The following is a 72,089-nucleotide window of genomic DNA, read 5'->3' as shown; positions in this document are numbered from 1 at the left end:
TCACATCTGGCTTCAGAGTGATCTTCATGACACCAAAATCACCTACTATCCCTTTCAAATCAGAGAACTTAGTGGGAAACAAGTCCTGATACTTGCGTAATAACTCCACGACTTTGTCCACTATGTCCTCATCCCAATTGTCACCTATGTTTACAAACTTTGGCTGCGATTCCGACCCAATATTCACCTGCTTAATCTTCAAGGGCTATGAGATATTAGGGAATTTTTTCTTAGGTCCTGTGACTTCGCGTTATCCTTTTGACTAAATAATATTGATGTTCCTAGGATCTTCTTCACCTTCCTTAATGGTCACATTGTAGCATTCGAGCAGATGGCGCAACTGCGTACTCCAGTCTGGTTATACCCACGCAACAGGTTCTTTAGGAATTCTAAATATTGCAGCTTTGAGCTCTTGTAACGCTTCGTCGATACACTCAAATCCATTTTCAAAGCTTAAAGTTAGCATAAAAATTTCGTTTAGAACATCCTATTTTGCGGTTCCATGTCGCAGCTCTGTTTCTAGATACTAGTTCATCAGAAACGTATCTAAAGTGTGGTAGAATATTTGAACCCATTTTAGCCATGGTTCTTCTCCCCATGCTTTCGTCCATCGATCCAGATGCTCAAGCGGATCGTCCCTTTTTGTATATTTCTTCGTAATGTGGGTATTGGCATACCCAAATCGCAACTTCATCATTCGTCGATATTCCTTCCAATTTGCAAGCTGTTCTTATGCGTACCCCACCATCTGGCAAGTGTAGCTCACAATGCGATGTCTAGTGCCCGGAACTAATGTTCCTCTGGTACATACCTTTCAAATTTATCTAGAAATAAATTGACATCTTCTAAACCATCATAATACGGTAAGTTGCATACCTTGGAGGATATACATCGGAGTGACTTAGTAAGCCTGTTGCATCGTAGTGATGATACCTCATGTAATCAATTATGCCAGTACTCAAGCTCCTCATCTGAATTTGAGTTGCAGGAGCTGTCCTTCTCCCAAGTAATTTTCCCATCCATCATAGGGTTGATCCAATCCTCATCTCCTACAATTAGCTAATAGATTTTCTCAATATCGTCTTCCTCATAATAATCGTGGACTGGTTTAGTATATTGTGCACCCTCAGACAGATCCAATGGAACATGTTGTAGCGGTTGCAACACCCTCCAATATTTTTGCCCGCATCCAATTTTGGAGCCTCCCTTGGATTTTCACTTGATGCTTGCAAGCACTTGGGCTCACCCCATAGGCTTGTGTGAGTCTTTTCACCCTCCTTGCTTGACCGTTCAACAAACAACTTTTTGCATGTTGGTCTCAATGCCATGATTGCAACCATGTTCTGGTCATGCACAAGGTCCTTGTTTTGTGTGTACATGTTGTATTCGCTATGTGAACATTCGTCGCACTCACACACAAAGTTGTATGCACTGTCACCGCAAGCATCGTTGCGGTTGTTCAACAATCTATCACAAGTGTTGCGCTTGTCACTCGCATAGTCGGTCAAAAATGTTGATCATATGTTGTCTTGATGGTTTTAGACGTCTTGTTGTCAAGTCATGTTGAGTGTGTGTTTGCAAGGTCACGTATGCACAAATTCACTTGCTCACACACTTAGTCATTTTGCTAAAGTTCTGATGACCAGATCACCCTCTAACAACTGAACCTCCACCCTACAATCGACTCAATCGATTTTCACCCAGAACAACACAGAAGTGTCCAATAAGCCATTTCAATCTGCACTACCAGTAAGCTGATCAACCAACCCTCTTGCTAGTCAACCAGAGAGTTTGACTGGGCAGTGACCAAGGGACTCACTCCCCTCAAAAAGTGCGCAAAATTTGCAGACCTTGCCTGCTCCGCTAACTGAGGAAACTGCGCAGATAGGCTGGACAGACACCAAGTGCTCGTCCCCATCTCCCGTAAAAAAATTGCACAGTTTTTCCAGCCAACCGCCTAGTCAGCCGACCGGATGCTCACCCAGAAAAATGCGCAGATTTCATGAGAAAGCCCCTCAACAACCCAACATCCCTCTTAGCTTAGAAACTACACAGAGGTGTTTAGCAGGTCAGCCTCCCAACAATTACGCATTTTGTCCTCGACAACCTTGCAACCTGCTACCAGCTCCCTCTAGGAATTGCACAGTTTTGGTTGCCAAGCCATCCTGCAACTCACTGCCAGCTCCCTCCAAGAATTGCACAGTTTTTGCTACCAAGCCTCCTAAAGCCCGTAGCCAGCTCCCTCTGGGAATTGCATAGTTTTTTCTACCAAGCCTCTTGAAGCCCGTAGCCAGCTGTCTAGGAATTGTGCAATTTTTTCTGCCAAGCCTCTTAGCTGCTTGCACTGCCTCCCTCCAAGTTTTTTTGCAAATCTACCCTCTAGCCAAGCTAAATCCCGCAGATAGTCACTGCTAATCTAGATCATCCATCTCAGTCTCCCACTAACCTCTATGCAAATTTCACTAGGAGGTTTATGGCTTTGATGTCGTCTTGTCATGAGTGACTACATATTAGGTACATGAATAGACATGATGTGACGATAGATGGGATGAACAAGGAGAGTACATGCAAGAGGATGTGTTCACAAATGGGTGAATGAACGATGCATGCGAGGAGATGTGTTCACAAATGGAAAAACATGTGAAGATAAATTTTCTCCAATGGACGAACATGTCAAGCATGCCAAAGTACAAGAAAGGAGCAATGTGCATATATGACATCAAGCAAACCCCAATGACCATCGAAGACTCCGCACACCTTGCCATGCAGAGGTAGAGTTGTGATACACCAAGAGCACAACCATCACTCAGTAGCACTGCAACTCGACATACACACCAACAACAACATGAAAATACGAGCATTATCATGTCGATTTGTGTCATGAGTCATGTCGGCCACATCACTACTATGGGAAATACTGTGTAAATCAATGTAATGTAACATGGAAGTCCAAGACACCCACATGTCATACGAAGAGTCATGTAAAGATGAAGAGTCAAATAAGTCAAAAATTCATGAGGGAAGTCGAACAGTCACAAGGGCCAGTTTTACCCTTGTACATGTAAAGGACTTCTCACCTTGGCTCCTCCCACATAGCCTTGAGAGTCTGTAGTCTTTTCTTTGAGGAGCGAGTAGTGGATCCAACATCCCATTCATGGGGTTAGTGATGTATGGTGTATCGATGTGTCTTGGAATTTTCACTTAATTTAGAATCATGATCACAGGCCAACATGTTTTCTCACATGTGTTGTAACTGTTTGTAAGATTGATCTTGAACACTTGTAATACATGTTGCTTTAAATTGTGTTAAACAATTGAACTCATTCATTTTTTCTAATACATATAATTATGAAATTGTGTTGTATACATTGTTAACATTGTCCTTCCTATTTTGGTTACATCCCTGGAAATCAGGTAGGAAATTTCACATAAACTTGTTATAATGACTATCGCACTTACGCGGCCTGCTCCGTAGGGTGTTGTATGTGCTATCTTCCCGTGTGTGTTGTGACTGCGGCATCCGTGTGGGCTACTCTTCCAGAAGCTGTGCATGTCCTATTGTGTTGTGTGTCTTTGATAGAGTTGGGACTCTTTTCCCATCAACTAGAGACTCACTTGCATCTTGTCCCTTTATTGTGAAAGAACCTTGACACAAGTAACACTATTATTCACCAGGCACGCAAACCTCGAAGACAAAGTAGACCACTGTCTCTTGTTGAAAAGCAAGAGCTAAGGCAAAAATTTAAGATAATTGCAACCGAGCCATCATACCGGATGTGACTCCAACACCAAACAGTGTGAGGTCTAGTTGGGACTTCATATCGGGGAGATCCCCTGAATGTTGGTAGGTCTAGCACCATTAACATTTATGGTGCTAGAAGGAGGTCACCAGTTGTTTATGGCTGGATTTCTTCTCACACCCACTCATTAGTCATCTTTTCAAGGTAGTAAATTTCACTCCCTCTTAGCTACGCGTGACTCTGAAGTTGGTTACTCCTCACCTCCTAGACGTGAACAAGAAATTTTGTATAAGCACTTTCGCTCCATCTGTCCCATCACCCGCTAGTTTGCGAAAGTAGTCAGACTGATACCAGGAATACAACATCTTCCATACGCATCAAAAAAGCAAAAAACCACTCCCACATGGGTTGTTATATCATCAGTGGAAGAAGAAGTTCTTGCTACACTTGAAGGCCTGGTAGAAGCTTTTGAGAACAGAGAGGAAACTCCAGTCTTCCAATAAGGAGAACAAGTCACCCTCATGATCTTGGGCTCAGAATCCGGTACAAGAGGTAGAGGGGAAGGCAGTGAGGGAGGTGGAGGTGGAGAAGGACCAACAAAATCAGAGCCAGAACCATCAGACTCTGAAGAAGAGGAGGAGGATGAAGAGAAAGAAGACATGGTTGACCAAAATCTAGAATGGTTGACTCAGGGACCATTGGCTCTCTCGGATGCTTTGTACAAGATGTCAAAGCGGCTAGAGAGAATGATCACAAAGTTCGACCCTAACAACACAGTGAAGGCAGAAGATCACTTAGACAATTTCTACCTACAACTATAGATCCTTGAGATACGCTATGATGAAATTGCATGTAGACTGTTCCCATGTACCTTGGATGGTCATGCAACAACATGGTATCATAGCCTTCCTGTCAACTCCATACATAACTGGGGTGCATTCAAACATATGTTTCTGGAAAATTTTGCTAATGATAAGACCCCAGCCATGTTACTCAAAGAATTGGGAAGCACGAAGATGGAAGGGAAAGAAAAAGTAAAATTTTTCAATTAGTGGTTTTTGGGAATTTTGAATAAGTTTGCAGTGGACACGAAACCTCATGAATCCATCATTGTCGATTACTACACGTCCGCACTGTCGACTAGCATTGTGCAGTTCATCAAATGAGTTGCAAAACCAACACTCTTAGAAAAATGCAAAGATGCAATCACTCTTGAAAAGGACCTGCACGCGATTGGAATCATCAAGGATGATGAACGAACAAAGGAATTTAGAGATGCAAGTAGGAAGACACAGGCTGCGGTGAGCAAGGGTAAGGACAGGGAAACAAATGATATTGAAACCCTCACTCGTCTTATAAAAAATGTGACAACAAAAGTGTTTGAGCTCAAGAAACAAACCATTGACACATTTGTGAGCAACCGACCGAGGAAGAAATTGACATACAGGTACGTAGTCCAGCTCCCTAATTACAAATGTTAGTTTGAGCAGACACCCAGATGGATAGTAGTAGCCTACGATCCATGTCAAACCATGTAGTTCCCTATAAAATCCGTTAAAATACGTGTTTGAATACTTTTTTCGGATCTACCGGACCAACCTAACCTGGATGTTAGCCTACCTACCTTGTTGGAAGGAATAACCTTACTGAAAGGAAGGCTCTCATTCATCGATTTGCCTGAATAAGAATGCAAAATAGACCAACTACAAGGCATGGCTTTTAGATCTTGTTTCTTGAGGAGAGGGCATGGTACGGCTGGATGGTCAATTCGACGAGAACTTTTCCTATTTCCTAGATAGAGACAAGGAAGCATGTCATCAAGCAGCAGCCGTCTCCCAACTAAAACTACGCAAAGCTTAGTGTTCCAGCTCAAACAATGCGTGAACAATGAATTATATTCATTTCATGAAGATGATCACTTGGAAGAGTCTTGTTTATTCTGGAAGCGAGTTGCAAGCTCATTATGAAACCACACACTTGACGTAGTGATCAAAGTGCAGGGACAACCGAGAGATACAGACAATGATGAAGATGTTGCACCGGATGAGGCATCAAGCTCTGGGCATGTGGTAAACATGTATCAATGCTCACAAGTAGTGCAGAAGACGAACACTAAGAAGCATCCCCAAAAGAAAAATGATATTTACAATCTTAGAAGTAGGGGGGCTCCCCCTAGACTCGGGGAAGTGAAACAAAAGCTTGAATAGCTGAGGAAGGTTGATCCACCAACCGTCCAAAAGCAGAAAACGCAAAGCAAACCTAGGAAGATAGCGGTGGACAAGAGTACGTCCATGAGCTACAAATTACAAAACACTCCGCCAGATAACACGAATACTAGTCTTACCCTAGACACCTCAGTGAGTCTACCCCCTCTGTATTACAACATTGTGGATGACATGAAGAAAACTCATGCAAACATCAGTTTGTTCTAATTGGCTAAAATCCAGAGTCAGTGGGACATCCTGTTGCACACACTGGGGCAGACATCAACAGACAATGCAACCTCTACCAACAAGGGACAAAGCACACCTCCCGGATCACTTTCAACTGTGCTAAACACACTCCATATGGAAGAAGCAAACTCCATTTTCCTTCCATTCCTGATTACATTCAAAATATTCAACTGTAGTGTTCACAACTATTTGGTTGATTCTGGCGTGGTAGTCAACGTCATGCTGCTCTCCATTGCAAAAAATATCAATGCACAGTGGAACAACACATCCGCATAGATCATTCAACTTGACCAAACATCTGTACTAGCCATTGGTGAACTTCATGATGTGATCATCAGACTATCTCATGACGGCCAAGTTCACCAGTGCATAAACATCGTTGTTGTGCACATATCAGAAGCATATGGCTTACTACTCAGCAGACGCTGGTCCATTAAGATGAACGAATACTTTGCTATAGACAGGTTGCACATGTGGCTTCTGTACAAGGGCGAGAACAATAAAATCCTGGTGTTATCCGAGAGATATATGAGGCACAATATCACTCCCATCAATGGCAAAAATGAACCGTTGGCCTTCGCAGAACTCATGTTCGACAACTGCCTCTTGGAAACATTACTGGGGTGTTATCCTGCACGGCCAGGTCCAACCCCACCAGACACGCATTTAGGTCTCCTTCCTTTCCCAACTGATGGAAATGAAACATGTACAATACAATGTAATAGTAGTAGCAGTAGCAGTAGCGATATCAGTAGTAGTAGTGCAAGTGCATCAGACGGTCTGTGTATAGACGAGTTGTGGACCATGTACTTCGACGGATCAAAGACACATGATGACTCAGGAGTCGGGTGTGTCTTGATCGACCCAAAGAATATAAAACACTTGATTTCAAGTCACTTGGAGTTTGAGTGCACAAAAAACATTACTAAATATGAAGCACTCGTGTTGGGCTTGCAAAAATCCATTAGCCTCAACGTGGTCACGCTCAAAGTGGTAGGTGATTTGGAAATAGTGGTATGACTGGTACGTAAAACCATTCACTATTTATCACCTCATCTCAAAAGTTACTAACAAGAGGTATGGCGACTCATCTCCAACTTCCAAGCATTTAATATCATTGTTGTACCAAGAACGCATAATGCAGCTGTTAATGCTTTGGTAAACACAACTTCTAGAATGTCACTGCTTAGGGATATATTTACTGTTGAAATTTTGTATAGACCATCTATCATAGATAACACAACTAATTTACGCGTATTTTATGATGATCAAAAGATACTGCATTTCAGGGCCAATGCTGATACCTTCAAGTACTTAGCGATAAACGAATATGAGAACGAGCGATCTTTGCAACCTAGGGCAGATATCAAGAAAGGCCACCTCATCCCCAAAGGTGTGGTATCGTTGGAAAAACTCTATGACTTGCAAGAATGCTTTCAGCGGCCAAGGAAAAACGAAACCCACAACTCTACCATGATGCACGAACTGATTAACTTGGGAACAAAACAAGATCTGAAGTTCGCCAATCTCGGTACGTGTTGCACACAGAAAGAGCGACAAGCCTTTGTCCACTTGTTTAAACAGTACCAGGATGTGTTCACGTGGACATATGATGATTTGAAAACTTACAACATGTGAATAATCCAACACATCCTTCTGATCAAAGAAGGGGTCAATCCATATCAGCAGAATATGAGGAAAGTACATCCATCACTTGAACCCATCATACAAAAGGAGCTCACCAAGCTGTTGGATCCACAAATCATATACAAAGTTCGTCATCTACTTGGGTTTCAAATATTTTTCCTGTACGTAAGAAGTCCAGGGAAATCCTTTTTTTTGTTGATTTCCAGAACTTTAACCGCGCATCGGACAAAGACAACTACCCCATGCCTTCTATGGAGCACATTTTGCAAATAGTATTTGGGGCACAAATGTTTTCTCTGCTTGATGAGTTTTCAGGATATAATCAGGTTCTCATAGCTGAACCTGATAGACTCAAAACTAGCTTCCGTACCAAGTGGGGTATGTTCGCATACAGATGAATGCCATTCGAGCTTGTGAATGCAGGCGCGACCTTTCAGCGCGCCATGGACATCTCCTTCCATGGACTCATCGGACAAAGCGTAATGGTGTACCTCGATGATGATATCTAAAGAATTTTTTTGAGAAATCCCAGAAATACGGGATTTCCTTGAATCCAAAAAAGAGCATATTTTCAGTGTATGAGGGGAACCTCCTTGGACACATCATTGCTAAGAGTGGGATCAAGGTTGATCCAAACTGGGTCTGTACTATCACACAAATCCCTCACCCACTCAACAAGAGTGATACAGTCCTTCTTGGGAAAGATAAGCTTCCTCCAAAGGTTCATCTCGGATTATGCGCAAATAGTCAAACCAATGTAAGCCATGATCAAGAAGGATGCAGTTTACAACTAGGGAAAGAGATAAAAGTACGCATTCACCCGTATCAAGCAGGATATTGTAGAAATTCCTGCAATCTAGAGCCCAGCATTCAACAAAGACTTCCTGTTATACACCTTCACCTCCGATGACTCACTCGCTGCAGTACTCACTCAGAAGGATGAAATGAATGACGAACGTCTCATCTCCTTCATGAGCGCAAGCATGCAGGGGCCCGAAATTAACTACCCCACTATTGAAAAATAAGAATATGCAATATACAAGGTGGTCAAACACTTCAGACCCTACTTTCTCAAGAACCATTGCATAGTGTATGTGCCTCACCCAGCAGATCACTCACTGCTTGTACAGAAAGAGCTGGGTGCACGATGTGCGAACTGGATGACAAGCTTGCGAGAGTATGATCTTGAAATCAAGCCAGTTCACAGTGTCAAGGGTCATGGTCTCTACAAACTAGTAGCTTAGGCAGTACATGCACAGGAGGAAGAAGAAGAGCTCATCAGTTGGGATTAGGAAATTGAAATGTATGATGTAGTGCAAGCACCACCCACTGTAAACATAAACTCTTGGTACATATATGTGCATGAGTACCTTAAGAAGGGCACCATACCCTCTCACTTTTCCATCATACAAAAGAGGGCATCACATCTCAAATATTTAGCTTATCAATTGGTGCATGGAGTGCTTTAGAGAAAGAGCAACAATGATATCTTTCTCAAGTGCCTGGAGGCACTTGAATCAGAGAAGGTTTTGCAAGATCTGCATGATGAACCAGCTGGGGGTCACTTCGCGGGGAACACCACTACATGCAAAGTTATGCGAGTTGGTTTCTACTAGCCCACATTATTCAAGGATGCACATGCTTATGCCAGCAAGTGCCTAGTCTATCAACGATGCACTGACAGAACGCGAAAGTCAACAGTCCCACTGCACCTTGTTGCAGTGACTGAACTGTTCCAACAATGGGTCTTGGACATCATCAGGGAGATTTTTCCACATTTGTCAAAACAAAATGGCTACATTGTGATAACGATTGATTACTTCACGCTGTGGACAAAGTTGTTTTTCTCAAGCAAGTGAACGACTAGGAGGTCATCGGTTTCCTCCAACAGAACATCATCTCATGCTTTGGCGTTCCGATATCACTTGTGTTTGATAATGAAATGTACTTTTCATATTTAAAGATTTATGATTTTGCATTACAAAATGGTATTGTGCTGAAATACTCATCTAACTAATACTCACAGGGAAACGATCTCGCAGAATCCCCGAACAAAAACCTTATCCGTATAATAAAAAAGCTTCTTTACTCTGAGCAACATAACTAGCAGTCTGCCTTGACGAATGATTTGTGGGTTGACTGTGTAACACCCAATCCCTCTCTGAATACCTCACCATACTTCTTGGTCTATGGTAAAGAAGCCATCCTTCCACCCAACATCTACTTGCCTATGCTTTAGTTGTCTCAAGAATCCAAAGGAAAGCCTTGCATGCTAGTTCAACATAGGATGGATACACTTCACAAATTGCGGGAAGAAAGGATGAAAGCAAAAGAAAAGTTTACACTCGACTAGAACCGTATCAAGAGATGGTCGAGAAGAAGTCTACAGGGAAAGCTAACTTCAATGTTAGTGACTTAGTCCTGAAATGGGATAAACCCCATCGAGACAAAGGTAATCATATGAAGTTCCAGTCCTTTTGGATTGGTTCGTACACAGTCCATGAGAATCTTGGCCTACACACATACCGTCTACAATCAATTGAAGGGAGGATTGACAACCTTCCTGTCAATGGCCAAGATCTCAAGCATTATTTTTAGTAGGCTAGGTCGCACCCCGCGCCATGTACATAGTCTTCTTACTGCTTGTTGTTTTTGCTTTGTTTGATTTTATTACTATTTATGTTTCATTTGTTTGGTTTTCTTAATATCCTGCTATTTTTTGTTTTGTAAATAAGTGCTTCCCTCTACTAAGTTCTGTCTTTTGAATGAGTATGTGGTTGAGATCCAAAGATACTTATGGCACTGTAGCACTTGGCCAATCCTCTGTCTGTCTTCTCTGTGTTTGGTTATAACTTTTGGCCAATGAAGTCTTGACGGGAAATACGAGCCGTCTGCAAGGGAAGCTTGGGTCCAACCATGAACTTGTGTCCACACTAGGAAACCCCATGCCTGTAATCACTCTTTTACTCTGTGTGATCAAGCTCATCCAAATAGTAGAAACAGAGAAGGGGAAAATCTAAACGAGCAAACCTATGTCAGAGGTCTCACATGATTCTCTAAAGGAACAACCTCTTCTACTCCCAATAAGTTGGGATCCCTCTTCCACCCAAAAAATAAATAAGTGCCTATGCACAATCCTCTTTAACAAATACAAGGCAAAAGAAGAGAGAGGCTTCCTGCGTAGAGAGGTGAAGCATGCAACTCCACCGGGTAACTGACTAGGCTCGCTAGTAGTGGAGGAATGTGTGTGTTCCTATGTGACTGCGTTGGGGTACTTTCCAGGCATGTTGGCAGCGGAACAACACCAGAGATGAAAACGTATACTCTGAAATTTTTTAACTCACCAGCCAAACTACCCTTCCTGATTTCAAAACGCTGTGATCAAGCTGAAAATTTTGTCATGTTTGATTGAGTTGGTGAAAGGTGAACCATGTCTGTCCATGGGGTAAGTAGGGAAGCCGAAGTAACCAGCACAACGATTCACTACTCCCTGAAAGACCAAGGCCCCGTGCTATTAATGAACCAAAATAGAGAAGCTGGAATTATACCAGTCTGTTGCCAAGTGTTGTAGTGGCTGCAAAACCCTCCAAAATTTTGGCCCGCATCCAATTTCAGAGCCTCCCTTGGATTTTCACTTGATGCTTGCAAGCACTTGGGCTCACCCCATGGGATTGTGTGAGTCTTTGCATCGACCTTGCTTGACCATTCAACGAACAATTTTTTGCATGTTGGTCTCAATGCCACGCTTGCAGCCATGTTCTGGTCATGCACAAGGTCCTCGATTCATGTGTACATGTTGTATTCGCTATGTGAACATCTCTTGCACTCACACACGAAGTTTCATGCACTGTTGCACAAGTGTCATCACGGTCGTTCAATGATCTATCACAAGCGTCGTGCTTGTTGGTCGCATTATTGGTGTCATGTTGAGCATATGTTGTCTTGATGGTTTGAGGCGTCTTATCGTCAAGTCACATTGAGTGTGTGTTTGCAAGGTCGCGTATGCACAAATTATCTCACTCACACACTTAGTAGTTTTGCTGAAGTTCTGATGATCGGATCACCCTCTAACAACCAAACCTCCACCCTATAATCGACTCGACTAACTATCACCTAGAACAACGCAAAAGTGTCCAACAAGCCATTTCAATATGTGTTGCCCAAAAGCTGATCAACCAACCTTCCTGCTAGTCAACCAGAGAGTTTGACCCGACAATGACCCTGAGACTTACTCCCCTAAAATATTGCACAGAAGCTATAGAACTTCACCTCTTTTCTGACTAAGGAAGCTGCGCATACCAACCAGACAGACACCAGGTTCTCGTCCCTGTCTGCCCTCAAAAATTGCGTAGTTTTTCCATCTAGCCACCTTGTCAGCTAGCCGACTTCTCACCCATAAAAATGCACAAATTTCATGAGAAAGCCCCTCAGCAGCCCAACATCCCGCTCAACTTAGAAACTATGCAGAGGTGTTCAGTAGGTCAGCTTCCAAGGAATTGCACAGTTTTTGTCTCCAGTAACCCCACAACCCTCAGCTAGCTCCCTCTAGGAATTGCACAGTTTGTGTTGCCAAGCCATCCTACAGCCTGCTGCCACCTCCCTCCAAGAATTTCGTAGTTTTTTCTACCAAGCCTCTTGAAGCCCACTGCTAGCTCCCTATAGGAATTGCACAGTTTTTCTATCAAGCCTCCTAGCTGTTCACACTGCCTCCCTCCAGAAATTATGCATTGTTGAGATTGCAACAAGATGATGGAGCTTAGTGAAAAGAGTCGCCTTCACTAAGTGGGCCCGCAGGCTATTTTTGGCACAAGTCTATTTTTAGACATATGGATCATGTCTATGGATTGCAGGTTGTTGTTTATGGATGATTGATCAAGTTGGGAAAAAATAGATGGACTTCTATTTTTGATGAAAGTGTGAGTGATCACAGTGTGAGTGATCAAAGTCTATTTTTAGACTGGCTGTCAAAAATAGAAAAGTCAAATATTATTATCTCACAATAATATTTGGACTATAAACTTAATATTATTCTCTTGGAGCACTTCAGTTTAAGCTACAGAGGTGGCACATGCAGCTGTCAGAAGGAAATACGCTTTTCTTATGAGTCAGTTGAGTTGTTGCATGCATGACTTCAGTTAGAACTCAATCAGTTGAGTTTGGTGGAGTTGATTGTGGAGTTGATGGAGTTGTGTTCAGTTTAGCTTTGTTAAATTGGTTGTATTTAGTCTAACTGGAAAATAGACTAGAGATGAGTTGGGTGAATTAGTTATTAATTAATTCACAAGTTATTAAATCATAATACAACTAATGAATACATCAGTTAACTCAGTTGCATGTCAATGCATGTTCAGTTCAACAGGGACAGGTGGTAGAGAATCAGATTGCTATCAGTTGTGACTATAGTTGTGCACCAGATCTTGCACAATCAAGGGATTGAGTATGCCAATGAGTTTGCTCACGTATTTGCCCACATTATAGCTTGTGCTCACGTCCAACAAAGAGTGAGTGACTATTTTGCAGGTGAAAAATGAGTTTGGTGAGCCATTCTCATCAGTTCTTGAGCAGGTATTGAGCAGTGGAGGCAGGCAAGCAGTGGAAGAGATTTGGAGATCAGATCTGAGCTGTATTGTGTAACAGAGGTGGAGATACTTGTGAGAAGTATTATGCTGTGTAATGTTACATGACTCAATCATTAATATACAGATAGTTGGGGTTTTTAGCGAGATGCTTTCCCCGGGATACATACTGTGTTAATGTGTGAATGCTCTTGATGTTTTATTGTTATTGATGCTGCTATATTGATGATCAACGTAGAGGAGCTTATGTATTGTGTATGTTTTCCGCAATAGTACATGATCAGGATAATCTCCATTGAATATGTGTTAAATTATTCAAAATTTCTACATGGTATCAGAGCTGCTTGATTTGTAGAAGAGATTTTTACAGGATATCAAGTGAGGATTGATAATCAGATCTACTATTCAGGAAGTGTTTACATTCTATTTCTTCAGGCAGAGTCTGTAATCGGGCCAGGTAGCCTCTGGATTCATCCTTCCTTTGGAAGGTGAGATATCCGGTGAATGCCCTTACAGTCAATCTCTGTACGAGAAATATTGTGTTCTCACGAATTTTAGATCGGAGGCGATTGAGTTTGGAGCTGGTGGAAAATCGAATTTGCAGCAGTGTTGTTGAAATGTCTTTCAACGGATTGCAAATGTTATTCCAAAGCAAGAGCGACCTGGCGCTCAAGGATAAACTCAGAAACAATAAAGGTGAGAATGGATCTTCATCAAAGGTATCTGATGAAGAGAATTGCGCTTTGGCTGCCAAAGCAAAGAAGGGGAAGAACAAGAAAGCTTCTCATTCCGGTGCGAAAGGCAAGAAGCAGGATATGTCCAAGGTGAAGTGTTTTCACTGTCACCAGCACAGACACTATGCCACAAATTGTCCGCAGAAGAAGAAGAACAAGCAAGCTGCTAGATCTGCAGGGGGAGAGGCCTTAGCTTCTTAGTTTGAGCTTGATTTTTCATTGATCGCATGCTTGGTTTCAAGTGTGATGGGATCAGTGTGGTTCTTGGACAGTGGTGCGTCTTTTCACATGACGGGAGATAGAGATTTGTTCTCTGATCTGAAGGACAAATATCTTGGAGTGCACATCGAGATGGGCGGTGATGGTAGATACAGTGCGACCGGTATCGATACCATTTCCTTTGAGAGGGAGTCTGGTAAACCCTTTGTATTGAAGGAAGTCATGCATGTTCCAGGATTGAATAAGAATCTCATCTCAGTGGCGATGTTACAAGACAAGGGGTATGATGTTGTTTTCAGCGAGGGAAAGGCTTTCCTGCGCAGCAAGACAACTGGTGAGACCCGGAAGATAGGGGTTCGAGTGAGGAACCTTTATCAGTTGCATGTAGATGGATGCGCAGCAATGTTAGGCAAGGCAGAAGGATTGGTGAGCCGGGATGATGGCGAGTTGTGGCACAGGAGGTTGGGTCACCTTCACCATGGAGCCTTGAAGATACTGCAGCAAATCACTACAGGGCTTCCTAAAGGCACACTTGCGCAGTCAGATCAGTGCAAGGGGTGTACTTTGGGGAAGTTTGTGAAAGCCACCTTTCACGAGAAGGATAGTCGCGCCACGAAGATCCTTGAGAGAATTCACACAGACGTGTGTGGACCTTTCTCAGTTGCTTCGACAGCAAAACACAAGTATTATGTGATTTTTGTTGATGATTTATCTCGTAAGTGCTGGATCTTCTTCATGCAGAAGAAGAGCGAGACATATTAAAAGTTCTGTGAATTCAAAGCACTGGTCGAGAAGGAGTCGGGGAAGAAGGTGAAGGCTCTTAGGAGCGATAATGGTGGTGAATACATCTCGGATGAGTTCAAGGATTTCTGCAAGACAAAAGGGATTCGTAGAGAGCTCATAGCTCCCCATAACCCACATCAGAACGGGGTAGCTGAGCGGAAGAACAGAACGATTGTGGGTGCTGCACAGGCAATGTTGCATGATCAGGGCCTACTCCTTCACTTGTGGGCGGAAGCATGCAATACAACAGTTTATGTGCAGAACTGTTGTCCTCATAGGATACTTGGCATGAGTACACCTGAGGAGACTTATTCTGGTAAGAAGCCTGATCTTTCTCATTTGAGGATTTTTGGTGCTAACGTTTACATGCATGTGACAAAGGATGCCAGGAAGAAGTTGGAGCCGACCGCAGAGGTTGGGATATTTGTGGGGTACACTGATACACCCCACAACTATCGTGTGTATTTGCTAGACAGTGGTAAAACTGTTGTGCGACGGGATATAAAATTTCAGGAGGAGAAAGCCATGAAGTGTTCGCTTGAGAGGGAGCTACACTTGCATGCAGATGAGGAGCTATTAGTTCCTAAGGATGAGCTTCAGGATGTGGATCAGCCACAGGACGAGGTTCATGGAGTGGAAGAGACCACTCATGCAGCGCCAACCATCAGAGGGCGAAAGCGCTTGACAGAAGCTGAGCGACTGGCTCAAGATGCAGAGAAAATTGTAGGACCACCTACAGCCCAACGCAGGCAGAGACAGTCACCTGATCGGTACGCTGGATACATGGCTCTTATGAGCAAGTGTGTTGTGACTGAGCCATCCTCTTTCGAGGAAGCTGTGAGGATCCCGCATGGGTAGATGCCATGGTGGAAGAGTATGATTCTATTGTCACAAACAGTGCATGGGAGATTGTTCCTAGACCGGAAGGGAAATCAGTGGTGGGTTCGAGATGGATCTACAAAGTTAAGCAGGCAGCTAACGGGAGTGTGGAGAAGTACAAGGAAAGATTTGTTGCCCGAGGCTTTTCACAGATCGAGGGGATCGATTATGAGGAGACCTTTGCACCTGTCGCAAGGTATTCTTCCATACGGACGATTCTTGCTCTCTCAGCGCAGATGGGATGGCACATTCATCAGATGGATGTGAAGACTGCGTTCCTCAATGGAGTCATTGAGGAGGAGGTTTACATTGAGCAACCCGAAGGCTTTGAAGTCTTCAGCAGCGAGTCGCATGTGTGGAGGCTCAAGAGAGCACTGTATGGGTTGAAGCAAGCACCACGTGCTTGGTACACACGTATAGACAGCTATTTCACAGGACTTGGATTCTCCAAGAGCGAGGCGGATCCGAACCTATACCAGATTGTGGTGGAGGGTAAGTTGCTTATCATTGTACTGTATGTTGATGATTTGATTCTAACGGGTGATGAGCTGTTGATACTGTCATGCAAGAAGGATCTTGCTACAAAGTTTGAGATGAAGGATTTGGGCCTCCTTCACTATTTCCTAGGATTGGAAATATGGCAGCGCAGTGGTGGACTGTTTGTTTCTCAGGGAAAGTATGCTCGGGAGATACTGGAGAAGTTCAACATGCATGGATGCAAGCCTATTGATACTCCTCTTCCTGGAGGTTGGAGGAAGGAGGATGCCACTTCGGGAGAAGAAGTGGATGCCACTGTTTATCGACAGTTGGTGGGGTCGCTGATGTATTTTGTCAATACACGACCTGATATATGCTATGCAGTTAACCAGCTTTCACAAGCTATGGTTAAGCCTACCAAGCTCTTCTGGAAGGTGGGTAAGCATGTATTGCGCTACTTGAGAGGCACATCGAGATATGGTTTGTGGTATAGACAGGAGGATGAGGTGAAGCTATGTGGCTTCACGGATGCAGATTGGGCAGGGAGCCCAACAGACAGAAAGAGCACATCAGGAGGGGTCTTCAGTATTGGATCGACAGCAGTTTCTTGGTATAGCAAAAAACAGAGATCCGTGGCACTCAGTTCAGCGGAGGCCGAGTATATGGCAGCAAGTTTGGCTGCATGCGAGGCTATATGGATGAGGAAGATCCTAGTTGGTTTGTTCGGTTCTCATTTGGATCCTACTGTGATTTACTGTGATAACCAGAGTTGCATTAAACTCTCGGCTAATCTTGTATTTCATGATAGAACTAAACATATTGACATCAGGTACCATCATATCAGAGATTGTGTGCAGCGGAGGATCATGTTACTTTCGTACATTCCAACGGAGGATCAGGATGCTGATATTCTGACGAAGGCTCTCACCAGGAGAAAATTCGAGTACCACCGAGGCAAGATAGGGCTTGCTGATAATCCATATCTTGTCGAGAGGGAGTGTTGAGATTGCAACAAGATGATGGAGCTTAGTGAAAAGAGTCGCCTTCACTAAGTGGGCCCGCAGGCTATTTTTGGCACAAGTCTATTTTTAGACATATGGATCATGTCTATGGATTGCAGGTTGCTGTTTATGGATGATTGATCAAGTTGGGAAAAAATATATGGACTTCTATTTTTGATGAAAGTGTGAGTGATCAAAGTCTATTTTTAGACTGGCTGTCAAAAATAGAAAAGTCAAATATTATTATCTCACAATAATATTTGGACTATAAACTTAATCTTATTCTCTTGGAGCACTTCAGTTTGAGCTACAGAGGTGGAACATGCAGCTGTCAGAAGGAAACACGCTTTTCTTATGAGTCAGTTGAGTTGTTGCATGCATGACTTCAGTTAGAACTCAATCAGTTGAGTTTGGTGGAGTTGATTGTGGAGTTGATGGAGTTGTGTTCAGTTTAGCTTTGTTAAACTGGTTGTATTTAGTCTAACTGGAAAATAGACTAGAGATGAGTTGGGTGAATTAGTTATTAATTAATTCAAAAGTTATTAACTCATAATACAACTAATGAATACATCAGTTAACTCAGTTTCATGTCAGTGCATGTTCAGTTCAACAGGGACAGGTGGTAGAGAATCAGATTGCTATTAGTTGTGACTATAGTTGTGCACCAGATCTTGCACAATCAAGGGATTGAGTATGCCAATGAGTTTGCTCACGTATTTTCCCACATTATAGCTTGTGCTCACGTCCAACAAAGAGTGAGTGACTATTTTGCAGGTGAAAAACGAGTTTGGTGAGCCATTCTCATCAGTTCTTGAGCAGGTATTGAGCAATGGAGGCAGGCAAGCAGTGGAAGAGATTTGGAGATCAGATCTGAGCTGTATTGTGTGTAACAGAGGTGGAGATACTTGTGAGAAGTATTATGCTGTGTAATGTTACATGACTCAATCATTAATATACAGATAGTTGGGGTTTTTAGCGAGATGCTTTCCCCGGGATACATACTGTGTTAATGTGTGAATGCTCTTGATGTTTTATTGTTATTGATGCTGCTATATTGATGATAAACGTAGAGGAGCTTATGTATTGTGTATGTTTTCCGCAATAGTACATGATCAGGATAATCTCCATTGAATATGTGTTAAATTATTCAAAATTTCTACATGCATATCATCCCTCCAGCCAAGCCAGATCCCGCAGATAGTCACTACTGATCCGAATCGTCCATCTCAGTCTCCCAATGACCTCTGTGAAATTTTCACCAGCAATGCTTGGAGCTCCCATCCTAACTTGAAAATTTCATTACACAATTTCACAACCTTGTCATCTCTCTTGGTCACCTGCATCCGAAAGTGAACGACCACACATCATGGTAGAATAGGAGGTTTATAGATTTGATGTCATCTCATCATGAGTGACTACAGATATAGGTACCTGAATAGAAATGATGTGACGAAAGATGGGATGAACAATGAGAGTATATGCAAGAATGGGCGAACGAATGATGCATGCGAGGAGATGTGTTCATGAACGGACAAACATGCGAAGAGAAATTTTCATGAATGAACGAACATGTCAAGCATGCCAAAGTACAAGCAAGGAGCAACATGCACATATGACATCAAGTGAACCCCAATGACCATCGAAGACTCTGCACACCTTGCGATGTAGAGGTGAAGCTGTGATACACCAAGAGCACACCCATCACTCAGCAACACTACAAATTGACATGCACACCAACATCAACATGAACTAACTAGAACTATTATGTTGAGTCATGTCATGACTCATGTCAGCCACATGATTACGATGGGCCATACTGTGTAAATCAATGTAATGTAACGTGGAAGTCTAAGAGATTGCATGTCATATGAAGATTCATGTAAAGCTGAAGAGTCAAATAAGTCAAACAGTCATGAGGGAAGTCGAACAGTCACAAGGGCCAGTTTTACCCTTGGCTATAAATACCCCCTCATTTGTACATGCAAAGGACTTTTCACCTTGGCTCCTCCCACATAGCCTTGAGAGTCTGTAGTCTTTTCTCTGAGGAGCGAGTAGTGGCTCCAACGCCCCATTCATGGGGTTAGTGATCTATGGTGTATTGATGTGTCTTGGAACTTTTTCTTAATTCAGAAGCCTAATCACAGGCCAAATTTTTTTATCACATGTGTTGTAACTGATTGTAAGATTGATATTAAACACTTGTAATACATGTTGCTTTAACCTGTGTTAAACAATTGAAATCATTCATTCGCTCTAATACATATAATTATTAAAATGTGTTGTATAAGTTGTTAACAATGTCCTACCCATATTGGTTACCTCCTCGAACAATAGGTAGGAAGTTTCACATAAACTTGCTATAACGACCATTGCACTCGCACGGGCTACTCTACTAGGTGTTGTACATGCTATCTTCCCGTGTGTGTTGTGACTACCACATCCATGTGGACTGCTCCACCAGAAGCTGTGCATGTCCTTTTGTGTTGTGTGTCTGTGACAGAGTTGGGACTCTTTCCCCATCAACTAGAGACTCACTTGCAACTTCTCTCTCTGTTGTGAAAGAACCTTGACATAAGTAACACTATTATTCAATAGGCACGCGAACCTCAAAGAAAAAGCAGACCAGTCTCTTGTGCTAACAAGAAAGAGCTAATGAAAATATTTAAGATAATGGAAACCAGGCCATCATACCAGATGGGACTCCTACACCAAATGGTGTGAGATCTAGTTGGGAGTTCATACCGGGGAGATCCCCTGAATGTTGGCGGGTCTAACAACGTTAATAGAACAATAAACCTAAGTTCCTTCTTTTCAAATGTCATATTACACTTCTTAAGATTGACGATTGCGTTCATATCAAATTCCCAATCAATGCCAAGGAGCACTGGGTATGGGTTACTATCGTCCACTATTTCAATCACTTTAAAATTAGCTATGGCGAGCGCCCCTTAAATATCCACAGTCACTCCATGTAGGCACCCGATAGGAATAATCTTTTGTTGATTCGCCATTCTCAGATGGATCAGGGACCACTATAGTGCTTCCCTTCCCATTCTTTCCTAGGTTTGCTTCATAAACACATTTGCATCAGACCCAAAATCAAGGATTACCTGGTCCATTTTGAATTCTCCGATATAGCCAGTCAATCTCATTTCACGACCAGTCCTTTTCTTACCTTTGTCCGCCTTGTGCACCGTGTGTTGTTCCGATAGTGGATTATCCTTTCCAGTGCAGTTATCTATCAACTCTTGCAGCCCCTCTACCACTTTTTGGTCCCTCAGGAGCTTCATGCAGGTTTGTAAGAAAGATGCCAACAATTATGGATTTGTTTCTTGCGTAATATTGACTCCTTCAGGCTTCTCCATGCGCGTACTTTGAGTTCTTGATGTATAAGCTCTTGCATCCACGAAAATCCTCTTTACCCCCATAAAAATTTCTTTTACTTTATTCACATCGAATCCAACATGCTTGTCAGCAACCTTGCGAACCCATACATTTTCCTCCATTTGTTTCCCTTTATCCTCCCCGGTAGCTATACCACTCCACGTAAAAATATTCACTGGGTCCATCTTCACATGACTTTGACCTCATCAACCAAATGTTCTGAGTAGGATGCTAAGTCTGGGTCTTCTTTTGTTACATCTTTGCGATGAGCATGGGATAATATTCTATGACATGATCAAACTATCGACAATATAAGAAAGAAGGGTGCATTGGATTCTGAGAATCTCCCGCAAAGGGATCTGGTTCTCCATAATTGTAACAAATAATTTGGCCTCGACCTCTTCCAACTTCTCCTCCTCATCCTCTTCCTCATCCTCTTCCTCATCCTTGGAATCCTCCATGCGATAAAGTCGCACCTTGATCCCGAGGACGTGCCTCCATCTGTACTCTATAGGTTGGTGTTCTATCCATCATCAATTCATAACTTTAGAAATTGCGCTCGTCATGCCCCACAAAATTACAAAAAATATAGAACAACTACTGGGAAATCTGCACAAACTTCTACAACAAATTACAATTTCCATCAAATGGTTTATTGTAATTTGACAAATAATGCACAAAGGTACCACACCTTTACTTGTCCCAGTAGTATTTTTTGGTTTCAAGGGGACATGATCACTCCCAACAAGATAATTCTGATACACCGGGCAATGATCCTTGTTGTGACCATGGCCTTTACATTTCAAACACCATACTTCCACGTGGACCTCATTCTAAACTTCTTTTCCCTTCTTGAGGCTCTGTAACTCCATATGCAGGCTAGCCAACTGTGACTGAATTTGCTGCACTCCCATATTCGTATCTTGAATAGGTGAGGCTTCCAATTTCATAGCAATCTCCAGTGCCTCAGCCCGTGTTCCAATATTCTGCTGCGACAATGAAAATCTCAAATGGGGTAATAGCAAAGAAATATACTAATACTTGTGTTGGTCATCCGTGATTTGCATATTAGCCTGCTGCAACAAACATTTCAACCTCTGATCGAAATCCCACGCAAACGCATTTACCTTATGTTGGATCTCTTTAACTTCTGTTACTGACTAGGCTTGCAACTTAGGCTTCTTGAATTCATTATTCAGTGCATCCATCATATATTTCAGCGTTGCAGCTGGATGACTCGAACAATACTTAATATACCAGCTTAGCGCTCTGTCTTGTAGTGCTGTAACCAGCTGCGCTTTCTTCAAGTCAACATCCGTAATCTGCTGTGACTTCCACACAACATCTGCTACAAATCAAAATTGTTACGGATCTTCTATCCCTAGACCCTTGAATATGGGCATCTTCATAGCATTCACCATATTGAATAGCGAGGTTGGAGGTGGAGGCAGAGGAGTAGGTGTGTGAGGCAAAGGTGATGGTGGAGGTGGAGTGGATGAATGTGGTATTCTCATGATACCCTGATTTACTATTTGCGCCGTACCTTGAGGCATTTTCAAAATACTACTTTCTTCGTCACTATTAGACGCTCCCAATAGAGGACTGTACTCAACACCTGAATCTAGATCTCTTCTTAAGGTCTTTCCACTTTGTGTAGTTCCCGTCAAGTCTCTTATGAACATCAATTTAATGGCATAACCCTTTTCTCACACAATAACATTTTAATCCAAGTTTTCAGGGATTTCAGGTACTTACCTCTTGGCCCTTTGAAAAACTGGAATTCATCTTCTCTATAACTAATAGATGTATCGATCGTGAACTCAGCAATGAATCCATCCAAAATGCTATCGATCCAATAATCGACAACCTTTGTGATCTTGTTTTCTGACGCTTCTAGATGCCTCACTAATTTGGAGTCCACACAATGGGGTTATCCAACTTCCACGTACCTTGACTGTCCGCCAATTTACACAACCATTCATATAATTCGCACAGAAAAGAGAAGAAGAAAATTCCATGTACTTATGTATACAAGTATCTATTCAACCATTCTTCCTTCAATAGGTGCAGATCCCTGTTTTCCTGGGCTGCAAACTCATGTATCTTCTGATCGATCCTCTTTTTGATCTCTTTCTTAGTTGGTATCCACTTATTTCTCATCAAATAATCCTCAGATAGATCCCGATCCTAAAAATGGAACCATTTGTTTGCTTGAGGGGGCTTAGACCTAGGTTCAGAGTTAGCTGCACTAACCAACAAAACCCTACACTATTGGCCCTTTCAGCAATAACCCATGTAGTACAGGTTGTAGTCTCACCCAAGGCAGTATTGGGGGATGAAAAAACTAGGTTTCTGCATCGAGAGGTCTATGCGATCTGTTTCTGTTACTTCTAGGGCTTTATTCTGACCTTCGCGAACCCTAACCATTGAAACATGGAAATTACGATAACTTATAGGTAACATATATAAACTCATCGCTAAGTGTTCTAAACATTCATAACATCATGTAATTAACCAGATATACCACTTTCGCGCATTTATTAAGCATGTTTCATAATAAATTGCAGTAAACAGAGTGAATACATAATAAATTCAGAGGTAAACATAAATGCACAGATACACAGATATTGCTCCAAAATGGTCTTTATTATGTTAAGATCTTCTATTACAGATTTCTTCTTCCCTGTGCACACAATTGCAGGGGCCCACGCACTCAGCTGTGGACTTAACAAGGTCTCTGCGCACATAGCTGCAGGAGCCTTCCCCTTCACCTAAGTACAAAAAACAAACTTCTTACTTAGATCCTTCACATCTAGATACTCTTAGCCATATTCCATGACTCTCTATCACTCCTTTTTATATCATTTTCTATTACAATACCATGGTCTGGGAACCATGGGCGGGTCATAAAACAACTTTACTTCTGACAAACTAAGGCGATTTGACCTTCCTAAAGCCCATTTGACTCCTAATGACCTTCACACTCCTCTCCTCAAAATGCGGAGACTTTACAATAATAACAAAAATTATTACAAAATTGACCCCAAGGGACCCTGTCCCAACAGGCCCCCAACACAAAGTCATGACTCGTCCCCTAGTCACTCTGCTGGCGCCACTTCGATATTCGCCTGCAAATCACTGAATTCGATCTTCAACACTTGCAGGTATGATTTCCCTACGCAGTGACCTGATAGACATCCTTAACCAAGGTAGTTTATTCCTTCTTTCCATGCATATCTTCAATTAGCAGGGCACCAAGAATGTTTCAGATTCCTGCCTTCCCTAACTGTTTAGAGTCCAAATTCAACTAGTTATTTGGCTTAGCCCAATAATAAACGACTCATAGTGCTTCTCCCAGGAAGGCTCTTCTACCTTCTCATGCTTTATGTAATGCATGCAGACTTACAACTTTGTTTTCCCTGCAAGATCAAACATTGCTTTCATTAGTGGCTCAACTATAACGTCGTCATCCTTAAAGTGAACCTTTCTTTTAACCATTGCAAAATAACTTTGGAATTCTGTATTCGTTAAGTAACCCAACAAGTTAGAATCATAAATCATAGGGCTCAAGATGTCTGTGATATGATCAAGGTCACAATTGACACTTAACGAAATTTCTGGTAGAATGTTAAGTGCACCCAAGACATTATCGACTTATATGGAATTAGAATTTAATGCACCATAATTTTCACTTGCTTCCTCTTTCATGAAGTTTCATGTCAAATTTTGAGTTGATCATCCAACATCATGTAGCCCATTCATGACACCTGACTGCCACCATGTTTACAGAGTGGTAGATGATTTTGGAATATTTGAAATGATTTATGGCATATATTTGACTGTGACGGGATTGCAGAGTAGGTGATGTGTCATCATTGAATGAATTGATGTGCTTGAATAATTTTTTATTTTTTTAATTATGGTTTTATTCTCTTGTCAACTGCATTGTTAGACTCACATGCTTGGCATTTATTTACACCTGGTTTTCTTAAACTTCCATCCGACACATGGTCGAAGCCTTTGTCCTAGTTATTTGTCCTATCGAGATGTTCTTTATGTCCTTGATTTTCCAAATGATTTTTTATTTATTTTTTATTATTATTATTATCTTTGAGTTGGTTCCTTGATTTGTTTGCTGAATCAGATTCTTTATAATGTTCTCTAAATTTCTATTTTCATTCTTCTCGCTTGTATTCCTTGGAGTGATGTTGATCCATGTTCTGTTTAGCCCTGCTATTTAAGAGATTACCCAAATCCTTTTCTTGTTCCATATTTCTATCAATATTGTTTTCTTGATTGTTCTTTCCTCTTTTTATTGCATCCCCATCTGCTTTATCAATTACTTTATTCCTAATTTTTAAATACTTTCTATAATAACTTGCTAAATTCTCCTTAAGAAAGAAAACTATTAATTTTACAAATTATTTGGTCAATTAGCCCTCCACAAAGTGGCTTTCAAGCTAATCGATGTTCCTGGCACTTCATAAAGGTTTTCACCAGGAACATGCCAATGCTGTTAGGAGACATACTTCTTGAGTTAGGCATCGTTTACAAGTGATTTGAACATATTTCCTTGCAATGTATTCAACTGTATAACTTCTAAAGGTCTTATGTTTTCTATCACGAAGGATCCAACCCATGCAATTTCTAGTTTCCTTGGTTTACCCTTCACTCGATTATTGTATAATAAGACTAAATCATTGAATTTAATATTATTCATTTAAAAATTTCTATCATGCCACACCTTTTGTTGATCTTTACTAGTTTGCTAGTGATAGAGTGCATGGGGTCGGTCTTCCTCTAGTTGGTGTAATTTCTGGAGTCCTTCCTTCTACAACTTCGTATTATACTTCAATAAAGTCGATACACTTATTTCATTTGTCAAGTACTATAATGGAACAACTACTTCTTTTCCATAAACTAGTTTGATCGATCCTGTCGACTACTTGCATGTTGTGCGGTATGCCCAAAGGATGGCTGGTACCTTGTCATCCCAATCATTTCTATCTAAGTTGAAAACTTTTGTTAATCCCTTGTGAAATGTTTTATTAAATATTCGACAAAAACTTTTGTGAATCCCTTGTGAAATGTTTTATTAAAATATTTGACAATTCCATTTTCTTGTGGGTGATAGGAAGTGGTATTTCTATGTTGAATCATGAATTTCTTTAATGTTGGGATTGTAGCATTCACGAAGTGAGTACCTATATTACTAATGATGACCAATGGATAGTTGAATCGTGTCACTATATTTTCATATATGAATTTTGTTGCTACTTCTTTGGTATATGATACGACCAATTCTGCCTCTTCCAACTTCATCAGATATTCCACTATTGTTATGACATATTTTTCTCCCATCCATCTAGCTCTTTTGGGAAATGGTCTGACAAAGTCGATTTCCCAGATCTCAAAGGGTAGTGATGGGACAATTGAATGTAGTCGCATGTGGTGTTTGGGTAGTGGATACCCGTATCTTTGGCATATATTGCATTGCTACACAATATTTTTTCACATTCCTAACTCTATATCTGAAGTGTCGTCCTTTGTTCCACTATTGTCACAAATTTTGTAAAGCAACAAAATATGTGTAAAATCATTCACCATGAATTTTATGCTTAATACATCCCTGAAGATATGGAGAACTAATGTATTGAAGTAATTATGGAAAAACTTGTGAAAAACCCAATTTGCAACACCAATGCTACTTTTAGTAGGCAAATCCGTGCTGGTAACCTTTTGTCTAACTAGTGACCAACGCTGGCAATGTGACTTTTTATAGGAAAATTCGTGTTGGTCCTCTTCAGGCAATTTATCTAAAAATGGAGCAGAAGTTTCTCTTACTAGAAGCCTCGAGAATGGTGAGCTGGTAGTTGTTGGATGAAGATATGGTCAAGTACTCCCATTTAGAGCTCTTGATCCCACCTTTAGGGATCTTACCTTTGGGATAAGGACCTTCTTCCCCCTTTGGTGGATCTCTAACTCCCTCTCCCTCACTATAAATCCATTCTTCACTTTCCTTAATGGGTTGGTCATTGTTGGTTGCCGTTCTTATGCTTAATTGTGATTTTGGTGAGAGAGGAAAGAAGAGCTTGTTAAGTTTGGCTTGGACTTGGAACCATCCCTAAGGAGGCCTTCAACATCAAGGCATTGGTTTTATGCTTTCCTCTTTGATTTAACCATTAATACAAAGCATGTTTTACTTCCCATAAGCTTATCTATGATAGTTTTCTTAGTACAATACTCCTTGATCTGCTAAAGGCCTCCTTCAGGATGGCCTCCTTTAGAAACTGCCTGAAGAGGACTAGCATGGATTTTCCTATCAAAATTCGCACTACCAATGCTAGTCACTAGTTAGACAAAATGTTACCAACACAGATTTTCCTACTAAAAGTAGTGTTGGTCTTACAAATTAGAGTTTTTCACAAGTTTTTCTAGAATTTCTTCAAGAAATTAGTTCTCCATCTCTTCACAGATGTATTGAGCATACAATTCATAGTGAATGAGTTTACACAACTTTTGTCGCTTTACGACATTTGTGACGATAGTGGCACAAAGGAAGACACTTCAGGTATAGAGTTGGGAATGTGACAAAATACTGTGTAACATATGCCCCCTAAAGCATGAAAGTAGAACAAGAAGTGATGGTTGAAGTGCTTTATCAGTTAAGGCAAGGAACTTGGAAGACCACCATCAGGAGACCTGCAAATCAAACATGATACAATATATGACATCTCTGATATATACATATGCTTGATAATACATCTGAATAGGCATCAAAATATAATACATGAATCCATAGTATGGACATAACCATCTGTCTAAAAAGGATCATGTCTATGGATCCATGACATGGATGCAACCATCCATATGAAAAGGACCATGTCTAAGGATCCATGACATGGACACAACCATCCGTATGAAAAGGATTATGTGTATGATCATGAATACTCAGTAACTCCTCGCAACCTGGATTTTAATAGATGAGATCTAGGGTATTCATCTCTATCATGACCAAAGTACGAATCTAACCATGTGAATAGATGCGCTGACGTCGAACATGGTAGAAACCACCTGATTACCGGTCAATAACGTAAACCAATTAATAGTCATGAGAGAAACCACCAATAATGGTGATGACCCTCAAGATACACCAGTACAATCTACAAGTGTGAATATGTGAGTTGAAGTCGAACACTTGCTCAATCATTCAATCAAATGCCAATGATGTAAGTCTGTCGTTGAACATGATGAACTTTCCATTGAGGCATGCAAGGTCCAAGGTACTGAAATGGCGTTTCTAAATCAACTTCCTGGATAATGAGCTAAAGTCGATAGGAAGTGATTGATCAAAGGATGGCCATAATGTTTCCCACATCATCTACATGAAACATAGATATCTCAAAATGAAAGGAGTGATTGAGGATTATTGCAGAGAGGGTCACATAGGTATAAGAGGATTGAATTTTGAAGATAGGACTTCTCTTGAACATATCAATGACACGACTCCAGAGTTCGACAACACTTGACTCAAAATGGAATCGGAGGTCATGATGATAACATGGGTGATCAAATCAGAGGCAAATGGATTTCCCAAACCCAGGAAGGCAAGTGGCAAAGAGAGGATATCCCAAGATCAACACGAGATGCAGATGAGAGTTTTGTTCAAGAGTGACATGCTGTCTTTACACAAATACAAGACATGTTTACTTCCATTTTTCCCCACTATTGCTAGCGAGTACCTCTTTATTTTTAATCACAAGCTTGAAGAGGATACCATATGCTTGTCGTATAAGTTCATCCTGTGGATGAATCCATTGTAGTAAGTTTAACGAGTCTTAGGAAGGAGTAACTCGATCTCATCATGGTGACGAGTCCTTCGTCGTTTAAGTTTTACGAGTCCGACGGAGGGGTAACTCGAGATATTTTTCATGTTTAGAGATTTTGAAAAAGAGGTGGAAAAAATCCAAAGGTCCCTTTTCGTAGATAGTCTCTCAAATCTGAAAAGGTAGAAAACAATATTCAAGAGAACCTCTCATCCATGTTCGACTAAGGTATTCCTTTTTACTAGTTATTCCATCTCAGTCCGGAAAAGGGTTAAACTTATACTGAGTAGACGTCTTTTCATTTAATTTTACTAGTTCTAAAAGACAAGTGCTTGACAACATTTTCATATTTTTGGAGTCTGAAAAGAGTTGAAAGAGGACTCCATCTGGAGGAACGACTGGTATATGTTGGAAATACTGAGAGGAAGGGTGAATCAGTATTTCTTTCCAATTGTTATTTTTACCAGTTAAATTATTTATATTTAGAACACAACATGAGCAATAGAAATAAATGCTTTTATTAATATAATATTTGCTCATATTTTTGGAGTCTGAAAAGAGTTGAAAGAGGACTCCACTTGGAGGAACGACTGGTATATGTTGGAAATACTGAGAGGGAGGGTGAATCAATATTTCTTTCCAATTGTTATTTTTACCAGCTAAATTATTTATGTTTAGAACACAACATGAGCAATAGAAATAAAATATTTTATTAATATAATCTTTGCAATAAATCGGGTATAATATATATAAGGCTCCAATCTATTGCCAAGCACCAACTTGGTCATTTGTGAGGCTCCAAACTCTAGGGCTCCAACCCTATCTTCTCAAGGCACCAACCTTATGTTTAGGAGCACCAATTCCAAGGACACCAATCCTTCCAATTCTGAGGCACCAACCGCAAGGGCTTCGACCCTATAGTTTTTCTTTGTTAAGAAATGTTTTGATTGTATTACACTGCTCTTAAAATATTCTTCACTCTGTTTTGTCAATCTATAGCTTCACTGCTACATCAGTGACAACCTGTCCGCATATGAAGGAGTCTTCACAATTCTTCATATTGTCCACACAGAGTCTACAAGGTTACCTTATGATGATTTCAAATAGCCATCATGATCTCCAATAATGTCTCCAATATTTGTGTTGTGGTAACTATTTCAGGAGTGACTGCTTCTTATTGTCGCGATATCTTACTTCCAAGAAACAAACTCACAATCACTTCAATGCTGGTGCTATCTACTGCTCCCTTCAAATGATGACGGATGAAACTTTATTTCCTTTCAAAGAACTGTTCTTCAAAAAAATCCGTTCTGTACTTCTTCCATCAATGATTTTATCACAGCTCCAAGCCTTTTTTTTTTTAAAGATTAACCCAATCAACATAATGTTTTTACCTTCGTCTTCGAGTGGGCCTTCAACATCCTCTACGCTCACTCAACCTTCGGCTTTCTTTCTACCATTCACTCGACCTTTGGCTTCCTTTCTTATGCTAATTCACATTCACGAGTTGTGAACTGTCCTTCTTCTCCACATGGAGGTCCCACATGCCACGACATCACCTTTAATCCCGCAATCGCAATTTCATAAGAAATCGGAGGTTTTACAAGTGTGCACATGCTCTGTATTTTGATGGAGTGGATGCGATATTCAATGAACTGTTTTTAATGAATCCATTGAGTCCACAACCTTATCTCAATTGACAGTTTGTGGGACTTCAACTGGCACATGGATTAAAAAGGACCTTAACCCCCACAGTTGACCGTGATTTAAGGGTTGACTATGAGATCGACGGCTAGGATTGAGTGCGGGACTTCAGCCATGATTAACGAAGTCCGTACTTTCCTACCCCTGCTCTTCCTATATTTGTTGCTCCTATGACTTCTCTTCACTCTTCTCCTCTTCCGATAGTTTTGTTCTTTACTCCTCCATTATCACTGTTGCTCTTTGTTCTTTTGATAACACTTACCCTTGGGCATATGCGATAACCTACTTCTCTTGCTCTAATGACTTGTTTCTTTGATGGCTTTCGATAAAATATTCATCTTACTCTTTGGCTTCTTTCTCCTATTGCTTTACTGGATCTACTACATCATTTTCTGTTCAATTGGTGTTCAATTTCTGATCAATTAACCTCCTGCGTCATTTGTTGTTCAATTACTGTCTTGTGTCATTTGCTTTTCAATTGCTGATCAATTGACCTCCTGCGTCATTTGTTGTTCAATTGCTGTTCAATTGACCTCCTGTGTCATTTGCTTTTCAATCCACTTGGGTCCTCCATCTCATCATATCATCATATATCAAACTTTCATCACTATGAGCATTATGATCAATGGGCATCAATGGGCAATCATGTATCAAAGAATTTTCCATTACAAACACTGCTATATTGACATCAATGACAACCTAGATTAACAATCTCCCCCTTTGTCACTGATGGCAATATTCTTCTTCTCTCCCCCTTTGAAATCAATGGCAAAGGAGTGCACAAGGACTCCCCTTGTCGAACTGCTCCCCATGTCATGCAACATCTTTATGAATCAACTTAATGTGATGCTAGAGAAATAACCCCCATCTTTTGGTGAAGATATTCAAATGCTTCTCGAGGAAGAGGTTTTGTGAAAATATCAGCTATTTTCTCCTTAGTATTGATATATTCCAAGCTAATGTTTTTTTCAGCTGCTTGTTCACGAAGGAAATGATACTTGATTGGTATATCTTTGGTCTTTGAGTGCATCACTAGATTTTTGCCGAGACTGATAGCACTTGTGCTATCACAATAGATGGTGATTGGTTGATTTGTACCTAAGTTGACATCTTTCAAAGCTTCCTTCATCCATAATATTTGAGTACAACAATCTACAACAACTATATACTTGACTTCAACAGTAGATAGTGATATGGATGTTTGTTTTTTGCTGAACCAAGATACTAGACAATCTCCTAGGAATAATGCATTTCCACTAGTACTTTTTCGATCATCGACACTTACGACCCAATCAACATCGGTGTATGTAGTCACAGTAAGAGTTGATCTCTTAGGGTACCAAAGACCGAAATCAGGAGTTCCTTTCAAGTATCTGAGAATTCTTTTTACAACCAACAAATGGGATTGTTTAGGAGATGATTGAAATCTTCCCACCATTCCTATTGCTTGCATAATGTCAGGTCTCGTAGCAGTTAAGTATAGGAGGGCTCCAATTATTGACCTGTAATGAGTTGCATCTACTGGAGGAGAGTCATCATCTTTGCTTAATTTGCAATCTGTGGTCATAGGTGTGCTCATGGGTGCATAATCTTCCATTCCATATCTTTTAAGCATGTCTTTAAGATATTTTTCTTGAGATATGAACATGCCTGCCGTGGTTTGAGATACTTGTAGTCCAAGGAAGTAAGATAACTCTCCTATCATCAACATATTGAAATATTTTGACATATTTTGAGCAAACTTATGGCTCATCTCATCATTATTACTAGAAAAAATCAGATCATCAACATAGACAAGAGTGACTAGTAACTTATCATCATCCATCTTTATGTAGAGATTACTTCCTGCCACCCCCTTCTTGAAGCCTTGTTGTTGTAGATAGTGATCCAATCTTGTGTACCAAGCTCTAGGAGCTTGTTTCAACCCATATAATGCCTTTTTCAACTTAAAACAAAGTATTTTCCTTCTGCTATATTAAACCCTTCTGGTTGCTCCATGTAGACTTCTTCCTTGAGTTCCCCATTCAGAAATACTGATTTTATGTCCATTTGATAGATTTTAAATCCTTTTGAGCAAGAAAATGCCAAGAACATCCTTATAGCTTCCGCACAAGCTACTAGTGTAAAGGTTTCTTCAAAATCGATTCCTTCAATTTGTGAATAACCTTTACAAACAAGCCTTGCCTTATTTCTGATGATTTGTCCATCTTCATTCATTTTGTTTTTGAACACCCACTTGGTTCCAATTATATTTTTATCTTTGGATGAGGTACCAGCTCCCATGTCTCATTCTTCTCGATTTGAGACATTTTTTCTTCCATGGCTTTTACCCAAAGAGGATCCTTGCTTGAGTAAATGTTTCTGGGTAACATCATTTTTCTTTTGTGTACTTGTCATCCTTCTTCAGGTTTGTATCCCTTCATTTATATTGCCAATAATCTGCTCTTCTGGGTGATGTTTTTGGAGAAACTTCATCTTTGAAGGGGTTTGAGATGGTTCTTTTTCCTTGTGTTTTTCTTGATATTTTTCCTCTTTTTGAGGTTCTTCTTCAATGAGAGGGTCAACTTCATGATCTTCAATTTCTTTTTCTGGAAGAACAATGTAAACTTTGAAACGGGAACTATAAACTCAAAATGGGAACTCTGGCCAAAAAACCTCAAAAAAAACATCCAAAACAGTGCTAAAAACGAAAAGTGTTGATGCTGGAAAAACATCTTTTTTTATCTTGGGTAAATTTTCAACATGTTTAAAAAATTTACGAAGATTTTTCGGCGTAAATCACATGATATTTCATTTGTCGACGCGTTTCGAACCAACCAGTGTGGTTCATCGTCAGGACAAGTTGAAGAATCAGATCAAACATATGCATGTTAAATAGTCAGAGCAGAATCTCCAACGGCTACAATTCCTGATTGGGCAACGACTATAATGAAGAACGGCTAATTGATCCCCAGTCAAATTTAGCCATTGGTCAATATAGTCGTTGCCTGTTCAGGAATTGTAGTCGTTGGAGGTTCTGCTCTAACTATTTAACATGCATAACCTTGATCTGATTCTTTAACTTGTCCTGACGATGAACCACACTGGTTGGTTCGAAACGCGTCGACAAATGAAATATCATGTGATTTATGCCGAAAAATCTTTGTAAATTTGATATGGATCACAGAAGCCTCAATTCAACAATGTTTTAAAAATGGCGGTGAAAACCAATTTTTTGCACAAAAAATGTCTAAAAAACACCCTCAAAACGAAAAGTGTTAACACTGGAAAAACACTTTTTTTTTTCAAAAGTAAAATTTCAACATTTCGAAATAATGGTGTAAATATTTTATCATGGCCCCGAAAAACATTAAAATAAAAAAAAAAAAAAAAAAAAAAAAAAAAATAAAAAAAAAAACAAAACATAAAATAAAAATAAAAAACGAAAAAAAATCAAATATAAAAAAAAAAAAAATCAATCATAAAAATGTAAAAAAAAAAACAAAATTAACGATAAGAATTAAACAACTAAAAAAAATAAACATTATAAACAAATAAATAGTAAAAAAAATGGGAAAAAAAAATTATCTTGTAAACCATAAAAAAAATGGGCAAAAGAAAAAAAAAAACAAAAATATGGAAAAGAAAAAAAACATTTAAAATAAACTAAAAATTAAGTAGGTAAATATAGAAAAATTACAAAATAATTAAGAAAAAATAAAAAAATTAAAAATAAAAATTAAGTACAAACTAGATTTAAAAAAAATAGAAAATTAAAAAAATTAAAAACTACTAAAATTAAGATTAAAATGTTGATTACTTAAAAAAACAAATATAAAAATATATATAAAAAAGACAAAAAAAATGTTAAAAAAATTATCTCATCAACTATAAAAGAATTTGGAAAAAAAATAAAAATTAAAAAAAATATATATATAAAATTAAGTAAGTAAAAATAGAGAAATTAAAAAAAACATATTAGCAAAAACTAGGAAAAAAAAATAAAAACAAACTAATTTAAAAAAAAAGAAGAAAATTAACGAAAAAAATTTAAAAAACTAGTAAAATTAATATTAAAAAAACAAAAATAAACTCAAATTATAAAAAAAATAAAAAAAAATATGAAAATATTAAAAAAAACAAAAAAAAAATTAAAATTAATTTTTTTTTTTTATTAAAAAAATATTATTATTATTATTATTATTTTTAGAACGAATATTTTAAATCATTAATTTTTTTTTTTAATTTTTTTAAACGAATTTCATTTTTTAATTTAAAATTAAAAAATTTTAAAAAATTATTAAAAAAAAATTTAAAAATTTATAAAAGTTTTTTATTGATTTTTTTATTAAAAAAAAGAAAATTGCACATGGTTCACCCGCTCCCCCACTGCCCGTGGTGGCGTGGTCGTGGGCACGCAGGCCCCTCCACGCACGACTATGCCACCATGGGCGGCCAGGGGGCGGGTGGGCAATCAGGCCCCTCCGCCCATGGCCGAGCTACCACGGGCGGCTGGGGGGCAGGCGGGCGATTCCGGGAATCGGCAGGCTCCTCTGCCCACGACCGCGCCACCACGGGCGGTCGAGGGACGAGCGGGCGATTCCGGGAATCGGCAGGTCCCTCTGCCCACGGCCGCGCCACCACGAGCGGCTGGGGAGCGGGCGGGCGATCAGGCCTCTCCGCCCACGGCCATGCCACCACGGGCCGATGGGGGTGCGCGGGTGATTCCGAGAATCGCCCGCCTACCCCCTAGCAGCCCATGCGCAATTTTTTTTTTAATTAAAAAAAAATCAATAAAACACTTTATATATATATATATATATATATATATTTAAAAAATTTTAAATTTTAAATTAAAAACTTCGTTAAAAAAAATTTAATGATTTTTTTTTTTTTTAAATAAAAAAAATTTGTTTTAAAAAAAAAAAAGAATAATTTTTTTTAATAAAAAAATTTGTTAAAAAAAAAATTAATTTTAAAATTCTTTTGGTTTTTTTAATATTTTCTTATCTATATATATATATATATATATATATATATATATATATATATGAGTTTATTTTTGTTTTTTTTTTTAATATTAATTTTACTAGTTTTTTAAATTTTTTTCGTTAATTTTTTTTTTGTTTTTGTATTTGGTTTTTTTTTTTTCCTAGTTTTTTTTAAATTTCTCTATTTTTACTTACTTACTTAATTAATTATATATATATATATATATATATATATATATATATATATATATATTTATTTTTAATTTTTAATTTTGTTTGTTTTTTTTTTTCCAAATTCTTTTATGGTTTATGAGATAATTTTTTTTTAACATTTTTTATTTTTTATTTTTGTCTTTTTTATATATAATTTTATATATGTTTTTTAGAGACAATTATTTCATGTTTATTGAAAATTTAATTAATGATGTATAAATATGTAGAATATCGAAAATGCAAAATATCGACCTTCTTCTTTAAATATGCAAAACAATAAAAACCTCACTACAAAAAAAATAAAAATAAAAATAAAAACAAGAAAATATGAAGAAGAAGACCACTTCCAAAATAATTAAATTTACAAAATAATTATTTACATTTCATTCATTATAAAATTAAAAGTAAAAAAAAAAGTCTTTTAAAAAAAGGGCATGGTGTAGAATTACCACTTTTTTAAATTAACATCAAAATCACTACCATTCTAAAGCGCAATGTACATAAAAAATTTATAGTGCCAAAAACTATGCTCTAAAAAAACATGTGTTCTGCATCACCCGTTTTCAAAATCGGGTCACTTTTTTGCTATCTCTACAAAACGGGTAACGGTATCAGTTCCCATTTCAAAGTTTATGTTGTTGAAGGTCTTCATCAATCTTCACATTAATGCTTTCCACTATTTTCTGTAGTCGATTATTGTAGCACTTGTAGGCTTTGCTTCTTGTAGAATATCCCTTCGTCAACCCAAGAATCAAATTTTCCTGGTGAGCCATCATTGATTTTTATGAAGCACTTTCTTCCAAAAATATTGAAGTATTTTACTGAAGCAGGTATTTCTTTCCATAATTCATAAGGAGTCTTCTCATTATTTGGTCTTAGTTGAGTTCGATTCAAGGTATAAACCGCGGTCTCGACTGCATCTCTCCAGAATTTTGGCTGCAAGTCATCTGTTATTAACATTGTTCTTGCCATTTCTTGAACTGTTCGGGTTCTTCTTTCAACTACCCCATTTTTCTTGGGTGTTCTGGCAGCAGAGAGCTCTCTTTTGATTCCATGTAATTTACAGAATTCATCAAATTCTTTTGATGTGAATTCTCCCCCTCTATCTATTCTAAGAAATTTAATCTTAGAATCCTTTTCATTTTCTACAAGAGATTTAAGATTCTTAAAATACTCAAATGATTTGGATTTATATTTTATGAAATATACCCACATCATTCTAGTATAGTCATCAAAAAATAAAGCAAAGTACCTTTCTCCTTGGAGTGCCAGAGTTCTAGTTGGTCCACATAAATCAGCATGGATGATCTCCAAAGGTTTTGATGTAGAAAACTATTTGGTCTTGTGGCTAGTTCTAGTTTGCTTTCCATGTTGACATGGACCACATACTCCTTGATTTTTCTTGAATAACTTTGGGATGTATCGTACTGCATTAATCTTTCTTATTTTGATCAAGTTATCGAAACTTGTATGTCCAAGTTGCTTGTGCCATAGCCAACTTTCATATGTTTGACTTAAGTAACATTTATCTTCTTGAATTTTGTTCAGAATGTAGACGTTATCTGATGTTCTAACTCCTTTCGCCATAAGTTCCCTTGAGGAAGAGTTTCTTATTTCACCTTCTTTAGTGCTAAAGACAACATTATGTCCTTGGTCACAAATTTGGCTAACATTCAGGAGATTATGTTTGAGCCCGTTTACTAGCAAAACATTTTGAGCCTTTCCTTTTCTATTAATAAGGGTAACAATTCCTTTTCCAGCAATTTTGGCAGATCCACTTACAAAGGATATATTTCCTTTCTTTTTGTTCAATGAGACAAACTTCCTTTTGTCCCATGTCATATGTCTGGAGCACCCACTATCCACAAACCAATGATTTTCATCACTGTGAGCACATTGAGCTAGGCAACATTTATCCATGTTGGGATTCTCATTTTTTGTTTTTCTTCTTTTGAGGGGGAAATTTTGTTCATTATGTCCATTATCATTACATAATGAGCAAATTGGATCAAATTTGGCCAAGGGATCAAAAGCGTTGTAGGTCTTGATTTGTCTTTGCCCTTTGAGGCCATATGGTTTGTTTATTTGATACTTTAATTTTGGTGTTTCATTCTTACGGGCCATGCAATGTTTAGCTTGATGACCAAAATTTTTACAATAAGAGCAATGCCCAAAAAAGATAGTTTTGTACCTGTTGTAATAACCATGATTTGAATCAACATTCTTGCTCGGAGTTACTCTTCTTCATTCTTTGGATTTGAGATGGGCCTTTGATGAAATAATCTTTCTTCTTTTGGGTTGTTGGAAAGTATGTCGGCATAGCTTTTCACATTATTCTTAGTACTTGATGATTCTCCTTTAAAACGTATCCTAGATTTGTCATGTAGAGGTTTTTGATTATTTAGGATAATGTCAAGTATTTGAGAGCTTTCTCAACCCTTTTTGACTTGATCCAATTCCTTCCTCAGAGATACTATTTCGGCTTCACGTTCTTTACAAATTTCTTCTTTTTCTTTTAGCTTATTTTTCAAGAGGTCTTCCCTTGTTTTTGTTTCCTCATTTTCTGCCTTGAGAGAGATGATTTTATTTCATAATTTCTCATTTTCTTCAATGACACTCATTAACAATTCATCTACATTTCCTTCTAGACCTGAATCATCATCATTTGTGAATGCCATGGATAATACTTCTTGGCTTCCAGCATGGTCATTTTCTTCATCTGATTCATCATTACCTCCTTTGTGGTGAGGGAACTGATTAGTTGATTTCTTTTTGATGACTACAAATTCACCTTCATCAGACTCATCTTGCTTAGAGAAGAAATTCTTCTTATTGAACCCTTTCTTTTTGTATACCATCCTTTTAGAATTTTCCTCACCATCACTATCATGCTTAAGAGGACATTTTGCAGCATAATGACCTATTCTTCCACGTTTGAAACAAATAGGAGGGTAATTACCTTTTAACTTAGATACTTTCTTTAGTCCTCATACAAATTGCACCAATTTAGATTCAACATCAGAGTCATCACTACTGGTATTCCATTCTTTCCCCTTTTTTGATTTTGAGGCCTTGAATGCTGCACTTTGGAACTCGGGCTTCCTTTTCTCATCTCATAGGCAATGAGGATTCCATGAAGTTCATCCATCTTGAGGGTATCTAGGTCCTTAATTTCTTCTCTAGCACTTACTTTAGAGTCAAATTTGTCTGGGAGAGATCTTAAGACATTTTGAACAATAGTGCTTTCTTCAATGTTTTCTTCCAATCCTTTAAGAGAGTTGACACTTCAGCTACTCAGATAAAGTATGATGCAATATCTTCTTCATCATCCATTTTCAGACTTTTGAATTGCCTTCTATGATTTTGAAGCTTTGCCTTCTTAAATTTGGAGTCCCTGTTGTATAAGCTAACTAGCTTATCCCATACTTCTTTGGCCGAATCACAATTCATGACTTTTGTAAATTTAGAATCAGTGATTCCACTAGTGATGGAATTTAAGGCTTTTGCATTTGCAATGCAAGCTTTCCTTTCATCTTGATCTATTAGAAGAGTGGAAGGAGCTGTGTACTCATTTAAAACCGAATGCCAAACTTCAGGTCCAAGGGACATTTAGTAGTAGGACATTCTTTTTTCCCAAAAACCAAAATTTGTGCCATCGAACAGAGGAGGTCGTCTTGACACTTCTTGATTTCTCATTGTGACTAAGAATCCTTCTTCTAGCTGTTAGGCTGATATGAAGAAGCTAGCTCTGATACCAATTGTTGGAAATACTGAGAGGGGGAGTGAATCAATATTTCTTTTCAATTGTTATTTTTACTAGTTAAATTACTTATATTTAGAACAAAAAATGAGCAATAGAAATAAATGCTTTTATGAATATAATCTTTACAATAAATCAAGTACAATATATATAAGGCTCTAATTTGTTGCCAAGCACCAACTTGGTCATTTGTGAGGCTCCAACCTCTAGGGCTCCAACCCTATCTTCTCAAGGCACCAACCTTGTGTTTAGGAGCACCAACTCCAACGACACCAATCCTTCCAATTCTAAGGCACCAACCCCAAGGGATTTGACCCTATAGTTTTGCTTTGTCAAGAAATGTTTTGATTGTATTACATTGCTCTCAAAATATTCTTCATTGTGTTCTGTCAATCTATAGCTTCACTGCTACATCAATGCCAACCTGTCTTCATATGAAGGAGTCTTCACAATTCTTCATATTGCCCACACAAAGTCTGCAAATTTACCATATGATGATTTCAAATAGCCATCGTGATCTCCAATAATGTCTCCAAGATCTGTGTTGTGGTAACTTTTTCGGGAGTGACTGCTTCTTATTGTTGCGATATCTTACTTCCAAGAAACAGACTCACAATCACTTCAATGCTGGGGTTTTCTACTGCTCCCTTCAAACGATGACATATGAAACTTTATTTCCTTTCACAGAACTGTTCTTCAAAAAAAATCATTCTGTACTTCTTCCATCAATGATTTTATCATAGCTCTGAGCCTTTTTTTTTAAATATTAACCCAATCAACAAAATGTTTTTACCTTCATCTTCTGCTAGCCGTTCGACTTCCTCTACGCTTACTCGACCTTCGGCTTTCTTTCTACCGTTCACTCGACCTTTGGCTTCCTTTCTTATGTTAATTCACGTTCACAAGTTGTGAACTGTCCTTCTTCTCCACATGGAGGTCCCACATGCCACATCATCACCTTTAATCTCGCAATCACAATTTCATAAGAAATCAGAGGTTTTACAAGTGTGCACATGCTCTGCCTTTCGATGGAGTGGATGCGATATTCAATGAACTATTTTTTAATGAATCCATCGGTTCCACAACCTTATCGCAATCGACGGTTTGTGGGACTTCGACTGGCACATGGATTAAAAACGACCTTAACCCTCATAGTTGACCGTGATCTAAGGGTTGACTATGACATTGATGGCTAGGATTGAGTGCGGGACTTCAGCCATGATCAAGGAAGTCCGTACTTTCCTACCCCCACTCTTCTGATAGTTATTGCTCCTATGACTTCTCTTCACTCTTCCACTCTTCCGATAGTTTTCTTCTTTACTCCTTTGTTATCATTGTTTCTCTTTGTTCTTTCGATAACACTTACCCTTGGGCATATGTGATAATCTGCTTCTCTTGCTCCGATGACTTGTTTCTTTGATGGCTTTCGATAAACTCTTCATCTTACTCTTTGGCTTCTTGCTCATGTTGCTTTACTGGATCTACTACGTCATTTGCGGTTCAATTGCTGATCAATTGACCTCCTGTGTCATTTTCTATTCAATTGACCTCCTGCGTCATTTCCTGATCAATTGACATCCTGTGTCATTTTCTGTTCAATTGCTGTTCAATTGACCTCATGCGTCATTTTCTGTTCAATCCACTTGGGTCCTCCATCTCATCATATCATCATATATCAGAATTTCATCACTATGAGAATTATGATTAATGGGCATCAATGGGCAATCATGTATCAAAGAATTTTCCATCAAAAACACTACTATATTGACATCAATGACAACCTAGATTAACAGTATAAAAGGATAGAAACTGGTTCTGATTATGATGGAACTTCTCAAAACATGTAAAGGTCAAGAAGCTGGATAATAAGACCACTCATTGCAGATGTTCCTAAGGAAAGAGTAAAACAACCAAGTGAAAGCATATGATCGACCAAAGAGATGGTGACGATGGAATGAAAAAAACAAGGCTCATCTGGCAAAAACAAGCTAATAAAGATGGAAATCATGAGAGGCAAAGTGGGAATAGTTTCATTTTTACACAAGCTTGAAACATGGGAAACTATGCTTTAGTATACTTGAAGATAGTTTCATTTTTTCACAAGCGAAACATAAGAAAAAATTGTGCTTGGATTTGGTTTCATTTTACACAAGATTGAAACGGAAACAAACTATGCTTGGATTTGGTTTCATTTACACAAGCTTGAAATGAAAACAAACTAAGCTTGGGTTTGGTTTGTATGCCCCCAACATAATGACTCAATTCAAGGTACATGCCCCCCAAGCTTCATTTCATTCACCTAAGTAGACTACTGACGATTAACAGGAGGATGGAATGAAGATTCACTTATGAGATCAAGTGAAAGACTCAATCGAGATTTTATAAGATCTAATCAAATACTCGAATTGGAAGGAATTTGTTTCATTTTTTAACAAGATTGACACTTGAAAAGAACCATGCTCATGACACATTGTTTCATTTTTTAACGAGCTTGACACAAGTAAAGGAACTCTGCTCCAACACCTTGTTTCATTTTTTAATGAGCTTGACACAAGTAAAAGAACTCTGCTCATAGGGACCTATTTCATTTTTTAACGAGGTTGAAATAGTAAAAGAACTATCCTCATGACACCTATTTCATTTTTTAACGAGGTTGACATAGTAAAAGAACTATCCTCATGGGAACCTATTTCAATTTTTAACGAGGTTGACATAGTAAAAGAACTATCCTCATGGGGACCTATTTCATTTTTTAACGAGGTTGACATAGTAAAAGAACTATCCTCATGGGGACCTATTTCATTTTTTAACGAGGTTGACATAGTAAAAGAACTATCCTCATGACACCTATTTCATTTTTTAACGAGGTTGACATAGTAAAAGAACTATCCTCATGGGGACCTATTTCATTTTTTAACGAGGTTGACATAGTAAAAGACCTATCATCATGACACCTATTCCATTTTTTAACGAGGTTGACATAGTAAAAGAACTATCCTCATGGGGACCTATTTAATTTTTTAATGAGGTTGACATAGTAAAAGAACTATCCTCATGGGGACCTATCTCATTTTTTAACGAGGTTGACATAGTAAAATAACTATGCTCATGGGGACCTATTTCATTTTTAAACGAGGTTGACATAGTAAAATAACTATCCTCATGGCACCTATTTCATTTTTTTAACGAGGTTGGCATAGTAAAAGAACTATCCTCATGACACCTATATCATTTTTTAACGAGGTAACCTTTTGTCTAACTAGTGACTAGCGCTAGAAGCGTGAATTTTGATAGGAAAATCCATGTTGATCCTATTCAAGCAGTTTCTCAAAAAATGGAGCAAAAGCTTCTCTTACTAGAAGGCTCGAGAACGATGAGATGGTAGTTGTTGGATGAAGATATGGTTGAGTACTCCCATTTAGAGCCCTTGATCCTACCTTTAGGGATATTACCTTTGGGATAAGGACCTTCTTCCCCCTTTGGTGGATCTCTAACTCCCTCTCCCTCACTATAAATCCATTCTTCACTTTCCTCAATGGGTTGGTCATTTTTGGTTGCCATTCTTCTGCTCAATTGTGCTTAGATGCTGCCATTTTGGTGAGAGAGTAAAGGAGAGCTTGTTAAGTTTGGCTTGGACTTGGAACCATCCTAAAGGAAGCCTTCAACATCAAGGCATTAGTTGTATGCTTCCATCTTTGATTTAATCATTAATACAAAGCATGTTTTACTTCCCTAAGCTTGCCTATGATGGTTTTCTTAGTACAATACTACTTGATCTGTTGTATAACTTATATTGGAATGCATATGCTATGATCTCTCTCATTATTGTATTTTGATCTCTCTTGTAGGTATTCAGACACAAGGAATAGAGATGAGTGAGCTTGTGATCTAAGGGATCGAGATCACCATCAAAGGTCAATCACATAGGAGAGAGGTAGGCCATCTCCCTTTCTCATTTGTCATTCTGATCTAAGTTAGGGAAGTTTTCTTGTTTTGTCACGGTTGTTACTAAACCCACACATTGGGCTAGACAGATGGCTTCTATCCATAGAAGGGATTACCTGGGTGTTAAAGTAGATTTCCATTGTTTTACAAATATACTCTTGGAAGGCTTTGACAATGATTTGTGAAAATACTACTAGTGCATTTTTGAGTCCAAAAGGAATTATGCGATAGGAAAAAGAACCAAAATTAGTGACGAATGTTTTCTTTCTCTGTCTTCTTCTGCGATAGGTACTAAGTTGTACCTTGAGAAACCATTTGTAAAGGAAAAAAATTTACGACCCACGACTTCATTTATAATTTCATCTACAAAGGGAGTAGGAAATGGATTAGTCAATGTTAATTTATTTAACCAACGGTAACCAACGCATATGCGTAATTTAGTTAGGTTGTGATTTTTGGGCTACACGATCATGGGACTTACCCATTCCGATGTCTTTATTGGGTATATGATACCAACGACAAGCATCCAATCAATTTCCTTCTGTACAATGGGATTATACTTATGAACAAGATTATATGGTCTCTTTTTGATTAGCTTAGCTCCTAGAATGAGGTTGATTTTCATCTCCCATTTATTTCCCAAGTGACTTTAAGTATTTGTAATTGTGGGCAAATACATCTTAATATTTGTTGAGCAAGTCGATGAACTCTACTATCTATTTGCTGGACCAATAGTCACAAAGTCAGGAAATCTTTGGTCGATCATCATTAGATATGTCAACTTCTCGTATTTTCAATTTCACATCCATCCATTTGCGTGCCTTCGACTTGTTGAATTGTTGGTCCCTGACTTTTATTTCTTGGTAGGCAGATGGAAAATCTGGTTTTTCTGATTTCTCAATATTTTTTTTCAAGTTTGTACACTGATTTGATTCTTTTGTGGTTCTTCCAACAAAAAAATTGACCAGGCATAAGTTCTTCTTCTATTTCTAGTCGGTTGGCCATTTTCGATTTTGATGTATATGCCACAAAATTACAGATTGATTAGGTATCAATTGTTGATTTTTTATTGTCGGTTATTTTTTTTATAAATTAATTTTTTTTTGAACTGTGTCATTCAATTCTTGTCCCTCTAGTTTAAATTCAAAATATTTGATGAAATTCTATCTCAATCCTTTCCATTGCAATGATTTCCCTTGATCTTCTATTTTATACCACTTATTGGGCAAGTCGCCCAAAGTGTTCGAGAACATATGAGGCCAGATTCTATCATCTTTGTATCCAATCCTTCGCCATTCCGACTCACAATTTTGTATGTGATGAATGGGGTCCTATACAGGGCCGAAAATGGGTATGTCTTCTTATGTAGAAAGTTTCCGATCTCCAAAACGTTCAATAAAATATGTTTTCTCTATTTTCCATGTTTGACGTCAAGATGAGTGGGTGTCCCACCATCTTGCTTCTTTACGTGTAAAGGTCTACACCAAACTCTACATCCTTCCCTTGATCTTCTTCTATTTTATACCACTTATTGGGAAAGTCGCCCAAAGTGTTCGGGAACATACGAGGCTAGACTCTTTCACCTTTGTATCTGATCCTTCGATCCTTCATCATTCTGACTCACAATTTTGTATGTGATGAACGAGGTCCTGTACGGGGCTGAAAATGGGTATGTCTTCTTATATAGAAAGTTTATGATCTCCAAAACATTCAATAAAATATGTTTTCACTATTTTCCATGTTTGACGTCAAGATGAGTGGGTGTCCCACCATTTTTCTTCTTGATCTATAAAGGTATACACCAAACTCTACATCTTTCCCTGTTCACTAATGGATTTTGTTACTTGTTCAACGTGGTTTATAGGTGAAGCCCATTCGCTAAAGTGAATCATACTATTGGAATCTCATGTTAAATCCGTCGGAAGCAGTGATGGTGTTCCTTTACAATTATTCTCTTTTAGAATAGGTACTAATTTGATGGAGTAACATGGTCAAAGTTTCGTCATCAAAATAATTTCAATTGTCCAATTATTGACAATCGTTGCGTGTTAGAATTCTGTCTAATAGAGTGAGTTAAGTCAGTTAAAATTTCAACAAAGGAATTCGACTCTACGTCATAAGGATATTCATGTAGCACTTGGTAAAACCTTCTTGTTTATGCTTCTCCTTTGCAAACTTCAATCCACAACTTTCCTTCACGTGGGTCTAACAAAATAATAATTTTCTTGTTGTTTCCTTTAAGTTTAATTATTTATTTTTCTAATGATATAGTTGCTTTAATCCTCCAACCCCACAACCTTTCGACTAGAGCAAGATACGTAGGTATTCTGTCAACTAAATAAATGACTTCAAAATCAACTATCTGGGATGCCCATAATTGAATTTTTCACTTTACTTAACATCCCAATAAGTTCTCTGAATATTTGATCATTAAGTTTAAGATAGTTAGTCGTCTTATGTAGATTTGGTTTACCCATGCTTATCCATGTCTCTCTTGAGAGTGTATTGACTTGATATCCAAAGTCGACGATGACTTGTTTTACCATATATCCATTATTTCAAGGTCTACTTGTGGATCATGGTAGCTTTCATTGTGAGAGATGTCAGACATTTTAACATTTTTCTCCGCTTTCATTACAATCCTTTAACATTTTCAAAAGTTCTATTAGATGGCTGAATGAATGCTCTTCTTTTAAAAGTTCTAAAAATTATTCTAATTTGACATCCTTTTCTATTTTTTGTGAGTCGACTTCTTTAGAAGAGAAATCAATTTCTATTGCTATTGATTCATTTTGTGCCTACATATCCAGGTATCGAGTCACATTTTTGGTTGGTCGAATGACTTGCTGATTATTATCTATTTCGATGCCTGACCTCGTGACAACACAAAGATTCTTAAAATTCAATATATCTTGTTTCAGAATGCTTGTAGAAGATTGATGGTTCTTTTATTTATTTATTTTTCGATAATTTTGGGGCAATCTTCTAATGAATGATTTCCCAAGCTGCACATGTTGCAGAATTATAGGTAAATATTATCTTTTAATGGATAGTTCACGATTGTATGTCATTCATTCCAATAGGTAAAATAATAAAACTTTTCTCGACCTCGACCACGACTTAAATTTTTGTCATTGTATCCCACTCATCAACCATCATAACCTCCTTGACCGTTTTCTCATCCGCTATATGATGGTGGCTTGTTGAACTTATTCACAGCATGTGTGTGGTACACAAAATGATAATTTGGCTTGTTTTCCAGTTGAGCGAACATTATTATAATTGAATGTGTATTATCTTCACAAATGGTGCACTACTTAGGTTTAGCATTCCGAATAATGCACTGACACTATTTAGTTGTATGATTAGAAGCGATATGAAATATGTCACAATATATATCAAACTATATTCGTCAGACATCCTAGTCAAAATAATCTGCATATTTATAAGTGTCCTTAGTATGTCTTTCGGTTCGATAGTTGGTGCAGCACAAGTTGTTCTTTTGGAGTGTCAATGTTAGCAAAAAAGTTTGCAGTCGGTCAATTTTATCTTCACTTTTATTATCATTCAACGGGACAATTGACTAACATTCATCATCTGTTTCAATGCATTGTGCCGACTTAAGAACCTCTTCACAAGTTTTAATTTTGTGCATTCTCAATGGGCTGTAGGTCTTCTAGAGGAGACCAGCCACATACCATTGTACTAACAAGTTTTCATCAATAACATAAGGGATCTAGCAAGATGTTTGACATCCTTGGGCTTTGAAGAAGGTGAGAGAGTTGTTCTTGATATCATCCTTTGATTTCAGTTGTTTCTCGGTAAGATTCATGAACCATGTTAATGCTCGCTTCCTCAAGTCAGTTGCGAACTGAGCCATTTTCTTATCTTCATTAGTAATATCATTTGCAAACCATATTTTTTCATAGACAAATGCGTGTTTTATTAGATCTTCATAGCCCTCATAGAGGGGAATGCGATTTAATCCCTTTTTTCTCGTTGAAGGTTTCAATGTTCCAAGTGTTTGACTATTACTTGACTGGTCGATTACGACAAGATTGATGATGGGTTGACTGCTCTCAGGTGTGATACTTTGTTCCTTATTAACAATCTCTCATGACAATGACTCATCAGTGTGACACACTATCTAGATATTCAGTAAACCAACTCACTCTGGGTCGTGTCTCTTCACTGACCTGATTCATACTTTCAAATTATTCAACATATACTAATTGCAGCAAGGGGGGAAGAGTTGTGAGATTATTGAGTTGGAGAAGTACTTGCTAAATTTCTTGATTCTCACTGTCTTCTTGATTTTCATCAGAGTTTACAACTTCTAGTTGATTTCTTCGATCATCTCCATTATTCCAAACAATGGGTATATCAGAATAATGTTGCGATGTTTGCTGAAGGAATTCTCTTACAGTGGGACTTGCTATTGATACAATAAGGATTCGACGAATAATAGGACCATAGTCACCAACCTCTATTACATCTACCCGCCCTTTAGGACTTGTGAGTAGAGCATTTTTCTCTATCAGAGTGGGTGGTGCAACACCTCTCGACTCGTATGAGAAGTCCTATGCATCTTCACTCACACACTTGTTGGGCCATGAATACGACCACTTTTTAAACACTTATTTTATCCATTTTTACTCTTCTTTATCATGTCATTTATTATAATTTATTATATAAATCCAATTTATAATGATTTATGCTCTTATGAATGAATATTATTTATTCTCCTTTATTTCTAATAAATTGATGATTATGCATGATTTTATCAATGATAGTTTTAATAAATTTGTTGTAACATTATTCACCATTTTTAGCCTCCAAGATAATTTCCAGATTGAAGCTTTGATCATTAAAAGTGCCAACTCAGAAATTCATTGGAATAAGAAGTGACAATTTTGCGGTTGAGGTTTTGAGAAAATGAAGAAGAATCTGGAAAATCTGGAACATGGGTTTTGTCCAAAACGAACCAAATTAACTTTATTGAAGAACGGTTTGCCCAAATTCGGCTTGTGTTGAGAGAAACATAGGGTTCTTTGAGCATGATTTTCTCAGATTTGCTGTGTGGCCATTTTCCAAATCTCAGCTGCAAAGTCAAATTTGCCTTGCTCTTGTTGAAAGATGAATGGAAATATATTTTCTTATTGATCAATTGGTTGGAAACAATCCAATTTTGTAATAATGATCATATTGTAATCATCATAGATGTAACCGCTCTTTGCTCTCTGTGTATTTGAATCATAACAGAGATGAGAAGTGGGGATGGAAAAATGATGGAGGATTAGAGATTCAGAATTGAGGATGGCTGAGAGAATGTAGAATTGGGAATGATGGATTCAGAATTATGATTTGAGAATTAGAAATTCAGAATTAAGGATTCATGATTTATGATAGGATAGGAGGAAAAAGGGATCGTTGCATGTTGTAGTTCTCAAAGCTTCACCTATTGTAATGATTTCACAGTTTGACGATTAATATATGATTTGGGAGTTGCTGTTCATTCTTCTCGTCTGAAGTAGCCCAGTAGCATTCACTAGCGGCTAAGGGCCCAACCTCTGGTGGATTGTGCTGCTGCTGTATATTATATTTGTAGTTCATGTGTGGTTTTCATTATCAGTTTTGTTCGGTAAGCTGATGTGTTTTGTTATTTTACATCACGGTTCTGTTATATTCGATTTATGTTCAACTGAGTAACATCGTTCTCAATGCCAGGACTGTCGTATTGATTCATCTTGACTTGGTAACGCATTGTTGTTCTTTTAATCATTGATATAACGTTGCTGATCCTTACATAATGTTATTGCTGTTCAATTACAGCGTAACCATGTTGTGACTTTCATAAGTTGGTATTACTATATTCGTCTATGGTTTGCACTTAATCGCGATTGTTGTTCAACTGACATTGCTATTCCATTACGAATTAAAATCGTTCTTATTTACAACTGAGATTGATATTTGTGGTACCAAGGTCAGATTACTATTTCTCTCAATACTAAGGTGTGCCGTGTGTGTTATTCATCTTGGTTTTTTGGCTTTGAGCGCTATTGCTAATTAGTCTCTGTTCTATTTCCGTGTGCTGTCCGATTTATTCTTAAAGTAGAGATTGCTATTTGATTTTTGTAGGATACACTTGCTGCACTTATTTTTGTAGATTAAGGTGGTGTTGTTTATAAGAATTAGTTGTTGTTACATTTCCTAGTTGTTGTTTCATTTCTTGTTATTCGCATTATCTTTGCTTTGGTGTGAAGAACGATCTGAAATTGTAGTGGGCATTGGCATTTGCTGTCTAGTCCCCAGATTGATGATCTGTTCCTTGATTACTTTGGTTACATCAGTTTCCAAAGGGATGAGTTATTTTTACTGGACCCTTGACTGATACATTGCTTATTTTTCTGAATGAATGATTTAGGCTTCAAGGTATTTTGCTGTAAGTAGATTTTATTTCCAGCTTTCATTTACTTTTGGATTTTAAACACTATACTGCAAAACATTACTCTTGAGTAAATAGTCGCCTTAGACTGGGCACACTCTTGAAATAAAAAGTCATCCCTGGGTTGACAATTAATGTGAAGGTAATTAGGAGTTAAAAAGACACCTTTTTATCGCTCGACATTTTGGCGCCGTTGCCGGGGAGAGTGTATCCATTTCTAAAGAGTAGTGTGCATCTGATGAGTGCCTGTTAGAAAAGAATTGGGTATTAAAAACGGAAGGTAAGAACCTGCGTACGGAGCATGTAGAAGCCCTGCTCCCCCGACCGCTTTACAACAGATCTGTTAAAGAATTTAGGGTAGAAATAAATGTTTGAATTTTTGTGTGAATGATTAAAAAAAAAATAGAAACTTTGAAAAACAAATCTCATGATTTCACTTAAGTGGTGATGTAAGCACCACCCATTTCACTAACCAATTGATAGGAACATTTGAAGAAGGAGCTTCGAAGAAACACATGAAGAACATCTTCTGTTATGGTAAGAAATGGCTCACATTTCTACTTTTGAATTTCCTATCAAAGATCTAGGAGGAGTGACACAAATGCACATAATTCCCTCATCTTCTCTACCAAATTTTCATGGCTTGACAAATGAAGATCCAGATACATTTTTAATTGAGTTTGAAGTACTTTGTAGAGGATATGATTATTGTACTAATGTTCAAAGGTTGAAAGTGTTTCCTCTTACTCTAAAAGGAGCAACTCTCCGATGGTTCTTGAGCCTAGGTGGGAATTGCATCCAAACATGGGAGGACATGAAGAACATATTCTTGAAGAAGTACCAAGACTATTGTAAGGCTGATGAAGATATCTTCAATATGATACAAAGGGAAGATGAAATCTTGGAGGACTATGTAGATCGATTTCAATACAACCCTCAGAAATCAAAGCATAAGTATTTGGAAAAAGAAATCCTAAAAACACTCCTTCTTAAAGGAATCAAAGATGAATTTTTAGAACTCTTAAATCTGATAGGAAAATGTGATGTTTTTCAGTTATCATATGATGATGTTTGTGAGTTGTGCATAAGGTATTCAAAAGGAATCTCGAAGGCTGGTAAGAATTCTAGAGATGTTTGTTTTTTCTTTTTCAAATCTGCTACAAGAATAGGAGACATAAGAGTTGAAATCAATGCTTTATTTGAAAATTTTAAAGTTGATTTTATTAGCTCTCTAAATGCAAAATTGGATGTTTTGCAGGTTCATAAAAATCAAGAATTTGATGAAGTGTTTTTCACTCATGACCGAAAGGAGCATACCATAGATGGTTGTTCTTCCTTATCTAATTTGGAAGTGGCATATCAAAGAGATGGGGAAACTGCAACAAGGTCAATAGGTATGGTTCAAAACACTTCCTCTTCATTCTCTTACTTGCATAACCCATTATGGAATACTAATGTGTTAGAGAAGCCATGTCAATTTCAATATAACCACCAATCTTGTCTACAAGTTGGGCATGGTTCACCTTATGATTGCATGACTACTCTCCCTCATCTTATAGCACAAACATATTCTCCATATTCTTCACTAGCTCTTTCACAACATCCTGCTTGCATATCAAATTCATCCACTCAACCCAGCCAACCACATCATCACAATGCTCCATTCCTTACACATTTTCCTGCTCAACTAATTCCACACCCTCACCATAATAAATCAATACAACATGCTTACGATGTTGAACTGCAAAATTTACCCACCCTTCCCACCCATTCTATCTCACATGCACCATTCGAGAAAACTTACAATGAGATTCAGAATGTTTTAAATTCAAAAATTGTAAAAGTTATGGAAAAACATGAGGTTTCTTTTCATTTGCATCAACAAGCCATTTTAAAAGCCCAAGAAATTCATCATATGATGGCTATGGGAAATCAAGAAAGTAATGGATATATTGAAGATTGGTTTCAATCTATCACTTGTTTGCAGCATTACTCCATACTTGAACAATTTTTGACACCATCTTTTCAAGGGAAGTTGGCTTCTCATACCCTAATATCCATTAATATGCATCTTTCAAATTTGGGTATGTGCATACATGAAGCACTATTTGAAAGATGGCTCCACTAGAAGTACTCATATACATAGTCATATTCATTTTTCAAATCAAAATAGCTTAGTGTAGAGAATAAAATAAATAAGGGCATAAATAAATGCATTTTGTTTTTTTATGTAAAACTAGTTGTTTTTTGTTGCAACATGCTGTGGAAATCAACATCGGTGATAATTTTTTTAATTCATTTGTGTATGTAGATGAATTATAATGGAAATAAAAGTTCTACAAATACTCATTTTCATTTTTATCATCAATTTGAAAAAATGCTTGAATATCATATTTTTTGGCTTGTGGGCGATGGAATTTCTAAAAATACAGTCAGGACAGTCATGTTTTGAGGGACCAAAAAGGAATATTTTTAAAACATTTTTCTATCCTAGGTAGCCCTTGATGTCTACTTTCCAATCCAATTTGAATCACTCAATTTGGATTTGAAATGAAAAAGTTAGAAACAAAACATTGACGAGGTGTCCATCGGGAAGCTTCAGAACAGAGTTGGGACAATCCATTTTTGGAGGCCTAAATGAATGAATTTTTAAACCTGTTGCTATGGTAGATTCCCCTATGAATCTAGTTTACAAGGAAATTTGAATCACTCATTTTCGATATCGTATGGGGAAGTTATGATCAAAATACTGACTGTCTATTGTAAATCAGCACCCTTAAAACTATGTCTTTCCGGCTGTTCCTTACAGTATTTTACCTATCAATTCTTCTTGTCTTCAAAAATTGTTTCTATTCGAGATAAATAAATGAATCTAATTTCATTTCCAATTTGAATCATTCGAATCCGACATTAAATGAAAAATTTATGTTTGAAATATCAATTGTTGGTCTAAGTTGGGTAATCGAAAATGACTTTGTTATGCAGGTTGTTCTAACTAAAATTGACATATCATATCATTGAATTTTTAAAACCTGTTTCTGTTAGAGATACACCTTTGAATTAGCTCTCATCTGGCTTTGGAATCACTCAATTTGGACGAAAAACAAAGAAGTTGTGATTGAAACACTGCAGGTTAGCATGATTGGCCACTGCTCTCCCGCAGATGACAAATAAATTTTACTTTGTTATTTTCTCAGTGAATTTGTTATACAGAGTAACTACTTGTTGTTTTTTTGCATAATTCTTGGATTAAGATAGCTCGATCACCTCTCTTTCTCCATGATTTAATGTTTTATTGCAGGTAGACACTCGTTTTTTTGCAGGTCTTGGGAAAATAAAGAAGGTCAATTTATGGACGAGTGATTTTTGAAAGAAATTTTATGAAATAAAGGAATTTCATCCAACTCATTACCCAACGGATTCATAACAAGAAGAAATGAAGAATTGGTTTCCACTTGAATATTCATGTCTTGTCACTGTTGCCAAAACATTTTTTAAAGAGATCTTTTTTTTTACATAATATCATAGCTGTTGTAACTTAATTTATTTATTTACATACTGTTTTTTGTTGTTCCTTTTCTAATTTCTCTTATATTTTTTGTTTCAGGTGTTGCTTCATTCAAATTATAACCCATCCTCAGCATCAATGCAGTGAACAACTAATTCATTCTTTGCGTGCTTGCATTTTATGATTGTGCATTTTGCTGTTCTTTTTCTGAAGGGACAACATTTTTGTTTTGTTGTTCATTTTCCAAAGGAATAACACCTTTTGGGTCAGTCGTCCATTTTTCTATTCCTTTTTCATGCTCTGTTGTTTCTTTTCCAAAGGGACAACATTTTCATTTTGCTATTCTTTTCTCACGGTTCATTTGTTGTTCCTTTTTCACAGTTCATTTTGTTGTTCCTTTTTCACGTTTTGCTGTTTCTTTTTCGAATGGAACAACACTTCTGCGCTTTCACGTTTTGCTGTTCCTTTTCAAATGGAACACCACTTCTGCACTTTCATGTTTTGTTGTTCATTTCCGAATGGAATAACACTTCTGCACTTTCACATTTTGCTGTTCCTTTCCGAATGGAACAACACTTCTGCACTTTCACGTTTTGTTGTTCCTTTCCGAATGGAACAACATTTCTGCACTTTCACTTTTTGCTGTTCCTTTCCGAATGGAACAACACTTCTGCACTTTCACATTTTGCTATTCCTTTCCGAATGGAACAACACTTTTGCACTTTCACATTTTTGCTATTCCTTTCTGAAGGAACAACACTTTCACATTTTTGCTATTCCTTTTTAAAGAAACAACATTTTCACATTTTTTTGTTCCTCTTAAGGAACAACACTTTTTCACATGCATTTTTTGCTGTTCCCTACAGGGAACAACACTTTTTCATGTGTATTTTTGCTTTTTGGTGTGCATTTCCTTTGTTGTTCCCTACACGGAACACCACTTTTGAGTGTTTTTGCTATTCCTTCAAAGAAATAACACTTTGGGAGTATTTTTGAGAGCAACCCTTCCTTCCTCTTGTGGAATTATTCTTAGTTCATCTCAACCAAATTTTACTGATTCCCTTTCATGGCATAAAGTATACTACTTTTATGAGGAAAAGAATTATGGATTCTATTGAAGCGAGTTAATATCATTCACATTATGATCTTTAACAGGACAACTCCTTGATGATAGCTTATTTTCGAAAGGGACACAATTATTTATATACTACTTTACTGCATTATTTTTTGTTGAACATGATATTGATTGATCATCTTAATACCATGTTGGTTCCACCCTTCCTGGTTATAATATTCTCTTTCTGTAATAAATGAGATTATAGGTATATTTTTTCTATTGACATGTTCAACTTCTTCCACCATCCCTGCTCTTAAGGAGTATTGAGCCTCCCTCTTTTTATCATAAAAATGTATAATAACAACAAAATTTTGTTCGCAAATGGAGGATAGGGGGTCTCATTACGAGCCAGCCTATTATGTTCATAAGGCTGTAACAAAGTGACATTCCCATTATGACCACCACACCAGGGTTATGATCCATTGGATAGCCAAATTATCCTTGGAACAGGAGGTCTCATCACGAGCCGGCCTGATCACTTTTGCTACATCCCAGTGAATGGCAGTGTGGTTTTCTGGTTACCACGCTAGCACTCTGATCTCTTTTGTAGAACAACAATGTAACTCTCCATTTATAAATTGAGGATCCTGGCTCATATGGGTTAAAAAGCAACCCTACCGAGGCTATGGATATCTTCTGGCAGCAGAGGCTCTGCTTATGGTATTGAAGTTATATCTTATCGTCAATTATTACTATAATACCCTTTTCTTATTCTTTCTTTTTATCAGAGAAGTTATTTCCTTAATTTTTTCCCTATTTTGAACCTTTATGCATGAGAAATTTTTTTATGATCAATCGCATCATTTTCAGCTAGAATACTATCAGTAAAGCATCTTTTTGGCATATTGTTGTCCTTTTTCTCTTTTTTTCATAACTTATCATCAATCCAAAACGCCCTATTTTTTTATTCATAACTATCTTTATACACTTTGCTCTCATTATAACCATAACTCTCGCCGTCTTATCATTGATATGTGTGCTCTGCTTCATTTACTGCTATATTGTTCATTCCCTTGCCTTACCGTTAGCACAACACCTTTCATATGCTTTATGGTCATGGAATCTCTTTCCCAATTGGAGGGGGGAATGTATGCATTATGGGATAGCATGTGATATGATTACTGCACTCTGCCATAACTTGTTGATTTGACAAATTTGCATGTATACAAAAAGTTTTTCTGATTGAAATTTTTGCATGCATCTTAATCTATTGATATTCAACACTCACACTATGGATTCAAGAACATTGTATGCAAAATAGTGATTTGTTTATAGAAAAACAACAAATATCGGCAGAACTCTATTCGCGGCATGACCACACTATTTCAACTAACAAAAGAGGCTCGTGAACGTGAACAATTATTTAGACATGATGTGTTTGCCTGGATTCCACCTTTTGCATCACTTTCAGCACCCACCCTGCCTACATCAGCTTCAACAAATGCCATTACATATATGTCATTCCACATTTTTCTTTTTGGAGGTAAAACTTGAGGTAAAATAGCATAATTTTCTGATTTATTACGAATTTAGGAGAATTTCATAAAAATCCATTTTGAGCATTATTTATCATCCTTCATTCCACATCTATACCACTTCCCATTTTTTAGCGGCATATCATTTTTCAGTTTGGGGGAGTGTTTCTTTCATTCATTTCTTTCTTATGACCATGTCATTCATATTCTTTATCATCCATTGTTATTCTTATTCATTCTCAACACCTCCCTTATTCCATGTTGTTTTACACCAAGCATAGACTTCAACAGATGGTAGCAACCACCTCTATTTGTTTTCTAGCATCGCATGAGGGCATGCTAATTCTTCAAAGAGGGGGAGCAATTGTTACGCATGATGGATGTTTTCTACTTTCTTTCTTATTTAAGGCATACAATTTCATTTTTATATAGTGCAAAAATTGATTTCCACATATTTTTAAAACTATGAACTCAATTCTTGTGATCTCTGGAAAACATAGACATACTATTAAAATACACATATCCAGATAATTTCAAGATAAATTGGTTCATAAAATTTCGGAAATCATGCACTATCACCTACAACCATTTTGTTTATATCTCATGATCCATGCATCAAAACGATCTAATTTTTGGATCATAGAAGCATTCATATATTACAAATCTATTTGCAACATTTCAACAAAAGCTGGTTTGTAGTTTTTGGGAAATTGGTTAATGAATGTTGCTGTCACTTATATCATATTTTGTTGCAACTTCATTGTTATGCCTTCATCAAAATCACTAAGTTTGAATATTCATTAATTAAGGAAGAATTCATTTGTTCTACCCATTTCATGAGCTGAGATGAAAATTTTTTTTATTGCTTGGTTAACACATGGGTTTTGTCTTTGGGTTGCATGATGATATGTAATATATTTAGTTTTTTGTTACATGAGGACATGCAATATATTCGGTGTGGGGGTATGTTGGACCGTGAATACGACCACTTTTTAAACACTTATTTTATCCATTTTTACTCTTCTTTATCATGTCATTTATTATATAAATCCAATCTATAATGATTTATGCTCTTATGAATGAATATTATTTATTCTCCTTTATTTCTAATAAATTGATGATTATGCATGATTTTATCAATGATAGTTTTAATAATTTTGTTCTAACATTATTCACCATTTTTAACCTCCAAGATAATTTCCAGATTGAAGATTTGATCATTAAAAGTGTCAACTCAGAAATTCGCTAGAATAAGAAGTGACAATTTTGCGGTTGAGATTTTGAGCAAATGAAGAAGAATATGGAAAATCTGGAACATGGGTTTTGTCCAAAACGGACCAAATTAACATTATTGAAAAATGGTTTGCCCAAATTCGGCTTGTATTGAGAGAAACATAGGGTTCTTTGAGCATGATTTTCTCAGATTCGCTGTGTGGTCGTTTTCCAAATCTCAGCTGCAAAGCCAAATTCGCCTTGCTCTTGTTGAAAGATGAATGGAAATATATTTTCTTGTTGATCAATTGGTTGGAAACAATCCAATTTTGTAATAATGATCATATTGTAATCATCATAGTTGTAATCGCTCTCTGCTCTCTGTGTATTTAAATCAGAATAGAGATCAAAAGTGGGGATGGAAAAATGATGGAGGATTAGAGATTCAGAATTGAGGATGGCTGAGAGAATGTAGAATTGGGAATGATGGATTCAGAATTATGATTTGAGAATTAGAATTTCAGAATTAAGGATTCATGATTTATGATAGGATAGGAGGAAAAAGGGATTGTTGCATGTTGTAATTCTCAAAGCTTCAGCTGTTGTAATGATTTCACAGTTTGATGATTAATATATGATTTGGGAGTTGCTGTTCATTCTTCTCGTCTGAAGTAGCCCAGCAGCATCCACTGGCGGCTAAGGGCCTAGCCTTTGGTGGATTGTGCTGCTGCTGTATATTATATTTGTAGTTCATGCGTGGTTTTCATTATCAGTTTTCTTCGGTAATCTGATGTGTTTTGTTATTTTACATCACAATTCTGTTATATTCGATTTATGTTCAACTGAGTAACATCGTTCTCGATGCCAGGACTGTCGTATTGATTCATCTTGACTTGGTAACGCATTGTTGTTCTTTTAATCATTGATCTAACGTTGCTGATCCTTACAGAATGTTATTGTTGTTCAATTGCAGCGTAACCGTGTTGTGACTTTCATAAGTTGGTATTACTATATTCGTCTATGGTTTGCACTTAATCACGATTGTTTTTCAACTGACATTGTTGTTCCATTACGAATTACAATCGTTCTTGTTTACAACTGAGATTGATATTTGTGGTACCAAGGTTAGATTACTATTTCTCTCAATACTAAGGCGTGCCGTGTGTATTATTCATCTTGGTTTTTTGGCTCTGAGTGCTATTGCTAATTAGTCTCTGTTCTATTTCCGTGTGCTGTCCGATTTATTCTTAAAGTAAAGATTGCTATTTGATTTCTGTAGGATACACTTGCTGCACTTATTTTTGTAGATTAAGGTGGTGTTGTTTATAAGAATTAGTTGTCATTACATTTCCTAGTTGCTGTTTCATTTCTTGTTATTCGCATTATCTTTTCTTTGGTGCGAAGAACGATTTGAAACTGTAGTGGGCATTGGCATTTGCTGTCTAGTCCCCAGATTGATGATCTGTTCCTTGATTACTTTCGGTTACATCAATTTCCAAATGGATGAGTTATTTTTACTGGACCCTTGACTGATACATTGCTTATTTTTCTGAATGAATGATTTAGGCTTCAAGGTATTTTGCTATAAGTACATTTTATTTCCAGCTTTCATTTACTTTTGGATTTTAAACACTATACTGCAAAACATTACTCTTGAGTAAATAATCGCCTCAGACTGAGTACGCTCTTGAAATAAAAAGTCGTCCCTGGGTTGAAAATTAATGTGAAGGTAATTAGGAGTTAAAAGACACCTTTTTATCGCTCGACAACACTCACGATTTTGTATTCTTATTCTTTGGTATTATTCTCTTATTTGTTCCCATCATTGTTATCATTTGTCCATTGCTAGTTTCTAGATATTGTTCGATTGCTTGTATCTCCAATCATAGTTCCGTCACATACTTTCTTGTTGTTTTTTTCTAACAATCGAGCATCTTCGTTCCATTTTTATGACTCTCGACTACTTCTCCAACTTTACTTCTTTATTTTTATTTTCTTTTATTTCTCACGAATCATTACCCCCCCATTCCATGCTGACTTAGTTTCAGTGAGTGAGGGAGTACATAACAACCATGTTTATTTACTTAAAAAGTAATCCCAAGCTTCTTTTGTATTTTTACAGTGGGGGTTGAGGAAGTCCTACCAGTTAGTTTGCTTCTTTTGTTAGTCGATATTTATTTGAATTTGCAACAGAGGTTGGTATTTGACGAATGACATGCACCCTTGTTAAGGAGGAACTTATGTAAAAGGGTGGGGATTGAGAAAAAAAATATGTCACACAAATTGTCAAAGAATATAGTTTTGACACTAGTCGATAGATGTTCATTCTTCTATTGCTCGTTCTTTACAAAAGTCGCCTAAAATCAAATCGACCCACTCGCAGAGATTAGTCTGAACACTGTTTGAGAGCTTCAATAAAGTTTGATCATTAGATTCATTTGAAGGATTTTACATGAGTGAATCAATCAAGGAATTTATTGATTTCTGTCGGGGTGCCTTCGATGAACCACTCATGCACTTTAGTGAAAAAATTGGCTCTGGCTTCTACTAAAGACAATCGATTCCTTTGCACATAGTTCATCAGGTAGTTATTTATTCTTGTCTCCTAACTACCGACAATGAAAAAAATGTTGTAATCTAGGGAATAATGCAAAAAGTTACCAGTAATATAGACACCAAGTATTTACATAAAGAGAAAGAGAAGAGATACAAGTAGTGGAGAACCAACAGAAGCACAATTTATATTATTTCTCTTAAAATCCAAGTAGAAATGATACATTGATACATAGACAAATATATCTATATACCATGTCAAGATAGTTACAACAGTCTAACTATATGACCAAACTCTTAACTATCTGACATTAGTTATGTTAATAGTCGTCTTTACATTATATGTTGTCTGACTCGACTGAGCTAGTTGATTGAGTCGACTAATCCCTCCAACACTATTATTAAACCAGAGGGTATATTAGAAGATGTACTTTTATCCCTAGATTCATGGGAGCATCCATTTGATTTTATGATATTAACTCCAAAGACTGATATAGGAGGTCATACATTAATACTAGGTAGGTCATGGTTAGCCACGACTGATGCATTTATTAGTTGTAGATCTAGTGATATGATTATTTATAATGACAATTCAATGAAAATGTTTACATTATACCCATAAAAAAGGTCAATAACGAAATTATAAAATGAAGAATGGATTGAAGATGACGATGAAAATTATGAAGATATTCAACTAGTTTTAAATATCTCACAAAATGGTGAGGAAAGTCATTCAATGAATCTTATGCATATGTCATGTCCCTTCTCAAACACATTTGTAATAGGGTGTTTCCACACATTTTTGCACAATTTTGGCTAAGGGAAAGAACCCAACATTTCTGACTTAGGGACTTAGGAGGAAATTCGACTTAATTTGGTTGTTAGTGGAAGGTGGGGGCCACCCACGTGGGAATTCAAACTAGGCCATTTGAATGGCTTGGAGGGAATTCAAAGTGCTGGATGGAGGGACCCACATGAGGTAAGGAAGGCCCACAAAGATAAAATGAGGAGAAATCTCTCATTTGGATCCATTCTTACACCTTGCAATCAAAATAACTTGACTTTTCACTTTGCTGTTTAACTGAGTCAATCGACTATGTAGCCACGAATCTCTCAAGCGAGAGATTCAACCTCTACTTCGGGGGACCATCCATGGCCACCCTAGAGAGGCACTTTCATAAGTATTTCAGGAGTTCTGGGAGTGTGTATAGCACTACCATTCAACCACAACAAGGAGTGTGTATTTCTGGCTAGCTAGAGAATATGCAGGGGAGTTTGGAGCTATCAGCGATCAAGCATTTGTCGGGAGAGTTATAGGATTGGAAGAGAAACAAAGGGTTAGCCTTTATTATGATTTTTGGATCCAACAAAGCTAGGATCCAAGCAGTTCGATTTACAGTTACTCGGGGCCTGCGGAGAGAGCCACCACTAGGCTCACATGGGAGTTGGAGGAAGGAATTGTAGAGTTGGAGCTGGCCGGGAGAAGTAGGAGATCACTTGGAGGGCCATTTGAGGAGGATTTCTGGAGTTGGGAGAGTAGAGATTGACAAGATCAATCATAGCAACATAATTCGAAATTGGAGGAGGGCCAAGTTGAGAAAGGTCAATTTTTGAAAGTTGGAACCCCTTTCTGGGTTTTTCTGGGTTTTGGGCAAGGATCACACTCCTGATTTTATAGAAATTTCTGGGTATATCTAAGGGGCCAAACATGGGTCCCAACTCAGCTAGCAGCTAGAGGAGCTAAGGGGAATTTGGGCCAAAATTCCGAGGTTAACATTTGGCCAATTCATTCATGAATTTTTCTAGGTTTAGGCCAAGGAGCAAGAAGCTGAAATATCATAATTTTCTGAGGCACAAGAATCCATGATTCCATCCTTTCGAAGTCAGCAGACAGAGTACTTTTCAAGGGCAACGCAATTTAGTTTGGTGTAGTAGTGGTAGCAACCTTTAGTTCAACATTTTCTCACCTGGGTTTGTCAATCTTGTCCATTGAGACAAGCCCAAGTGCACCATTCTATTTTAGTATTGTATTTGGATCCTTAAGAAGTAATAAAATGGCTCAACAGTTCTCTATTTCTAGTGTTTCCATGGGTGCTTAAAGTATATTTCGTTTTTCTGATTGTTGGATTGTTTGCATGCTTTGTATATCACTAACATTCATGTTTAGGATCATTACAACATAATTGTGATTTTCCCCAATATTTTCAAAAAAATTATTGTGTGTATATGTTAGATCAAAGTTTTCAAGAAAATTTTAGTATTGAAGAATTTTCATCACGACAATCCAAGTTATCATTAAATTCAATGGAAAAATTTGGCAATACTCTTGTAGAAATTAGTTAAGGGAAAACATTGAATATCAATAATAACCTAGAGAAATTTCAAAAGGAATAATTGTCAATTAAGATTTTACAAAAACATTCCTCTACATTTGCATGGGAATATACATACATGAAAGGAATCAATCCAAATACTTGCATGCATCATATATATATACAAGAGAATGTCAAACCTATAAGACAACCTCAGAGAAGGATGAATCCTAATACGAGGGAAATTGTTAAAGAAGAATTACATAAATTTCTCAATGTGAACTTTATTTATCCAATTTCAGATAGCCAATGGGTTTCACCATTGGTTATTGTGCCAAAGAAAAATGGAAAGTGGAGAGTTTGTATTGATTACAAATAATTGAATAAAGAAACTTTAAAAGATCATTTCCATTACCTTTCATTGATAAAGTCGTAGATGCATTAGCAAGGATTTTTTATTTTATTTTCTTGATGGATTCAATAGATATAATTAGATTCAAATACCACCTGAATATCAAGATAAGACAAATTTTATATATCCATGGGGTATGCATGCTTATATAGTACTTCCTTTTGAATTATGTAATGCACCTGCTACATTTCAAAGGGTAGTATTGGGTGTTTTTTCTAACTTAATCCATGGTTGTGTAGAAGTACATACATATGATTTTACTGTTTATGGAGATACTTTTGAAGAAGGTTTAGAAATACTAGAAACAGTACTTGTTAGTTGTCAAGAAACTAATCTTTCATTAAGTAATGAAAAATGAATTATGATGTTTAATGAAGCAATTGTTTTGGGACATCATGTTCTAGGTTTTAGGATTAAGGTGGATTCAACAAAGGTTGAAAGCACCACGAAAATTTTGGTTCCTAAATGTCAAAAGGATGTAAGAAGTTTTCTTGGATTCACAGGTTATCATAGAAGGTTTATAGAAAACTTCACAAAACTTGCTTCTCCAATTTTCAAATTAATTACCAAATATTGTGAATTTAATTGGGATTTTGATTGTAAAAAAGCTTTTGAATTGTTGAAATATGAATTTTTTGAGGCACCCATTATAAGAGGGCTAAATTGGTCCCTTACATTTCATATTTCTACTGGTGCCTTAGATACAACTTGAGGGGTTGTATTGGGACAAAAAGACTTAACACCTTATGCTATAAATTATACAAGAAAAAATTTAAATCCTGTAGAGTTGAATTATACAATCATAGAAAAGGAGTTCTTGACTGTTGTTCATCCTATCAATAAGTTTAGACACTACATTACTGGATATGAGACTTTTATTCACATTGATAATTCATTATTATATTTCTTATGAATAAACCAATAAGTAATGGAAAAATTACTCTATGGCTCTTACTATTGCAATAATTTATATTACCATTTTAGATATACCAAGAAAGTAAAATATAGTTGTTGATTTCCTTTCTAGGATGCAAAATGATAATATTGTAATCCTTGTAATAGATAATTTTCCCGATGAACATATTTTTGCAATATCTACTAAATCTCCTTGGTTTGCAAATATCACTAATTATTTGGCTACATGATAATTTCCACCCGAACTATCAACAAAATAAAGACAAAGAGTTATCAAATCCAATGCACCTTATTGTTGGATAGAAGGAGAACTATACCAAACAGGTGTAGATGTAATCATTAGAAGATGTGTTTCGAGAAGATGAGGTACCTGAAACACTTAAGGCATGTCATGATGAACCTTGTGGAAGACATTTTCCTGACAGAGGAATTGCATACAAAGTATTTCTCTTGGGATATTATTGACCCTCTCTTTTAAAGATGAGAAATAATATGTCAAGAGATGTGATAACTATTAAATGATGGGGAAACTTGCCAATCTGATGAAATTCCTCTACAACGCAGGTATTAACAAAACCTTTTGAGAAATGGGCTCTAGATTTTTTTAGACCCATTAATCCTCCATCCAAGAAAAAGAGGTACATTCTTGTTTGCGCTGATTATGTTACTAAATGGGTAGAGGGTAAGCCACTAAATTTTACTACTGAAAATGTTGTTGTTACATTTCTTTTTGAGGTTTTTTCACTCGTTTTAGCGTACCAAGAGAAATTGCAACATATCAAGGTGCACAATTTACATCCAAGCTTATTCAGAAGATCATGGAGAAATACACTATTAGACATAAAAAATCCACTCCATATCATTAGCAAGCTAATGAATAAGTGGAGTCCATAAATAAATTTCTTGAGGCCATACTGACCAAGGCTGTGCATATCAACGAAGGGGATTGGGCAGATAGAATTCCAGAAGCACTATGGGCATACTAGACCACACAAATAAATACAATAAGACATACCCCTTATGAACTTGTTTATGGAAAGCAAGTTCTACTTCCTATTAAATTCCAATTGGAGACATATAAGACAATAAGAAAATTGGGGCTAGATCTCTTTGAAGCCCAAAAATAAAGATTGGTACAACTAAATAAATTGTAAGAGAATATAAAATACGATATTCAAAGGAAAAAAATAATCCAACAATAGAGAACAAGATGACATGCCAAATATATCAAGGTCAAAAAGTTCAAACTAGGTGATTGGACCCTTCTCTTTGATTGAAAATTTAAAATTTTCAATGGAAATTCCAAACACATTGGTTAGGTCCTTATGATATTGAAGATGTTTTTGAAAATGGAGTATTAAGAATCAAAATCATTGATGAAGTTGGGGTCACTTTTCTTGTTAATGGGAATATATTAAAACTCTATCATAAGCCCTTGACAAGAGAAGAATTTGTTCAAAGTTTGCAGAAAAATTCCGAGTTGAAATTGGTGGAAAAAGGTGATTATTATCCTTAACCACCAAATTTTATTTTATTTATTTTCACTATTAATATAAAAAAAGAAAAAAATGTATATTTATAAAAACCAACAATGGTAGCATAAACTATGCAAGAAATCTTAGTTGAAAACCAAGATTCTTGGCAACTTGGATTTCTCTTTTTTTTTTTTCTAAGTTCAAACTAATTAGTTTGAAGAATTTATATTTCATTTAATAAATATTTTCTAACACCAACAAATTATTTTGAAGACTTTGTTTCTCATTTAATAAGTCTACTCCAACAACATCAACATCAACAAGTTTTCTTGAAGCATTTTGGAGCAAGTTTTTAGGACTAATAAAATTCCATAGCCAACTAGAGAATGTGTAGGTGATCAATCCTAAGTAGCAGACAAGAAATGTCTTCATTTCATCAAGTATTCAATTTTCAAAGGTAGCAGACCCGACAGGTAACACAATGCAAAATTTATCAATTTATTAAAGTTGAAACTATAGAATTTGAGATGTGGACTGATGCATCATTTTTAACAAAATCTCAAAAAGGTTTATAAGAAGACTCAAATCATAATGATGGAACTGCAATCCTAATTCCACCTTATCTCATTCCCTACCATTGTAAAATCCCTATCCTATTCAGAGAACACAACTTCAACATCAAATTGCAAATATTTCAAGCAAGATTTGAAGTGATTATGTGTACTTTTTTTTTTTTTCAAAATAAGTCTAAGATCTATTACTGTAACAAAATGGTACAAGGAGGCTCTGGCTTCTGCAGTTCCTAACCAAGGTTCATGGCATATTGCAACAAAAACAAAATTAAGACTGCCCAGAAGTGGGAAACTAGTCCAAGCCAAAATAAATTTGCTGCCCTCGCAGGGGAAATTAGCATGTAAACATAGAACGATATTCTATTGAATTCAGTTTCAAAACTAACTATGTTGCTCAAAAATGCAAAAGCAAACCCATAGACTTGGTTGCCGGGAACCTGCAATCTGAAGATGTGTGTTGTTTTAGGTGTCATTTGGTGCTGACCAGTGTTCTTCAAGAATTTGACACCTGTAGGCGTCGAGGGCATCCTCGTCTTTCGGCAACTCACTTGTGTCTTCCTTCGCCAGAGTTTCTCGATTTTTCTCTACTGCAGAAGGCTCGCCTTGAGCAGTATCACTCTTCTCCATTGCGTGAGTGGGACGTCCTTCATCGCTGGAAGGCTCCTCCTAAAACGTGACTGTAATGGTGGCCGTGATAATAGGTCGATTCAGAGAGCAATGGTATGTGAATTGGGCAGAATGGTTGGATTGTTGAGAGCTGGAAGGGGGAGCAGTAGCTGATGGACAGGTTTGCGAAGGCTGGGAGCAAACAACACGAGTGCGGGCTCTACCACTGTGAGTATCAGGATAACGAGCTGAGATGTAATTTGACGAGGGGGAAGAGGAGTCAGAGACCATTGAGGGGGAAGAATAGAGCAGTCTGCCTCTGCTGCTGCCCCTCCTGCTACGCATTCGCTGGCACAGTCGAGGCATAATGGCATGGGGAGGAAGGGACTGCCTGTGAGAAGTCGACACTGAGCGGAAATTAGAGGTAGAAGGCTTAGAAGGCTCAGAAGCGAGAGTCAGGTTGCACATCAGGCACTGAGAGTAATGGTTGCCCTTTCCAAATTCTATGCAGCAGAGAATATTGCATCACCTGCCTGTTGCAGTGCGAGTGCTTGGCTCCACTACAGCCAGGGGGCATTTGCAATTCAGAGGAAGAGGAGCAAAAACAGAGGAGGTGGGCCGAATATTACCTGAGGTCTCCATGATGTAGAGCCGAGGTGGGATGGCGTTGGTGAATTGGTTCGAGTGCCGCATTGAATGGCATTTACAAATGCTGTGATATGGGTTTATTACTCTGTGTGCGAGCTTCCGAGTGTCCATGTGGCGATGCCACTTGCTGGCCCGTTCCTCTGCCATCATATCATCCTTTGTGTACACCCGCATCTGGGAGTTTTTCTTCTTTGTGCACCACGTTAGTGCATTCCTGTAATTGAGTGCTATCATTAAGGATGATGAATGTTGTTGATCTAAGTACTTGATCGTGGTCTACCCCTGTATTTGCCAAAAGATCAACAACCTTGTTGCCTTATCTCTTGACATGATTGAAGGTGATAGCTCTTATGTTTTTAAACCATTGCTCAATGAGTTCTAAATGAACCGCCAGTCTCCAACTAGTAGCCAGTTGAGAAGACGGGTCCCTAGTTGAATTTGGGTAGCCATGTTGATGAGGATTTGGGAATCCCCTTCGATTATAACAGGGTGAAAATTGTGTTGATGAGCCAAACACACTCCTTGCCATAGTCCTTCCTGTTATAGACATTTTTGGGCACTACAACCCCAAGCATGAAATGTCCATAAACCAAGGGCTTCTAAGTCCCTAAAAGTGTTTTTCTAACCCCTAAAGGAACAAGGTCAACAGATTACAGCTTCTCCCAGAAGTTCTCCATGAAAAAACTACTCAAAATTGGTCAAAACAGGATCATTTCAGCTGCTCCACTGGCCAAGTGCGTTGCATCTCACCTAAATACATTGTGTGGGTGTGTTGCATTTCAAAAAGCCCTTCTATGGGGTGCGATGGGTGAGAAATGACAAATGGCAGTGTCATTCCGCGAGGTGGAGAGGCAATGGAAGCTTCCAGAATCTTCTCCTGTGACACTTGCTTCAATGAATTCGACCAAGGATGAGTAAGAGATCATCAATCTCCAAGTGGAAGCAAGAAATATCAGAGGGAAGACACTAATCAAATCATGAGCTGACTCATCTCCATTACAGATATCTATATATGGATCCCTCATCGCAGAGATCCAGAGGCTGGAATTTTGCATATTGTAAGGAATTTTTGTTGGTTTCTTGAGACAAACATCAGATTGTTGGGTGATCTAAGCTTTGTTTGAGGTGAAGAGGGGCTTCTTTGCTGAGAGGTTGATGCTGGGTCAGAACAACTGGTTGTAACTCCTCTTGGCTCTTTCTTGTTTATCAATAAAAGCTATTCAAGTTTTCCTCCATGCTCTTGTATCATTTATGTTTGCTGCATTTGTATGGTCAATTTACATCTGATCCTAGATTGTTTATGATTATAGATCCATGTCTTTGTATAGTGCTATGCTACTGTGATCTTACAGGTACTTTGTGAAGCTGGGCGTGCAAGGGAGCAAGTGGCTAAAGACTATCAAAGAGGAGAGGAATCAAATCAGGAGATTAGCGCAAGACAGAGGTTGGTCTTTCTATTCCTCTCTATCTATAATTCATAAAGGAAAAATGAAAGTAGCTTTTCTCTGTTTGTTTTTAAGGCAGCTGTCACACCTTGGTGGGATAGAGCAGTTCTATATAGACACTTTTCCCTGTAACAAAATGGCGACTCCACTGGGGAAGAATTAGTTTGTTTGTTTATCATTCTTTGTTGTCTTTTTCATAAACTTACAAGTAGTATTCGAACTGCATTTGCCATAACAAATGCAAAGTAGATAAATGCTACTTCAATCCATCTACTGGATTTGTTTATGATTTAAACAACTGATTCACAAACTATCTGATTGCCCTTGTGATAGCTCTTACATCCTCCCTAGATCTACCCCTAATTGTTGCATTAATGATTGCTTTTTGCTCGGCCAAAACCCAAGAATTGAACTGCAAACTGTGACCCGGAACCCAAACAGAATCTCGTTTATGGCCTAGCACAGGTATTGTTCAGAGAATCTGAACTTCAGCGCACTTCTCGAGTGGATAAGCTGCGCTGCATTTCAAATTCTCTGTGTTACTGGTGCGCTGATCAGACTAGGCTCTGTGCAGTTTTGGTTTCTGTGATTCATTCTTTCCAGTTCTATTGCTGAATTTTGCTGCCTGTGATCAGTATATGTCTGTTTGAAACCCCTTTTCCTTGCTGTTATTCCGCCTCCTTTGCACAAAAGAACTGTAAATGTTTTTGTGTGTTTGTTGAGTCATTTTCAGTTCTCCTTTGCAAAAGTAGCATAATCGTACTGTCGTCCTTTGATTTGAAACTGTCGCAAGTGTCAATTTCAATCGTAGGAAAGAGTTTGATCGCTGTTGATGGTCGGTTATCCTGTTACTATTTCTTTTGGTTTGAATTTGTAATTTTATAGTTTCAAGAACAAGTATTCATTTCAAAATCGTAAGGTGTTGTGATCGTCTCCATTTTTTATTTCGAAAAGAAACTTGTTGATATTTGTCACTTAGAAAGAAATTCAGATTTGTGCATCAACTTTCTTTTTAGCATTCATATACTAAGAAAGTCGAAAACAAATACATGCATGTGCATTTGCATATAGACAGTCTGATTGGCTTGATTTAGGAAAGTGCATTTAGAGTGTGCTCTTTGCTCTTTGTGAAAAGATTCTGTCTTTCTTTCCTTAGTAGCTAGGATTTTCATTGCACGAAGAAGATAAAAAGTTTGTTTATCATCTTAGATTGAATTTTAGGAATTACATCTACATCTCGCGGTGAACCTGAAAGGCAAACTTCATAAACAAGATCAACTTAAAATAAATTCAATGAATCTAACAACGCTTTGGAACTTAACGCACAACATTTAGAAGTCTAGGCTAGAGACGTATTTCGGCGTCGTAAAACCTAGTAACTATTGTTCTCACTGATGGTTGGGTGATTCCTCCACTTTGAGACGATAAGTGCCAGTACGGACTTGTGCTCCCATGTACCGTCGATGTTATAGACATTTTTGTGCCTCGCAGCATGGAGCATGAAATGTCGATAATTACAGGGATCCAAAGTCCCTAAACATGTTGTTCTTACCCCTAGAGGAACAAGGTCAGCAAACCACAGCACTTCCTATCAGTTCTCCACCTGAAAACACTCAAAAACAGGCTATTTTTGGATCATGTCAGCTGCTCCACTGAGCATCTGCACTGAATGTCAACTGTTCCTCCTTGTACCTGCGCTGAAAGTCAAAACTAATGAAGGCTACCTGCGCTGGGCAAGATTGGCCAAGTGGCACAGTCATTCTGCAAGGTGTCAACTGCCCAGGAAGCTTCCAAACTGACACTTGGTTCAGGGGATTCGCCCTATGATGAGTAAGAAGGTCTTGATCTCCAAGTGGACTCAAGAACTGAAGATTAACTAAAGTGGGAGAGGACACTAGTCAGCTTTATGCCAGCCTCAAGCTGACTCATCCTTTCTCCAAATCTCCTATATATAGAGCTCTTCTATGAGGTCTAAGGAGGCTGGAATTTTGTGCAAAGTAAGGAAGTGCTGTTGGTTTACAGTTAGAGCTATTGGGTGATTGCTTTTATAGAGGGGAAGAGGAGATTTCTTGCTGCTGGGGAGGTGCTGCTGGATTGGAGCCATTGATGGTTGTAACCTTCTCAGAACCCTTTTACTTCTATCAATAAAGCTTTGAATGTTCTCCTATATACTTGTATTGCATTGATGTATTGTATTTACTTGTATATCTGATTCACTCTAATCCATGCATCAGTTATGAGTACATGTTTCTTGTAGTTTCCCTCTCTTGTTTGTGCAGGATCTTTGTGTAGCTGGGCCGGCAAGAGAACAAGGAGCTGGGAACAAGGGACGAAGAGAGAGGACAAGATCGACAAAAGTGAAGGATATCGGTTGGTCAATCTTTTCTTCCTTCTCTGTACTTTCATAAAGGAAAATATCAAAGCTTTACTTTCAGTTGTTGCTAAGGAACTATCACCCTTAGAGTAGGGATAGGGTCATTCCGAGTCGGATACTTTTCCCCACAACAAACTGGTGACTCCGCTGGGGATCGTATCTGTTTGATTGTATTTGTAGTATCTTTGTTATTCATTTCCTGAAGAAAAGAGTACCAAATCGAAAAGCTTTTGACTATATCAAAAGCGAAGTAGAGGGGCTGCTACTCTTGCTCATTTTCTGAGCAGATTCATGATTTGAAGAGCTGATCTACAAAAGACTCTTGTGCTCTTTGTGATAGATTTTCATCCTCTTGATCATCCCTTAGCTTGTACTTGACCTATAGCTTTTTATTTCAGCAAAAACAGTGAATTTTTGAGCTTTTTATGACCCGGAAATCCTTGTAAACGCAACTCTCGTGTCTCAGTGCAGGCTGTCCAAAGGCAGTCTGCATTTCAGCGCAGGTACTCCCTTCGGGAACTGCGCTGAGAGTCAGTTTGACAGACCAGAGCCTGCGCTGAACCAGTTAGCCAGTGTCTTGCTGAGGTTTCCTACTGAGTCTTAGCCCTGTTTTCACTGTTATTTTGCTGCTGATTGCTTGTCATTTGTACTTGCTGTAAACCAACTTTCCTTGACATTATTCCGCCTCAGTTGTGTGATGAAACTGTGATTGTTCTTTCAGTATTTCTTGTTTCGGTTACAGTTTCCCATTGTGAAAAGCGAACCAGTATAGCTGTGGCCTCTTAGATCCTGAACTGCAAAAGTGTCTTTGTGATCTTAAGAGCTAGTTTTGTTACTGTTCATGGCTGTTTGAGTTTGTTTGTTTTTCATTTTGTGGTTTGAATCTATACATTTCCAGTGTCTAAACAAGTCGATCTTAAGGTGTCTTTTGATTTTGGACAAGCTTGTTTACTTTCGCTTGAAATTAGATTCAAAGTTATACAACAGTTTCCTTTTTGTCTTACATCAACATTAAGGATAAAGAAAAGAAATATCTGCATTGTGCATGTGCATTATTGACAGTTTGCATGTTGATTTAGGGAAAAGTGCATTTAGTGTGTGTTCTATGATCTGTGTGAAAAGTTGATGTCTTTCTTTTCCCTCAGTAGATTAAGGTTTTCAAAGTTGAAAGATTGAAAAGTTTTGCTTCTCATCTTAGATTGCATTTAGGAAGTTGTATATATACATCTCGTGGTGATCCTTAAAGGCAAACTGCTAAGCAAGATCAACATTAAAATAAATCCAATTTACATAACAACGCTTTGTAACATAACGCAAACATCTAGAGGTCTAGGTAGAGACGTGTTCCGGCGTCGTTAAACATAGTGACTGTCGATCTCTACGAAGGTGGGTGATTCCTCCTGAGAGTCGGTGGCACTAATACGGACTTGTGCTCCCACGTACCGTCGCGTATATATTGGGAGACCCCTATAGGCAATTATCCTTTATCCATAGGAAGCCGTGTCGACCGCCCTACTGATCGCGATGCAATGAACACAACATTCACGAAGATCGACCACCCGTACCGTAAAACGTATTCTGTGGTTTCGCGAAAGGTTTGGCACACCCTCTGCCTAGATCTCCAGAGCAGTTTCTTTTGGCCTTTTTCAAACTCTATAATTGAAAAAGTCCAACCGAGCATTTGTCACTTCAGGCTCGTTAAAACATCG

The sequence above is a fragment of the Pinus tabuliformis genome, chromosome 5_1 (genome assembly GCF_031772625.1).
Source record: "Pinus tabuliformis cultivar Carrire ecotype Pingquan chromosome 5_1, CPIR1, whole genome shotgun sequence".
In the NCBI taxonomy this organism is placed as follows: Eukaryota; Viridiplantae; Streptophyta; class Pinopsida; order Pinales; family Pinaceae; genus Pinus; species Pinus tabuliformis.
This window is presented reverse-complemented; position numbering follows the sequence as displayed.